We start from the raw sequence: 72,089 nt of genomic DNA on the forward strand, positions 1-72,089 counted from the left end.
AGAGTTATGGCTGGGGAACCCACAGACTGACTTCTTTGGTTCACAGCACTCCATGCATTTGTGAATGAAGTCGGTGACTGTGGTGGCTTTCTCATCTAGGTTTCTCACTGAGTACTAGAACACGGTCCAGACTGCTGATTACAAGCAGTCCCAGTGATGCTCTTTCACTGCCTCGGACCAGCATGGCACTTCCTTTTGTGAAGGATCCTCCCATTTCAGCTTCTGCTTGTAAGCTGAGAGGAAGAACACAATGCTGTGATCTGATTTTCCAAAGTATCAGTGGGGGATGGAGTGGTAGGCATCTTTGGTGGTCATGTAGCAGTGGTCCAGAACAATCGCTCCTCTGTGGGGCAGTGGATATGTTGGTAGTACTTCAGTAGCACCCTCTTGAGGTTTACACATCCATGTTAATAGTATAAGTTTGGTACTGATCTGAGATTATCCGGAAATCCACTGTCAACAGCTAATAAGTTTATGGTTATGTTTAATTCATAACTGTTTTAGCAAGTAGAATGGAATTTTAACAAATCAGAGAAATTCTTTAATCTTCATAAAAATAATTTAAAACATTAATCACAGTTTTTAACTTAAATTGATTTAGTAGTTTTGAAAGATTCAAGAGCCGTAACATTTTATGAAAATACTATTTGAGACAGAAATGAATACAAAAGCATAACGCTGGCAGTTAAATCCATAGAGTGCAATCCAGCAGAAATATTGGTTCATTTTATGAACCATATCGAATCAATACTTCAATTGAAAAACTCTATATTCTCAGCTCCCTGTTCTGTAATGTCATCACTTCCTTTCTTATCTCTAACCATTTTCATTATTTTATTTTGTAACTGCTGAGCATCTCCGCAAGTTATTCTTTAAATAAAAAAAATGAAATAACCATAAGTTGCATTCTATCCAGTCATAGTTTTCCTGGCTCAGTCAGACGAAGAAAGGCTGCCACTTGCACTCTGGGACCACAGCTGCTTGATTTACAGCTTGGCTGAGCTCCTTCTCGTGAAACTTGACTACACTATTGTGAAATAAACACATTGGCTCTCATGCTTACAAACAATACTTAACGACCTTCCTCTAACTTCAGGACTTGCTGCATTTTGTGCCATTATACAACAGTAGCAAATACATACAAAAGAGAACTATATATTTAAGCTTTACAATAATGCATTTGAAATAAATGCACATCTAACATACAAAGTAGAATTAACAGTGATGATTGGAGAGACAGAGATTTTATAAAGGATTTTCAGAAGATCAGGAGAATATAACTTCACATTTGAATAAATATTCTAATTTTGGTGTTAATTTAACCACTCTAGCATTTACAAATATCTAAGTTTCAGTCATTGTATCGTGATTAAAAACTCTTTTATTTCACCCTCAAATATAGTCCAGTTTTCAGATTCCAGTATCATATACACCTTTTCTACTTACGTGTGTCAACACATTGGAATCTATACATGCAGTTTATTGGGATGGCAATGGGGGTTAAATTGACTACCTGACTCATAGAAAAACAAAAATCAAAATACACAGGCACAAGATCGCAGAACATCACTAACACAGCATCCGCAGTTCTTTTAGTTTTCATCACTAACACAGGTTTGCTTCTGCAAGGCGAATCATTTTTTAAAACTTACCCAGCTAGCAACTTTACAGTTAAAAACAAAGAACTGTGGATGCTGGAAATCTGAAACAAAAACAGAAAGTGCTGAAAAAATTTCAGCAGGTTTAGCAGCATCTATAGAGGGCGACAGAATTAACATTTTGAGACCAGTGACCCTTCATTAGAACTAAGAATAGCTGGGAAAGATTCATATTTATGCAGAAGATAGGAGTCGAGGGGAGACTGAGCAGAGCACACAGAGATAGTGCCCAGGAAGAGAGAACGTATAGGCAAACCAAGCAATTGCTGATGATAAGGAGAAAGATGAATGCTAATGAGAAGTATAAATGTGTGAGAGTGGATTGGCTGTGCTGGGAGCAACCCATTCAGAACAGGACCTAGGGGTGTGTGGGGAGAGTAATGGATATGGAGAAGGCTGTTCATGTGCTGAAATTACTAAATTCAATGTTGAGCCCTGAGGGCTACCTATGTGGAAGATGAGATATGGTTTCTCCACCTTGCACTGAGCTTCACTGGAGCGCTGCAACAGGCTCAATACAGAGATGTTGGCAAGGGAACACAGTGGTGTATTGAAGTGGCAGCCTTCACAAATTCCACAAAGCAATCATCCAGTCTTCATTTTGTCTCCCTGTTGAGGAAGATACCACCTTGTGAAGAGTGAATACAGTTGATTAGATTGAACGAAGTGCAGGTAAATCGCTACTTCAACTGGATAGAGGGTCTGGGGCCTTGGATACTGAGGAGGGATGAAGTGACCGGTCAGGTGTTACACCTTCTGTGATTGCATGGGAAGGTGCCATGAGTTGTTGGGAATGGAGGGGGAGTGGATCAAGGTGTCTCGGGGAACAATCATCACAGAATGCCGACAAGGGAGAGGAGGGAAATATGTCTGATGATGGCATCCCCTTGGACGTGACAGAAATGTGGTTTATGATCCTTTGAATAGAGAGTCTGGTGGAGTGGAAAATGAGGACCAGGGGGACATGTCATTGTTGTGGGAGAGGAGGGAAGAGGTGAAGGCAGAATGCAAGAAATGAGTCAGACACAGCGGAGGGCCCTGTCAACCAGGTTTGTCAAATAAGATGAGTTATAAGATAAGTTTTAGAAGCATCTCTGACATCCTCCGAGTGAAACTATCCCTGCACATGTGCAGGAACTGTTCCCCCAAGGTTTGAGGGACAAAGAAACGCAACTGAAGAGTGAAGTGAGGCATGTATCTTTCTGAAAATTCAGCTAACAAGTTCAACATATTTGCATTAATTTCATAATGATTGATAACAATTATCCATTTTTGGGTAATTATTAATCTTTTAAAACTATTGAAAACATCTTTCTGTAGATTCCAAATATAAATCTTCTACTTTAATAATTTTCAAAATCACTAATGTATGTAATGAACAGCAGAGACTGAAGTGCCAATACCTGGGGAGACTCCACAGGTCACAGCTGCCCAATTAAACCATTGCATTAATAATTGCCCTGCTTCACATCATCTAGCTCATTAGAAGCCAATTTACAACGTCATTTTCAGTTGAATGACCTTTTATTTTAATCATACAGCTCATTGTCAAATGCTTTCCAAATTTCATATTACATAATATCTAGCAATTTGACACATTAATATTCTCAAAGAATTCCAATAAATTTCATGGGCAAGACATGCCATAGGTACATAACCTCCACTCCTGGTAGTTGATTTGAATTGCTTTATTTGTGTAAAACCTAATCTCCTTCCACTAGTGGTGCTTGATAATAGGCTTTTCAACACATAGGGCTGAACCTTAGGATCTTCTGGCTAAGTCCATGTCACGTTGAATCTGATGGAAAAATGCTCACCACAATACTGAGGGAGCTATTTTGCTGCACCTAACCAATCTGGTCACATTTAATTACCTTTTCAGCCCTAATGGCAATTATCATGTTCAATTTCCACTCCATCTTACCCCATTCCTGTGACAAATCGCCAATAAATTGATATTGGCCCCAAGACCAGCATCCTTTGTGTCTGCGCCATGTTTGCCTAACATCTAGAGTCTACTGTAAAAGATGCTATATCGGATCCGTGGAAAGCATTAATAGGATTGAACAAAGGCAGCACTGGTATATGAATGGCAAATCACGTTTAACAAATCTAATGAAGTTTTCGAGGATGTAATGAGTAGAATAGACGAGGGTCAACCAGTAGATGTGCCATCTTTTAGATTTTCAGGAGGTTTTTGATAAGGTCCCACATAGGTTAATGGGCAAAATTAAAGCAGGTGGAATTGGCATAATATATTGGTATGGCTTGAGAACTGCATGTCAGATGGAAAACAGAAATTGGGAACAACGATTGACACTTAGGCCCCCATCTACTCACTTCAGCATCTTGTACCCACAAGTACCATCCTAACAAGTGTGCCATTACTTGTGTCTTACTCATTCAACCCTTTATGTCATTACAGGAGAAGACTTGGGAGGGTGAACCGCTGGACCTCCTCTTGGGAAACGAGGTCAGGCAAGTGACTGAAGCGTCAGTCGGAGAGCACTTTGGGTCCAATGACCATAACTCTCTTAATTTTAACATAGTTATGAAAAAAAAAGATGTCCACAGGTTAAAGTGCTCAACTGGCACAGTGCCAATTTTGGGACCATTAGACAGGACTGCTGTAGTTGATTGGATCAGTCGATATGAAGGAACAGGGACGACTGGCAGTTGGGAGGTTTTTAAAAGTGTGATATCAAGAGTCCGGGGACAGTCTGTCCCTGTTAAGGTGAAGGAAAATGCTGGCAGGTCTAGGGATCCCTGGCTGATGAGGGACATTGAGGCTCTGGTCAGGAAAAATGAAAAGGCATACGTTAGGTTCAGGCTATCGGGCTTAAGTGAATCCCTAGGTGACTACAAAAAGTGTAAGTGCGCACGTAAGAGGGAAAATGGAAGAGCAAAAAGAAGGTATGAGATGGTTCTAGCAGATAAGGTTGAAGATAATCCTAAGAATTACTATAGCTATATTAAGAGTAAAAGGGTGATTAGGGAGAGAATAGATCCCCTTAAAAGATAAACATGGCCTTCAGCATTTTACTTAGGAGGGAATCATGGATGCTAAGGAAATAGAGGAAACAAGTGGGGATGTTTTGGACCAAATACACATTACCAGAGAGGAGGTGTTTGCATGCTTAGTTTGCATTATGGTGTATAAATCACCTCAGCTTGATCAAGTCAATCCTTGGATGTTGTAGAAGCTAGGGAAGACATTGCAGAGGCCCTTACAGAGATTTTTGGTTCATCTTTAGCCACTGGTGAAGTTCCAGAAGACTAGAGGTTGGCTAATGTTGTTCTAATGTTTAAGAAAGGTAGCATAGACAAGTTATTGGAGAGAATACTGAGAGGCAGGATCAATCAACATTTGAATCGTCAAGGTCTAGTCAGGGATAATCAGATGGATTTGTGTGCAAAAAGTCACATCTGACAAATCTTTTAGAATTTTTTTTGAAGAAGTAACCAAGAGGATAGATGAAGGTAGGACAGTGGATGTTATCTATATGGTCTTTAGTGGTGTGCCACAGGGGTCAATGTTGGGATCTTTATTATTTGTTATTTACATCAATAATCTGGATGTGATTGTACAGGGCATGAATAATATGTTTGTGGATAATTCCGCGGGCTGACCTCATTACAAACATTACAGGAGTGATCCCTGGTCAGCTGTCCAATAGAAAGCAATGGCAAAACACAGCAGTAACTTGCCAGGTATAAATCATGGACTAAGCCGTTAGAAGTCCATTTTCAAGAAGGTGCTCTTAGGGCATGCTACCTGAAAGAGAAGGAGTCATCTGTTCAAACAGGTTCACCCTCTTTTAGAAGAGTCAGTTAGAACACCTTCGCATATTTTGAAATGTCAATGAGATGTGGATTTCGCTGGCTAGGTCAGCATTTTTTGCCTCATCTCTAATTGCCCAGAGGTTCATGAAGAGTCAATCACATTGCTTTGCTTCTTGAGTCAAATGTGGACCAGATCAGATAAGATTTACTTCTCAAAAGAAAACTACTGAAGCAGACAAGCTTATTTTCCCATAACTATCAACAGTGGTTACTGGTTATCCTTAGGCTAGTATTTATTCTAGAATATTTGTTGAACTCAAAATTCCCCATCTGATCTGATGAGATTCAAAGCCATGTCTCCAGAACATTAGTCTAGGGGTAATAAGGTGCTGGAGTCAGAGATAACATAGTGTGGAGCTGGAAGAACACAGCAGGCCAGACAGCATCACAGGAACAGGAAAGTTGATGTTTCAGGTCAGGATCCTTTTTCTGAAAATTTTCTGATTTTGAGCTCAATGACAACTGCACCACTGCCTCTTGCCTCAACTCTAGTACTGATTCAGAGATCCCCAAACTTAACTTAATCAATCTTTTGTACAATACACTAAATTTCATGATAAACCATTGTGGTTTTCCAAAATCCATCAAATTCTGATCAGTTCTTGTACTGATTTAATAGACCATCTTTCTTGAAGATTTAGCCCAGAGTTCAGTCCGGAGATTTTAAATTCATCGCTATCCAATCGACAAGGGTCCAACTCACAAAATACATGTCTTAGGATTTTACTCTTGGGGAGCTAAATACCAAGTCTATAACTTGTTTCCTTTTTAGTAGGCATGAAACCAATGTCCACAGAACTATTTTATTCTTCCAATGGACAGAGTATACAAACTCTGAAAACATCAGAAGGTCATCATAGGTAACAAGATACAGAGCTGGATGAACACAGCAGGGCAGACAGTATCAGAGGAGTAGGAAAGCACAAGCTGTACACCTTGTTATCTCAGACTCCAGCATCGGCAGTTCCTACTATCTCAGGGGGTAATCATACTTGCTTTCTACCTATTTTTTTCACAATGGCAAGTTGAGATTGTAATTTTATGTTGGAACATTTTCTTTCTTGGTTTCCAAAAGTCACCTTTTGTCAGCTGTGGGCTCCTACCATATTATACCCCAGAAAAAGAGTTGCTGAAGAATAGAATTGGACATAATATTTCTATGCAGCGTTTAGTAAATGGCATCTGAAGAGAGAGAGAGTGGAAAGAAGAAGCAGGGTAATTTTTTTTTCAGAATTGTAATAGTGAGAGAAGATATTTCTAACTTTTGATATGTTTGACCTGTAAGCCACTAAAAGCAGATATTTCCCTTTTATAGATTTGACCCTTTGATAGAACTTCATACTGGGCCTACATGAATGAAGTTACTTTGAAATTTTTCATTTTTTCTTTAGCCTCTTTCCCTCGCCTAGCAGTGTACAGGGCAAACAAAACACATTCTTTTATCCATTTCCCTGACTATGTTTCTGATGACAAGTCACCAGCTTAACACCAGATGCTGTAGCTCTGCATCAAACACAGCTGGCCAAGAATCTCCCGTCTATAACTGTCTACTATAGGCATGTTGGAAAGATTTGGTGGATTTGTGCCATGAATTGACAGAATTGCTGCAATGGAAGGAGGTCCTTCAGCCTGTTGTGTCTGTGCTAGTTCTCTGAAGGAGCAATTTAATTTGAGCCTTTCTCTCAATTGCTTCCTCTAGCCCTGCCCATTTTTCTTTCAGATAATAATTCAATCCCTTCTTGAATTCGACAATTTAACCTGCCCCCACCATATTTTCAGTCATTGCATTCCAGATCCTAACCACACACTGTATGAAAGACTTTTTCCTCATGTCATCATTAGCTTTGTTTTTTTCACCAATTACCTTCAATCTATGCCTTTGATAATTCTGCCATTGAGAACAGTTTGACACTCTGAGAAATTCTACTTTAGACACACGACAAAATGTAAGTGTACTGCACCAAAGGCTGATGAAAATCAGCATCTCCAGGGTTTGAGCTGGTATCCAAGCCTTACTAGATGCACAGGAAGACTTTCAGAGATGCAACCCCTAAATGACTTATAGCTGTGTATTAAAGGCTCAATACTCAAACATCTGCTTGAAGCTTTTGCAAAATGGCAGGGAGTGTAGAGAAGTCTACATTCTAATTTCTGTGGCTCACATGGAATCAAAACAGGATAGTCAACAATACTGCCCATAGGAGGCTACTGTCAATGAAAATCAGCCTCTTTGTGGTATATAGCACAGAAGGAGGTTTTTCAGTTAATCTCCACTTGCAAGAGCTAGCCACTTAGTTCTATTCCTTTCTTCTCTCTAATCCCGTTCAAACTTCTTTTACAAAACTTGCCCATTTCCTTTTCAGAAATAACGAATCTGCCTATACTGATTTGCTTCATAGAATTCATAGAATCGTTACCGTGTGGAAACAGGCCATTCGGCCCAACAAGTCCACACCAACTATTCAAAGAACATCCCACCCAGATCCAATCCCTTATCCCAGCATTTCCCACGTAACTTAAACATCCCCAGACACTACGGGGAATTTAGCATGGCCAAACCACCTACTCTGCACACCTTTGGACTGTGGGAGGAAATCCGGGCACCCGGAGGAAAATCACACAGACACGGGGAAAATTTGCAAACTCCACACAGACAGTCACCTGAGGATGGAATCACACCTGGGTCACTGGTGCTGTGAGGCAGCAGCACCAGAATTGGAACAAAACCAGAAGTTGCTGGAAAAGCTCAGAAGGTCTGGTAGCATCTGTGGAAAAAAATATTAGAGTTAACGTTTCGGGTTTGGTGACCCTTTCTCAGAGCTGAGAAAATCAGTTCTGAGGAAGGGTCACCAGACCCAAAACATTAACTCTGATGTTTTCTTCACAGATGCTGCCAGACCTGTTAAGCTTTTCCAGCAACTTCTGGTTTTGTTCCTGACTTACAGCATCTGCAATTCTTTTGGTTTTTATTTAGTGTTAAAATTGGAATTGAGTCAAAAGATCAGCCACAATATTTTCCTATTCACTTGCAGGGTGTGTTTTTACATCCCACCATCTGCCATGGCAAGATTTGAACCCAGGTGAGTAAACTACATCAAGAAAAAAGCTGAAATCTACTGTATGATGACTGTATCGGTGCCGCCTCTTTCTCCTCAGAGGAGCTCGAACAGTTCATCCACTTTACCAACACATTCCACGCCAACCTCAAGTTTACCTGGGCCATCTCCAACACATCCCTCACCTTCCTGGGCCTCTCAGTCTCCATCTCAGGTAACCAGCTAGAAACTGATGTCCATTTCAAGCCCACTGACTCCCACAGCTACCTACAATACACCTCCTCCCACCCACCATCCTGCAAAGATTCCATCCCCTATTCCCAATTCCTCCGCCTCCACCGCATCTGCTCCCAGGAAGAGGCATTCTGCTCCCGCACATCCCAAATGTCCACGTTCTTCAAGGACCGCAACTTTCCCCGCGCAGTGGTCGAGAACGCCCTTGACCATGTCTCCCGCATTTCCCACAACACATCCCTCACACCACGCCCCCGCCACAACCGCCCAAACAGGATCCCCCTCGTTCTCACATACCACCCCACCAACCTCCGGATACAATGTATCATCCTCCGACACTTCCGCCATCTACAATCCGACCCCACCACCCAAGCTATTTTTCCATCCCCACCCTTGTCTGCCTTCCGGAGAGACCACTCTCTCTGCGACTCCCTTGTCCACTCCACACTCCCCTCCAACCCCAACACACCTGACACCTTCCCCTGCAACTGCAGGAAGTGCTACACTTGCCCCCACACCTCCTCCCTCACCCCTATCCCAATCCCCAAGATGACCTTCCATATCAAGCAGATGTTCACCTGCACATCTGCCAATGTGGTATATTGTATCCATTGCACCCGGTGTGGCTTCCTCTACATTGGGGAAACCAAGCGGAGGCTTGGGAACAGGTTTGCAGAACACCTCCGCTCGGTTCACACAAAACAACTGCACCTCCTAGTCGCGAACCATTTCCACTCCCCCTCCCACATGTCCATCATGGGCCTCCTGCGGTGCCACAATGATGCCACCTGAAGGTTGCAGGAACAGCAACTCATATTCTGCTTGGGAACCCTGCAGCCCAATGGTATCAACGTGGACTTCACAAGCTTTAAAATCTCCCCTTCCCCCACTGCATCACAAAACCAGCCCAGCTCGTCCCCTCCCCCCACAGCATCCCCAAACCAGCCCAGCCTCTCTCTGCTTCCCTAACCTGTTCTTCCTCGCACCCATCCCTTCCTCCCACCTCAAGCCGCACCTCCATTTCCTACTGACCACCTCATCCCGCCTCCTTGATCTGTCCATCTTCCCTGGACTGACCTCTCCCCTCCCTACCTCCTCACCCATACTTTCCTCTCTATCGATCTTGTTTTCTCTCCATCTTCGGTCCACCACTCCTTCTCTCCCTATTTATTCCAGTTCCCTCTCCCCATCCCCCTCTCTGATGAAGGGTCTAGGCCTGAAACATCAGCTTTTGTGCTCCTGTGATGCTGCTTGGCCTTCTGTGTTCAACCAGCTCCACACTTTGTTATCTTGAAATCTACTTAACTTCACTCATTGGCTAAATTACCAGTTTTGGTTTTGAGTCTTCCTTTAACATCCTTGTTGAAACATCTTTGTCATTGTGGTGACTGGTACTAGCTGGATCTTGTTGACTATGAGGTCCTAGATTAGGATTGTTAACCTAGACTAATTAGGAAATCCCTGGCCAATCAATATATTCAGGAGATTTAGAATTTCCTCTGTTCAGCAGACTGACTCAGAGCTGGCTGGTCATAGCCAGTGTACTGTACACAAGTAAATGAAAGGTGACTTAGTGACAGGACACTGACCTCTGTCCAATTATTTCAATACTGTTTACAAAACAACTTTTATTCCTCAAGGTCCACAATATAAAAGGCATTGTACATTTTCCACACTTTTGGGTATAATTTTCTAACAGATATTCTCATGATAGCAAAGAAATATTTGCTACTTAATCTCACTCAGAAGAAAGCTGGAGAAACCCAGCAGGTCTGGAGAGTTCTATGCAGAGAGAAAAACAGAGTTAACACTTTGAGCCCATTTACCCTTCTTCAGAACTGAGTTCGCTCTTGCCAGATGCAGCCGGAATGACTGAACTCTCTCTATTTGTTTCAGATTTCCAGCATCTGCAATATTTTGCTTTATTATCACTACTTAATCTACCTTATTCTAATCGATAATACAAATTTCAACTGATATTTAATATTATCTAAATCAACATAAAGATTTTAAAATCTTTTTGTCAAAACATGTAGACTCAATACAAGACAAGAAGCCACATTCTTTGAAAGTTAATATTGAGCAACAATTATGTTGATATGATAGTCAATCAGTGTCATTCTTCAACACTCTTTTAGTTCAAATGACTTACAGAACTTAAGTCAAAAACATAAAGCACCCAGCTATGCACTAAATTAATGACAATGAAAATCATTCCTGTACAATAATTCCACCATTACTGTAATGAGCGAGTACATTGGCTGAATTAAAATTTTAATTAGAAAGAGACTGAATTGAAACCATTGAATCAGTGCACCTTGATTTTGTTACTGCTTGCTTGCTGAATGCAATGAGCTGGACTTTGCTTTACATGACAAACTTCCAACAGGACATGACTTCCTAGTTTAACTCTGCATGTTAGCATTGCTGCTGCTAAGTGGGCAGAAAATTGAAGCAAGAACAGTCATCCCTACTTGGAAATGAGAAAAACTGATTCACTCAAATGATCAATCATCCAAATAAATCAATTTCTTTCATTTCCAAGTAATGAAACATAGACAATAGCCGTTAGCTGTTAGTCATTTATAGGCTCCATTACCACTTAATAGAGCCATGACTATCAGACTGTCAAATCAGTCTTGTTAATACACTGAACTAGAAGATCCATTCATTTTCATCTTCTTCAGTTAGCTTCAACTGTCATGATCCTATTAACCAGAGTACTTCAAGTACTAAGTCCTACCCAGTCATGAACATTGCCAGCAAAATTAATTGGACAGAATCAGGAGTAAGAACGTCATTCACTGCAAACTCAAGAACTACAAATGTTATCACTAGTGTGGAATACAAGTAATCAATAAAAGAACTGGCCTCAGGTTTAAAATCTAATATCCTAAAGATTCTAAAAAAAGTCTGTGCAGCCCATTCTTCTTGTCCATACCAGACACTTTATTACTTTTCTGTTTTTTTCATATTTTTAAATTTATTTCATTTTGTGTTTGACATGGCATTTAAAAATATTTTTTCAAAGTTAGTAATGATTAAAATTCCTCCTTTTTACACTCCATTAAACCTTGTAATTTTGTCCCTTCACTTCACTTTGATCTCGTTAATTGCATTTTAATTAAAGTGTGATAGCTGCGTGCTAAAAAAAGTGTTTGTTGTGACTGACCAAGAGGAGTTTCAAAAGACAGAGATCAATTTTCCACCTCACATGGTCAGGACACCTTCATATAATTAGCAGAATGGTTAATGACAGATAAAGGGGAAACAATGGATGTCATATGTTTGGATTTCCTGAAGGTGTTTGATAAGGCACCACTGAATAGGTTACTTAGAAATTTAAGAGCTCATGGTGTTGGGGCAGTAAATTAGCATGGATAGAGGACTTATTACTTAATAGAAGGCAGAACATTAGGATAAGGAGGACATTTTCAAGATGGCAACCTATAACTTGTGGAGTTCTCTATGGATCAGGCCTGAGGCCACAATTACTTATAATATATACTGTATAGGCTTGGATGATGGACATGAATGCACTGTAGCCAAGTTTGAGTTTGACAAAAATAAGTGGGAAGGCAAGTAGTCAGGATGACACACAATCTACAAAGGCTCATAGACAGGTTAAGCGAGTGTGAAAAAGATGGCAAATGGAATATAATATGTACTTTGACAGGAAATATAGAGGAGTTGAACATTATTTAAATAGAGAAAGACTGCAGAAAGCTGCAGCACAGAGGGTTTTAGGAGCCCTTGTGCAAAACCCAAAAAGCTAGTATTCATGTTAAACAGATAACAGGAAAGACAAATGGATTGTTATTCTTTACTTGAAAGGAAATGGAGTATAAGGAAGACTCACTGAAACTATGCAATGTATAAATTAGATCACATCTTGAATACTGTGAACCATTTCAGTCCCTTTATTGAAGGAAAATCATGTTTGCATTGGAGGCGGTCCAGAGAAAGCTCATTAGATGGATCCTACGTATGGAGGGATTCTCTTATGAGTAGATTGGGCCTGTACTCATTTGTGTTTAGAAAAATGAGAAAGCATGTAAGATTCTTAGGATGCTTGACAGGGTACCTGCAGAAATGTTCTTTTCCTTGATGGGACAATCTCGGACCAGATGGCATTATATCAGAATAAGGGATCTTTCAGTTAGACGAAGAGGATAGGATAAACTGTGTGTTGCTATTAAATTTTAGAATATTTATTGGAAAATAAAACACTTCATTCAATTGATGACGCGGAACAAATATTTTGGCAAGCTGACATTTATGTCAATGGGAATCTCAAAAAGTTTAAGTTAGGTATGAGAAAAAGTGTCACAATATCAGATTGTCAGCTTTGGTTGGCAAAACATTGTTTACAATGGACGGAAATTCAATTTCATGGTTCTCCGGGTATCATATTTAATAGTAATGGTACGCTACAAGCAACTCTTTATCAAAGGAGACACCACTTACGGGAAAATCCATTCACAATTCTCAACCAGGAATTGTTATTCTTGAATAAAAAGACATGGTGTGACCTCAATTTAATTTGAATGCTGTTAGGGATTGAACGCCGGCCAGCCACAATTATATCATATCATCTCTTAAGCAAGAAGTTTCACCAATCATTGAAGAGCTGACCATCAATGAGAAAGTCCAAACTGATCAAAGTATTTAAGTAGTAAGTTTACCTACTTCAGCTCATATCCAGATGTGGTTTTGAGATCAAAAATCCACTGAAACAAATTGAAGATGTGTCATACATAATTCCTTGGAAGGCACCCTAACAAAGAGATGCAATGTCTAAAGCTTCAAGATAAGTGAAGAAAAAGAAGTTTGTGCTCTCACAGGGAGGACAAACTCTACAAAAAGAAAAACAAGAGATTAAGGTTATCTAGTTCAGGAGAGGGTCCGAGATGACCGCCTTCCAGCCCACTAAGTAGTTTTCTTCCAAGTCTGAAGAGGACATGTTTGAGGATAATAGTGAAGCCACCAGGTTATCTGTATTTGTATTCAGAAAATGGAGTATTGATGAATGTAATTATATTAACAGATGTATAACAATGATAATTTCCAGAAAAAAAATGAAACTTTGTGGGCAATTTTCAATATGGGTCTGGAAGGAATGAAATGGTGAATACTCAACTGAGCACAAAAGGCACTATTCACTGTCATGATGTCATGAGGACTTGGTGAAACAGTAAAATGGCAAGGCTGTAAGGTCCGGGATCCATACTCAGAGATTTACTCTTCCTCATCACCTGTTCCCTTCCTCTTGGATGCTATTCCTTTCAGATTTCCTGAATCCCCATCAGACTATGACATTTGTCTTCTCACCACCTTCATTATTAAGGTCTTCAACTCTGCATCAATCATGATGGATTCCTATGTCTGCACTGATACTCACTTTGTAAGTTTTTTTTGCATTCACGAGCAGGCTGTCTATAGCATATGGTCTGTAGAAAATATTGCCAGCGCCTTCTGCTTGATGCAGAGCTCACTGGCAGCATTCTGGAACAAACAGCGGTGATGGAGGCACATGAGCTTGTGACATAATCATTCAGAATATGCGGGCAAACAAATATTGTATTTTTCCCAATTCACTCTGACTGGGTCCAGACAGGTTGAGAATCATAAACCCCATGCCTAAAATAAAGCAATTTAATCTGTAGACTTGCATCTCTATTTGATGTTAATAGCTTGAGAAAAATACTTTAGAAAAATATTAACATGACATGAACGTGAACTATGTTGACGTGAATTATGGTGCTGAGACTTATGCTGAAAGCTCATGAGAGATAGACTATATTAAATGAGTCCCTCAGGCTTTGTTAATATTAACATTAAATCTATTATTGTGAATTAAATGTACGAGTACATAATTATTGTGCAAACAGCAAACACTATACTTGGAAATCTGCAGAGCCACAAGAGCATTGAAATTTTGAACAGCTGAGAAAAATGTGACTGTGATGCCATGCATTTGCAAAATTCTGGCCTGTTTAGTAGTTTTGAAACATTACCTCTGCAACTTTATACTCCCTCTGCTGTACATGTGAAAAAACAATAAGAGTAACTATTAGACTTTATAATGAGGAGTGCAGAGGATAAATAACTATAGGTAAAAGCAGCTGTGATTTTACATGTCACAAAATAAAATGGCAAAGCTATCCTGGAAACCTTTCTGTTCAAAAACGTTATCTTGTTTTTACTCCTAATGTAATTGAACTAAAGAGCAGAGTCATCAGTGGTAATAGGCATACAATTAGGATAAGATCATTACTTCGTGGGTGATATCATTCTCCATGAAACGTTAGTCTTTTCAAAGGACATGGCTGAAAATCTTATTATACCCCTGTCGCAACCTACTGGGCAAGATAGTTATTCAGTGGTCAATCACTGCTACCAGGGCTATTTATTTGGTGCGTGACCATTTAAAGGTCCCAGACAATTGCGCAACGATGATGCTAGTTAAATGCAGCTGGTATCTCTCAAGGAGTTGCTCTTTGTCTGGAATATTCCACAAGAGATCCTAAGAAGGCACCCACCTTTTTTACTCTCCTGCACCACAATTCATTCATTCTAATCTGTTTCATTTTTACAATCATTCACAGGATATGGATGCCACTGGTTAGGCCAATATTTATAGCCCAATCCTAAATGTTTAGAAACCAGTTGATTCAATCATATTGCTGTGGGATTAGAGTCACATGTAGGCCAGACCAAGTAAGGGCAGCACTTTCAATCCTAAGGGATATCAGTGAATCAGATGTGTTTTGTCCAGACAATCGACAATAGTGTCACAGTCACCGGATATTTTTATTAATTTCAAATTCCACCTGCTACCATGGTGGGATTCAAACCCAGGTCCCTAGAACACTTGTTTCAGAGATAGTAAGAACTGCAGATGCTGGAGAATCTAAGATAACAAGGTGTAGACCTGGATGAACACAGCAGGCCAAGCAGCATCAGAGGAGCAGGAAATCTAGGCTCGAGAAGGAAAGCTGGTCTAGGCCTGAAATGTCAGCTTTTCTGCTCCTCTGATGCTGCTTGACCTGCTGTGTTCATCCAGCTCTACACAATGTTATCCCTGGAATGCCATCTTGATCTCTGGGTTAACAGTCTTGTGATAATATCACTTGGCCATCGTCTCTCCTTTTATTTCCATACCCACCACTATTGTAACCCTGACTTGCTTATATCACATATCTGACACATTGCACTCAACTATTCCACCAGAGCAGACACGTTCTCTAAACACTTACAAATGCATTACTTTCAAAATCAATTTTTCATGCTGAAGAAGGTCATGTGCCAACACAACATGCTTTGAGTCATTTCTACTAAAACAACCTGAGCCTGCCTATATAAATCCTTATCCACAGAAGTACATTGGCTGTGGTGAGTGGCAACGTGGATGGTACATAAAAACAATTTTTTAGTAAGCACCCATGTTTATTAGGCATTCTAAGAGATTTGAAATATAATTTTATAACAGTAGCTCTGCTCACTAATTAGAAAAGTTGTTGATGGTAATATTAAGTAGTGTTATAATTAAAATTCTGTGTGTTGGCATACATCCATAGAAAATTGTCATAATCTTATCAACCTCTGTCATAAAACACATAGGAAGAATGCTAAGTTCCAGTAATATGATCACACTATTTGGTTTGTGAATTTGCAACTCCATAGAGAGAGACTGCTGACATATGAATAGTAATTGATAGTAATTGAAATGGGCCCAAGGTTAAAACATTGTAAATATGGTATGATCTAATCATCAAACTATAGATATTGGTATTAATTTCTCTCAATTTTCTTTGTTGTGCACACTCTGTTTAGTTCAATTCTTGGAGCTTTTTGTTTTGTGCAGCCAGGCATACATAGTAACTTAAAGGGGATAGCTCATGTAGCTCCTTTAACATGTGCAGCTTAGAGGGAACAATGCCTCTATATGTGTTTGCTACAATGAAAACAGAAAAAAATAACTTTTTCTATCTCTAATTAAGATCCTGCAAAGAAAGCTAATGTCTTACATCACTAATGTGCCCCTGATTTTAATTGCATCAAACTTCCAAGATACTTTTAGTTCAAAAATTTCATTGTCAGGGCATCATCATCATTTTCAGGTCTGACTTCTTACTATGGTTTCTTTTGTCTCCATGCAAGAATGCCCCTCTCAGTAATTACCAAACACTAATCCATGCCTTGAATATTAACTCATTCCAGAACCTAGACATCATTAAGAATTTCATGTCCCTGCCCTTGCTGCGTAACTTTCAGCAATCCTGTCTTTGGTGGTGCAAATAGTTTTCCAATAAATTAACTTCATCCTCCCAATTCATGTCTTTAAACCTTTTCCTGTGCTTGCTGTAACCTACCTCAGTGACATCCTCATCTATATTGCTGTAAATATCATCCATTTCTTCATCTTTCTCCATATTTTCTGCTTTTCTATCAATGCCTGCTGCTATAGTAGCTATATTTTCTCCATGCAAATACCTCCTGAAAATTCAAATTGCCATCACTCCCATTTAAATGCCTCCAAAAAATCCTCCATTTGCTTATCCTGGCTGATGGTAACACTGGAAATATTAGATTCCAGCATGAAATCTGACTTGATACTATAAAAGATCATAAATTTTACTTTTGTCAATTCTATACTGTGTTGCTGAGTTATTGAACATATTCATAAATGGCTGCCAACATACTTTTACTAAAAGTTAAAGCAAGTTTATTAGACACTAAAGCAAAAATGGTCTTTTTTCATTATGCAGGAATTATTTGAAATGGTCTTATTACACATATTATAAATAACAATGCAATCATTTTACCCTCAACAAGAATACAGATATTCAGACGTGAAGGGTCCCCCTGTTTCCACTTTGAAGTCACTTGTTCAATTGGCACAGCTGTACTTGCTTTTTATCCCCCAACAAACCTTTGCATTCACTCAATGTCATTTTCTTTGGTGTTTTTTTCTTCAAGACACCCTTAAGCAAACTTTTAAACAGCCCATTTATCTTCTTTATATGGATTCCTTAAACTCCTCTTTTTTTATTTGTACATGGGATTTGTGTCTATCCTTAACTGCCCTGGAAAATGTAATAGAGAGCTGCTTTCTTGAACTGTTGCCATCTTTAATGTGCAAGAACACTCACAATGCAGTTAGAAAGGGTGTTCCAGGATTTTGACCAAAGAACAATAAAGCAACGGCAATTTAGTTCCGAGTCAGGATGGTGCATGACATGGAGGACAACTGGCAGAAAGCGGTGTTCCCAAGTATCTGTCAGGAAATCATAGTTGAAGGAACTTTGATGAGTTATTGCATGTACCTTGTAGATAATACACATTGCTGCAACTTCTGCATCTGTGTAAATGAAGTTAATATTGAAGGGATTGGATGAGGTGTCAATTATCCAACTTTTGTCCTGGATAATGATGAGCTTCTTGAGTGTTGTTGGAGCTGCACACAGCCAGGCAAGTGGGAAGTATCCATCACACTCCTGACTTGTGCCTTTAGATGTTGAGTCAGGAGGTAAGTTACTTGCCACTGGATTACTAACTTCTGCCTGTTCTTATAGGAATGGTATGTATATGATCAGTCCAGTTCAATTTCCGGTCAATGGTAACCCTCCAGAATGTAGATAGTGGGGAATTCAGTGATGCTAATGCCAATGAACCTCTTCCATTGGTTCCTGTTTTTGGAGTCTTTTCTTACTGACATTAAACCATTCAGGATTTTTGTTTAAGCCTAATTGCTTTGGAGACTGCTAAACTGCAAAGCTGCTGTAGACCTGTTCTCTCTATCAGGAACCTACACATTGACTGACCGTCTGGATTGTTCAGTCTTTCTAAAACAGCTTTCTCTATATTTGTCTCTCTGCTTCATAGGACACCTTGTGGCTTCCGCAGCCTAATTTTCTTTTCTTTCTTCTTCTCTTTATAAAGCACTTAATTGTTGATTCCAAGGGTACTTTTAAAAACATGGGAACAGGGTTCAAACAATCTAGTAACACTGGCATAATGCAGAAACAAAACTAAAACCATGTCCTTCTAAATGTATGCAATATAGAAATTCAAAATAATCAAAGGTATACATGGTTCTGTCCACTTCAGAACCCAATTTTCCAAGTAATAATATTATGACCTTTCATCAGAGTTTAATTGTGCTTTTGTATAGTTCCCAAAATCTTATAGATACCTTTTCCACCTCTTATTTGGAGTCCATTTTTCTTCCATTTTATGAAGCATCCTGAAAGAGTAATGTGTGACTTTAAGTTGTCAATAAATCCAACTAAATTAGAATAGTATTAGTGTAGACTAGAATTAGTAATTAAAAAACAAAGCAAAAAAAAGACACAAGGAAAACAAAGAAAGAAAAACTGTATAATATATGTTCACATAACATCTTATCATAGATTCTGGACACTTAACACCATTGGATTAATTTTGAAATGCAATAATTATTGAAATCAATATAATAGTCAAATGATTGTCAAGGTAATGTATTGGACAAATAAGTCAGTCATTGATTAACAATCTAGGTACATGAGTTCAAATTCAACAATGGCAGGTGGAGAGTTTCAATTCAGTCAATAACTAAATCTAGGAATGAAAACAAGTTTGTCAATGTCCTGTAGGAAAGCAAATCTGGTGGCCTTACCTCATCTGACTTGCCTGAAACTCCAAGCACTCATCACTAGGATACTGCCCTTATGTGTGTCAAATCAATGAGGGGCAATTAATCTGGTCTTGCCAGCAAGACTCTTATCCTGAGAGTGAACAATCAAAAAAAAGCCTACAGCACATTCCAAAAATATCTCACAAATAAATGGTATTGGTTCAGCTGATTTGTATTCCTTAGGAAACTCAAGATAACTTCTAGTTTGTTTAATTGTAGAATTAGAGGTTTTATTGTGTTGAGCAGATTAGCCAAATGAGTCTTGATTTAACATCTCATCCAGATAGCCTTGACAATCCTGCATATTTTTCAGTGTTCCTGTCAGTCATTTTATATTTTATGCTCAATTAGTTTGAACACACAAACTTTATGAATTATTCTTTAGGTCTTTTTCTAACCCATTGTAAGTTATTCTGTAATGATGTGGTTTACAAATGATTTGAAACTTCAAGCCCATGTAGATGTCATTTAAATAAAAACAGTCTGATGCCTAAGTGTCAGAGATAATGGGAACTGCAGATGCTGGAGAATTCCAAGATAATAAAATGTGAGGCTGGATGAACACAGCAGGCCAAGCAGCATCTCAGGAGCTCCTGAGATGTTGCTTGGCCTGCTGTGTTCATCCAGCCTCACATTTTATTACCTTGATGCCTAAGTGTGTCATGGTTTCAGTTTTATCTTAGTCACTGGCAGAAAAGCAAAAATTATTAGTTCAAGTTAAACATATCCTCATTATTTGATTTGTCACCTGAAAATTTTAAAGGCTTTGGTTACTGCATGCAAAATGTACATTTGTCAGTCACAGGGGAAGTAGCCCCAGATGTATAATGTATATGTTTCAGAACGACTACTGCTCTTCACACATCGGCAGTACAACAACATGGATTGCAGTACAATGTTAAGCACTGCACATGCAAAGTGCTTCCTGTTGGAAATTACTTGCCTTGGTTACAATACATATTGATTTGCAACTGAATTCTTATCAAGTCAAACATTTTGAAAATGACTTACATAAGAAAATAACATGAGCAGAATAATTGCTCAATAGAGTATACGCAATCACAAAATGACATTGGATTCCAAAGCTGTTGAATTTTCATTTTATCCTACCTAATGGATTTACAAATTCAAAAGCCCTGCTTTTACACTTGCAGTTTCAGCATTAGGGATATGAAAGTAAATTAACTGGTGGCCTTTTCTTTCCATTTGTGAATTAATCACATGACATTTACAAATGGCATTTCCCCTGAAATTTCACAATCATGATTGAAGACTCTTTATAAACTTACATTTGGTACGGTTATTGCTTCAAATGCTCAACAGTCCTCAATTTAATTGTTTTCTGAAAAACAGTACCCTCTTTTATGAAATGAATTACTGCCGATTTATCATTTTTCAAAGTGTACTAAGGATTTCTTTATGATTTAATTACATTGCAGCATCCTTTCATAATTACATGTTAACATTCAGGATCAGTTTCCTTTATTAGCACTAATCAAAATGAAAACATTAAATTTACAATAAAAAGGCCAACAAAAGCAAATCTAGGAAACATGTCTTCAAACAAAGGTTTGAGAGTAAGGAAAACATATTCTTAGACAGTTCTTGTGCAAAATCAGTTAAACTAATTAGAAAGAAGTAGGTATATGGGAAATTCAGGCCACAAAGAAAGGCCAGCAAAATTGGATTTAAAAGTAACTGCTACAATAACAAAGGTAAGGAAAAGCACTGATGGGCAAAATGGACTACTCCTTTTTCTATAAATTCAATACCATGTAACTACATTACAGTGCTCTCCCTAAAGGAATATTGTCTTGTACTTATTGGATAAAAAGAAAATTTGTTGACTTCAAGGACAAAATATGTGGGCCACAAAATTTGTCTCCTTAGTGCTGAATATACATGTGTTATTGGTGCCAATCATAAATTACTTCCATGGTGCTGTCGCCCACATCTGACATGACATCTGCTAAAAGCCATTGCATCAAGAGTGTTAACATGGGTATCACCTGCATGCACCAGAGGTATGCAGCATAGTTGAGTTGTAATGTCAGTCAGCATCACGTGTTAATTTGACAGCCAACCTGTCACATGCTGCCCTGAATTCAAGCTAATCTCGCTTAGAACATTTACAGCTATATAGGCATTCAACAGCACATCAGATCTCCATTTCTTTCTTACCAGTATTTAATATCATCATTTAACTTGCAAACGAGTTAAATAAAAGCAAAATATTGTGGGTACTAGAAATTTGAAACAAACACAGAAAATGTTGGGGAAACTCAGCAGCCTGGCAGCACCTGTGAAGAGAGAAAGTGTTAATGTTTTGACTCCAATATGATTCTTCTTAAGAACTACTGTCGTGTTCTGAAGAATTGCTTGATTGTGTTTCAGTGAAAGACCATAATGTTAGAACATAGAACAGTACAGCACAGTACAGCACAGTACAGGCCCTTCGGCCCACAATGTTGTGCCGATCTATTATCCAACTAAGACCAAACTACCCTTGCACACTCTATGTTTTACTATCTTCCATGTGTCTATCCAAGAGTCGCTTAATAATGAAAAATAATGAAAAGTAAAATATGTTAAATAAAGAAAAAATAAAAGATGATCTACCAAGCTAGATTTCAGTCTGGGATTTGACTTGTCCAGCAATAAAATCAGATCGAATCATAACACATACCTTATCCTCCAGTAAAGGCTGAATATTATCAACTGACAGAATTTAAAGTCATTCGCCCATGGTGAGTTCAGGGGCAGAGTTACATTATGGGAGTATGCCAGCAGGAAGTCTGCTATCTTCCTGTCTTTCTCAAGATGAAATCTGGGGCTTGAAATCTCTCAGATGGCCTTCTTGCTGATTGGTAATTGAGGGTTTTGTCAATTAATGCCCACTTAAGGAACAATTCTCACTACTAATACCATACAACCAATGGCGGCTGTGGTAATAATGATGGGAATTCCAATACAGTAAACCTTATCAAGTTTGCTAGTGGGCTTGAGGGGGTGAGATGAACGAGAATGTCCATTGTTGTCGAGCACCCACATATCTTCTCAAAGCCCTCCAATACGTTGGTTAATCATGATTTCCCTGAGGTCAAACCTGACTCTGCCTGATTACCTTGAACTTTGCTAAGTGTTCCACCGACCATCTTGAATAATAGCTTCTAATGTCTTCACTGTGACTGACAGCAAGTTATCTGGTCTGTGGTTTCCTGCTTTCTGTCTCTCTGCTTTTGAATAACAGATTTATATATTGTAATGTATTCTGTGTATCAATATGTCTGAAGATCTCAAGAAACATAAAACCAAATGAACTCGGGATGCTGGAAATCAGAAACAAAAACAGAAATTGCTGGAAAAGGTCAGCAGGTCAGGGAGTCTGTGGAGGGGAAGTAAAGTTAATGTTTTGTGTCCAGTGACTCTTCTTCAGAACTGAAACCTTCAGAAACATGTTCAGGATATCATTACAACAAAATGTGAGGCTGGATGAACACAGCAGGCCAAGCAGCATCTCAGGAGCACAAAAGCTGACGCTTCGGGCCTGGACCCTTCATCAGTCAGGATATCATTACGGTGTCATAGGATGTGATCTGCAGGTATGAAAATTGTACATTCCATCCTACTTAGAACATTTGAAGCATGCTGCTTTCTGTTGCAACCAACTTTTCACTGCAATGATTAGCTGTTATAAGCGTTGCGGGTAGATAGCACAAATTACCTTTAAGTCATCTACTTAGTAAGAAATTTCACAGACAATCAAGTACTAAAATGGTTTAAACTTTATTGCACATAGCAACCAAAATAAAACAACTCAAGTAAGCAAGTTAAGCCTGACAACTCAACTTAGCTGCCACTTGATTAATGGTGGGATTTAGCTACAGTTCCAACCAACAGTAACTGTCTCTGGATGTGTCCAGGGTTCGATCCTTGTGCAGTGTTGTTCATCGAAGTTCTGCGTTGAATTTTTGGTGTTAGATTCTCGGACAGATTTGCGTCTTTCAGCTCCAGCATGTCGTATTATTGATGATTCTTTAGATTCTTTCATCCAAATTATTGACTACTCCTCTGAAACCATCAAGTCTGCAGCTTGCCTTCTTATCAAAAGTAGCTTCCCTGTTCCTTGTTACATTTGGCCTTACATACCTGTTTGAAGACGTAACTTTCCTGTGGTTAACTCCTTAAATTCTTCTGCAGGTAACCAGTTCGCCTTGTGAAATGAGACAGCCATTCATCAAACAATTGATAAAATAGTTTTGTTATATAGCTTTGGCTCCCATTTTTTTTCCAGGCATGGCTAATTACTTTCAATTCCAATATGACAGATTATGGCAATTGTTCTAATATGGTAACATTGCATATAACACCCTCGGCAAAGGAAAATTCAGTAAAATAGATTTCCGAAGATGAGCAACTATAAATATTTCAACAATTCACTACCAGGGTTAACTTGTCAGTATTTAAGAAACGTCTGAGAAAACGTGTCCATTTTGTTTCAATTTAGGAAAATCACATTCATTTTCAAGGCAAGTAAGTCCTGATGCCAAAAGTATACACCAAAATATCATGTCCATTACACCAGGGTACAGGCAGTGCCTGGGGTTTCGAGCAAGTTCTGTTCCTGAGTCCATTTGCGAGTCGATTTGTGCACAAATCGGATCACAATGCAGGACAATGTAAAGGAACTGTTAAGAACACAGGAAATGTTTGCTTGTCAGATATTTAAAATTACACTCTTGTATGGGAGTGTGGTCATAAGTGATTGATTGATTTTATTGTCATGTGTATTGAAATACATTGAAAAGCTTTGTTTACGAGTGGTACAGGCAGATCATAGCAAGCAAAGGATGTACAGATTAAAAAGATTTAGAGGCATGCAGATTACATTGCAGGTTACATTGTTTGAGGCTAGAGTTCATTCAACAGTCTGATAATGGCCAGAAAGAAGCTGTTCCTGAACCTGTCTATGGAACCAGATCATCCCCAATGGACTACAGTCTACATTCCTCCGCTCCCCTGAACCTACTCGTGTGTGTTCAGTCTTCTGTTTCTTCTTCCTGACAAAAAGGTTGTAGGTGGTCTTTATTGGGGTGTGATGGGTCTTTGATGATGTTGGCCACTTTCCCAGGGCAGTGAGCCATGTAAATAGAGTCCACAGATGGGACATTGGCCTCCATGATGGTCTGGGCTGTGCACACCACCTTCAGTAATTCTTATGGTCCTAGGTAGAGCAGTTGCCATACCAGACCCTTGTGCAACCAGACAGTATGTTTTCAATGGTGCACCTGTAGAAGTTGGGGAAGGGCCTTACAGACGTGCCAAATTTCCCAAGCCGCCTGAGGAAGAAGAGGTATTGTTGTGCCTTCTTGACTGTCGTACTTACGTGGGAAGCCGGGAAAGGTTGTCGGTTATCGTCACTCCTAGAAACTTGATGCACTTCCCTCTGTCAAACTCAGTTCAGTTGATGTAGATGGGGGTGTGTTTTTCCTCCTTTCTTTTTGAAGTCAATGATCAGTTCTTTAGTTTTGCCAAAGTTGAGAGACAGATTGTTTTCATTGTACTATGCCACCAAGTCCTCTAACTCCCCTCCGTACTTTGACTCATTGTTCTTAGATATCCGTCCCACTACAGTGGTGTCGCCAGCAAACTTGTAGATGACTACACGATACCATGATACTACACAATACTATGTTGAATGTTTGTAAATCAGGACCCATGTATGTATTTTGAATGTACAAGATAGCTGACAAGTGAATCTGTGTATTGGCCAGGGCCTGATTAAATTTTTGATGACTTATGAATGCACATAAGACTCTCCAAACAGATCAAACCCAACAGTGGAGGGACCCTCTATATCCACAGGTATTATATTCACTCTTTGGATGAAAGTAGCATCAAATCTATTCACAACCTTGGCAGAGAAAAACAGAATTAAGATTAATAATGCAAATTGATGCCCTTTCATTAGAACACCTAACTGACAACTTATCAACCTGGAACATTAGCTTTGTTTCAATCTGCATACATGCTGTCTGACCTCCTGAAAGTTTGTGCAATATTTATACTGTAGAATGTTTATTCTTATTTCAGATTTCCAGCATCCACAATGCTTTATTTTTGCTATCATAAAACAACCAGTCCTGCAAAGCATAGCTCCTGTCAGCTATCCAGGATAAGTATCATCAAAGCATATGACCTGACTGTATAAAGGTCGCACACTGCCTCACTGAAAGAATGACACACTATTAAAAAGATGTTTCTCCCCATTATAGGCTAATGTTTTATATAATTGTTAGTTGTAACAAACATTGATTGCATTCCTCAATATCATGTTCTCCATGCATTGTTTCTTCAAATATAGGTGATAACACAAGTGTTGTTTCATTTGGTTAAATGTACTGCTGGTGGCAAAACGCACATAATTTCTTAAGTTAATGGAACCTTGCCCAAATCTAGAGAAATTTAAAAAACAGCCAACACATCAATTGACTTACCAGTCATAACTTTTAAGAGCAAAGGCCAATGTTCATCACAATCTTATCAGGATCGAGCCTACAGCTTGAACAATTTGCTCAGTACTGCTTCATTGGTGACTCTGCTGTTTTTGTGATCGTCCCTCTTTTCCATTTCCTGCTTTACAGCCACTTCTGTGATGCTACTTACATTCACTATGTGAAGGCTGATGCAAATATTTGTTCAATTCACCTGTTATTTTGTTTTCCATGACAAATTACCCAGACTCACTTCCTATGGGATCAAAGCTCACTTTGTAAACTCTTCCTTTTAAAACATGCATTGAAATTTACCACAGTCTGTTTTTTTTCTATCAATAGCTAGTTTTCTCTTATATTCTAACTTTTGTCTCTTGTTCAGTTTTCAGCTGTTTGTTATATGATTGCATAAGTTAGGTTCTCTCATTTTGCATGTGAACATTGCCTGGCACCGAATGTTATTTGTCACTTATTGGCCCAAATCTTCGTGTTGTCTAGGTGTACTGTATATAACACAGATTACTACAATAATTAAAGAGTCATGAATCAGCTGAACATTGTGCAATTATCACCAAACATTCCCACTTATGACTTAATGATAGAGGGAAAGTCTTCATGAAACTGCTAAAGCTGATTGGGTCTAGGACACTACCATGACACACTTTTTCTGTGATGTGCTGGGACTGAGATATCTTGCCAGTTTCCCCTCTTTAAAAGAAGAAGTAAAAAACTTCTAACTTCAACTATAAATGAACAACTGCTTCAATTAAACAGGTAAACAAATTGTATATGATATACAATGGTGGAAAACAGTATAAAATAGAATAACTACACTTCAAAAATATTTCATAAACATTAATTGCCCACTTAAGGACTTCATATAAAGGGCATGGGAGTGGGAGAGGGCAAGGTTGCCAGCAAGTTGACGTCTGCAGGAAGACCCCACTACCTTTTAACCTCCACTGTGCTCCTTCATTGGGGCCTGGCTCTGGACCTCCATGACTGCTCCTCCTCCTGGAGCTTATACCATTAGACCATAAGATCTAGGAGCAGAAATTAGGCCACTCGGCCTATCAAGTCTGCTTCACCATTCAATAATGGCCGTTAAGTTCCTCAACCCCATTCTCCCATTTTCTCGCTGTAACTCTTGATCCCCTTGATAATCAAAAACCTACTTATCTCAGTCTTAAGTGTAATCAATGACCTGACCGCCACAGCCTTCTGTGGCAGTGAATTCCATAAATTCACCACTCTCTGACTGAAGAAGTTTTTCCTTATCTCCATTCTAAAAGATCTTTCCTTTCCTTTAAGGCTGTGGCCTCAGGTCCTAGACTCTCCTAGCAATGGAAGCATCTTCCCAACATCCACTCTGTCCAGGCCATTCAGTATTCTATAAGTTTCAATTAGATACCCCCTCATCCTTCTAAACTCCAATGAGTATAGTCCCAGGGTCCTCAAAAGTTCCTCATATGTTAAGCTTTTCATTCCTGGGACCATTCTCGTGAACCTCCTCTGAGCCTGCTTCAGGGCCAGTATATCCTTCCTGAGACATGGTGCCCAAAACTGCTCTCAATACTCCAAATGTGGCCTGACCAGAACCTTATAAAGCCTCAGTAGTACATCCTCTCAAAATGAATGCCAACAATGCATTTGCCTTTCTGACTACTGACTCAACCCGTAAGTTTACCTTGAGAGAATCCTGGACTAGACCTCCCAAGTCTCTTTGCACTTCAGACTTCTGAATTTTTGCCCCATTTAGAAAATCGTTCATGCTTTTATTCTTTTTACAAAAGTGCATGACCTCACACTTTCCCTCGTTGTACTCCATCTGCCACTTCTTTGCCCACTCTCCTAACCTGTCCAAATCCTTCTGCAGCCTCACCATCTCCTCAATACAACCTGTCGCTCTACCTATCTTTGTATTGTCTGCAAACTTAGCCAGAATGCCCACAGTTCCTTCATTGAGATCATTAATGTATAAAGTAAAAAGTTGTGGTCCCAACACTGACCCTTGTGGAACACCACTTGTCACCGACTGCCATCCTGAGAAAGACTCTTTTATGCCCACTCTCTGCTTTCTGCCAGACAACCAATCTTCTATCCATGCTAGCATCTTGCCTCCAACAACTTGCGCCCTTATCTTACTGCAGCACCAGCAGTAGTCAACATTTTTAATGGTGCTGCTATTTCTGAAGAGCTGTCTACCTCTTATTGATGGCATCTCTCAGAGCAGGACATCTGTTCTGCAAGACCTGGGAACTTCAATACAAACCAGAATGAGGTCTGACTGACAGTTAATTGTGTTGGTAACCATGGGAATGGCTGTGATTAGTTTGCTGCTAATAGACTCTGTAGTGTAGTTATTGTCAAGGCAAGAAAATTCAGCTCCATGTCTATTCTATTGTCTTTCCAACTATCTGCTTAACATTTTGAGTTCATCACCAATGTAATTTTTCAAAGATAATAATTTGAAGCATCAAAAACATTAAAACGATGTTAATTATTTTGTGCTATTTCACACCTACACATAGTTGCTGACTTTGAAACAGTTCTCCTCAACAACAATTAACTTCTAATTGACCTTAAGATAACACATTGCCAGTAGTCAGGCATAATTGAACAGAACTCATTAAATTTAATTTCACTGTAGAGGCAGAAAACTATATTATGCATTTCATAAAATAATGTTGCAATTGTGCTCATAAAACTATGTGCCGTCTAACTTACCATGAACGAAGCCCCAGGACATTGACTAGTGTTAAAAAATAATTCTTTTCCGACTTATGTATCTAATTGCTTTTGTCTTCCTCAATACACCCAAAATACCCACCTCAGTAGAATTCCTGCAGCATCACGATGAGGCTTTCAGTAGGCATTAAGGACCCCAGCTGACCTAGGCATAAAAATGATGGCCTTTACGCTTCCAGCCCTGGATTTAATTGGGTGGGGTCAGGATGCAATATGCTCTCTGTCCCAACCTTCCCTTCCCAATTATGTGCCCACTCACTCCCACCACTTACCGCACCCCCAAGCTCTCCCTCCACCACATCTTATGAATAATTGCCGCAGTAAAGCAAATATTTGATTGGTCGAGATATCTTTACTGCCTATAAAAGATAGAAAGTTTTATTAACATAAAAATTCCATGTAAGATTAATTGTGCAGTCATACTGGGCACTGTTATTCTTGTGGAAGTAATTAAATGTGGCAGTAAATCAAGCAACACCTATATTGCAGTTAGATCTTGGCAACAGCAATGACAAAAGGTACAAACTGCAAGAGGCATTTGTGTTGATTTGGACTGACATAAGATGAACATCTTTTTCACCATTTAGAAAATGATAATGTGGCACATCTATCAGCGTGAGCCCTTACTGAGGAGTATTAGTATTAGGAATGAAACATTTCATTGTATTGAGCATAAGCCAGTATAAAACACGATAGATCAGGCATAGCAAAGTCTACTCTAAAGAAAAGATTTACATATTCTGCAAGAAGAAAGTAGCCCCACATTCTGTGTTCTGTGATAAAGCAGCAGGTCGCTGGTTAGTTCAGTTAGTTACACGATTAACATGTGGTCATGGAACAAACTTGAATAGGGAGTCTAAAGTGAAGGAGCCGTTTGGGGGCAGTGGTCATAATATGTTAGAATGTACTGTGCAGTTTGTTAGGAAGAAGCTGGGTTCAGATGTAACAGCATCAGAATTGAGTAAAGAAAATTACAAAGGCATGAGGGAGGAGCTGGCCAGAGTTGATTGGAAGGGTAATAAAATGTGAGGCTGGATGAACACAGCAGACCCAGCAGCATCTCAGGAGCATAAAAGCTGATGTTTCGGGCCTAGACCCTTCACCAGAGAGGGGGATGGGTTGAGGGTTCTAGAATAAATAGGGAGAGAGGGGGAGGCAGACCGAAGATGGAGAGAAAAGAAGATAGGTGGAGAGGAGAGTATAGGTGAGGAGGTAGGGAGGGAATAGGTCAGTCCAGGGAAGACGGACAGGTCAAGGAGGTGGGATGAGGTTGGTAGGTAGGAGATGGAGGTGCGGCTTGGGGTGGGAGGAAGGGATGGGTGAGAGGAAGAACAGGTTAGGGGGGCAGAGACAGGCTGGGCTGGTTTTGGGATGCAGTGGGGAGAGGGGAAGAGCTGGGCTGGTTGTGTGGTGCAGTGGGGGGAGGAGACAAACTGGGCTGGTTTTGGGATGCGGTGGAGGAAGGGGAGATTTTGAAGCTGGTGAAGTCCACATTGATACCATTGGGCTGCAGGGTTGCCAAGCGGAATATGAGTTGCTGTTCCTGCAGCCTTCGGGTGGCATCATTGTGGCACTGCAGGAGGCCCATGATGGACATGCCATCTAAAGAATGGGAGGGGGAGTGGAAATGGTTTGCTACTGGGAGGTGCAGTTGTTTACTGCGAACCAAGCGGAGGTGTTCTGCAAAGCGGTCCCCAAGCCTCCGCTTGGTTTCCCCAATGTAAAGGAAGCCACACCGGGTACAGTGGATGCAGTATAGCACATTGGCAGATGTGCAGGTGAACCTCTGCTTAATGTGGAAAGTCATCTTGGGGCCTGGGATAGGGGTGAGGGAGGAGGTGTGGGGGCAAGTGTAGCATTTCCTGCGGTTGCAGGGGAAGGTCCCAGGAGTGCTGGGGTTGGAGGGCAGTGTGGAGCGAACTAGGGAGTCACGGAGAGAGTGGTCTCTCCGGAAAGCAGACAGGGGTGGGGATGGAAAAATGTCTTGGGTGGTGGGGTCAGATTGTAGATGGCAGAAGTGTCGAAGGATGATGTGTTGTATCCGGAGGTTGGTGGGGTGGTGTGTGAGAATGAGGGGGATCCTCTTTGGGCGGTTGTGGCGGGGGCGGGGTGTGAGGGATGTGTTGCGGGAAATGCAGGAGACGCGGTCAAGGGCGTTCTCGGCCACTGTGGGGGGAAAGTTGCGGTCCTTGAAGAACTTGGACATCTGGGATGTGCGGGAGTGGAATGCCTCATCGTGGGAGCAGATGCGGCAGAGGCAGAGGAATTGGAATGGGAGCTGGGCAGGTAAGATCATGGAGCAGCAATGGCAGAAGTTTCTGGGCATAATTCGGGAGGAACAGCAGAAATTCATCCCAAGGATGGAGAAGCATATTTAGGGGAAAATGAGGCAATGATGGCTAACAAAGGAAAGTCAGGGACAGTATAAAACCAAAGAGAAACCAAGCAATGATGTGAAGATTAGTAGGAAGTTAGAGGATAAGGAAGCTTTTAACAACTAGCAGAGGATAACTAATAAAAGTTATAGGCGTGGTGAGAGAGAAGATGAAACATAAGGGTAAGTTGGTAATAAGAGAAAATAAGAGTTTTCTTTTACATATATTAATAGTAAGAGAGAGGCAAATGTGGACATTGGACTGTTGTAAGATCAGGCTGGAGATGTAGTAATTGGGAACAAAGAAATTTCAAAGGAACTGAATAGATAATTCTGCATCAGTCTTCATGATGGAAGACATCAGCAGCTGAACATCACAAATGGATTATGCTTCAGATTTTTGAAAAACATCATGGAGGCATCGGTGATGATCTTTCAGGAATCACTGGAATCAGGGCAGGTCCCAGGGGACTGGAAAATGGCTCATGTAAAATACCTGTTTAAGAAGGGAGGAAAGCAAAAGAAGGGAAATTAAATGCCTGTTAGTTTGATGTTGGTAAGATATTATAATCCATTATTAAAGATGAAACTGCAGAGTGCTTGGAAGTGCATGGTAAAATAAGGCTGGAACAAAAATAAAGTTGCTGGAAAAGTTCAGTATGTCTGGCTACAACTGTGAAGGAAAGAACAGAGTTTAGGTTTTGGGTCTAGTGACACTTCCTCAGAACTGAGTCAGCATGGCTTTGTCAAGGAGTGGTCATGTCTGACAAATCTGTTAGAACATTTTGAGGAAGTAATGATCAAGTTAAACAAAGGAGAGTCAGTGGACATAATGTATTTGGATTTCCAGGAGGCCTTTCACAAGGTGCTGCAAAGGAGGCTGCTAAATACGTTAAGTGCCCATGGTGTTAGGGGCAAGGTACTGACATGGATAGAGAATTGGCTGACTGGCAGAAGGCAGTGAGTGGGTATAAAGGGGTTTCTTTCAGGATGGCAGTTGGTGACTAATAGAGGGACAGATAGTGTTGAGGAAACAGGGAGGCTGCAGAAAGTTTGGACAGTCTAGGAGAGTGGGTAAAGAAGTGGCAGATGGAATAGACTATGCAGAAGTGCGAGGTTATGGAGTTTGATAAGTATAGAGGCAGGTACTATTCTCTAAATGGGAAAAGCTTCATAATTATGAACCACAGAGTGACTTAGCAGTCCTAGTTCAGGAGTATCTTAAGGTTAACATACAAGTTCAGTTGGCAGTTAGCAAGGCAAATTCAATGTTAGTATTAACTTTGAGAGGATGAGAATACAAGAACAGGGATGTACTGCTGAGGTTGTATGGGTTTGGTCAGACCACATTTGGAATATTATGAGCAGTTTCGTGTGCTGTATCTAAGGAAGAATGTGCTGGCTTTGAAGTGGTCCAAAGGAGGTTTACAAACTTGATCATGGGAATGAAAGGCTTGTCATTGAGGAGCAATTGAGGACTCTAGGTCTGTACTTGATGGAGTTTACAAAAATGAGAGGGGATCTTATTGAAATTTACAGCATATTGGGTGACCTCAATAGAGTGGATATGGAGAATATGTTTCCACTCATAGGAAAGACTAGGATATGAGAGCACAGCCTCAGAGTGAAGGGACAACCCTTTTGAACTGAGATGAGGAGGAATTATTTCAGTCAGAGGGTGGTGAATCTGTGGAACTGATGCTGCAGAGGACTTTGGAGTGTAGTTAAGACAGAGATAGATAGTTTATTGACTGGTAAGGAGATCAAAGGTTATGAGGAGACAGCAGGAGAACAGGGCTGAAAAACATATTAGTCATGATAGAATGGTGGAGCAAGCTCGATGGGCTGAATGTCCTAATTGTGGTCCAGTGTCTGTTGTTTAATGGTCTTATGTTTGAGAATATCAACTACAGTGTGGCTTCAATTCCCTTTCCAGTTGAGGTACACCTGGAGTCTGACTTCAGCTTACCCTTGAGAGTGGAAGGCACTAGCAAAGCACCAGTCAGAAAATAGTGTCAAAAACAGCTCAGCATGAAGCATCAGGAGACAGTGGATGAAGGAGAGAATTATCCCTGCGGGTGAACAAATGAAGGATATATATCTACATCCATTATGCAAATAGCTGATGAAGAGGCATTGTGGTATTTTTGGGTGACAACTTAAAGTTATTGGATATCTAAAGCGGCACAGCTTCTTCTTTAGGGAAAGAGGGATCCGTCTGGAAAAAGTTATGATATATTTCCTCAACCAGTCAGATCAGAAAAACCTCACTGTGACATGCAGGAAGTACAAGTTGGAATATCTAATTCAGTGCAACATCATTTACAAAAAAGAAAACGAAATGAGGGATAGAAAGATGGAATTGAGGTTGGATTCTGTCTCTCCCACTAATTGGGGGAACCCTCACCAGCTCTGTAAGGTAGGCACAATGGAATCAAGCGTCTTTCAGGCACTTAACTGACTGCTGTCAGGCCTTGGCCAAGTTCCCAGCAGCAGTTACTGGGAGCATTGGCTGCTAGTGGCACCGCACCGACATCAGGGTCTGCAGACTACACAGAAGTGATACAAAGAAAGGACAAGGGTCATGGCTGGGGTCATGTAAAGGGTTAGGGAGTGGCTTTCTCCAGCTGTTCCTGCCCAATGTCAGGTCCTTGGACACAGAGTGACAAATCATTAGGGACACCCTCCCCATGGAAATAACATTGGCAATCACAACAGATTTTGCTGAGCAGTATTCTGGGGACACAGGAGACCTGTGCAGCCTTCTCTTAGTCCTTGAGATACCACATAGTTACGGTGCACTTAAGGATAATGGGTGTCTATTGGCTTGCTTCGCTAACTTAATTTTCATCCCTTGCCTGCATCTTGATTTAATTAGGTGAGGCTTCCCTGCTACAGGTAGACTGATGCACGATTTCTCGATTGAGTGGCCCCAGCCGCCATGGTTCCCATCACAATGTGCTACATAAAATCCTGCATTAACAGAGAGATCGATGTGACAAAGAAAATGTTTTGAAAAGTCAAACAATAATTAACATCTAAAGGCATGAGACACAACATTTGTAAAAAAAAAATCTTACAACAATTAGGACTTAGACAAGCCTTGTTTGGAATTTTTAAAGGGTCTGAATGGCATGGTCTATGCTGAGAATTGTAGCAGATCACATGAGAAATCCATTGAGATCTGAACATCACAAACAACTTGTTGCATCTTTTGACCACATGCTGGGCTTTGAGGTGAGACTCTTGTTAGGCAGCAATGAGTTGACTATTGAGTGGGATTATTGTTTGTTAATGGATTTATTGACTGCACACCTCACCTCATTAATCTGCAGCTTCATCTCCAACCAAATTTTCAACATAGTGTGGGTACCAGATGACTTCAGCACATTACTTGCTCCAGTTGACCTCTGTGTTAGACACCAAGCACCAACATCTCAGACTACATTTCATGGGCACCAGCCATACATGTTCCACATCCACAGATATTGGTGTCTAAAATGTGCCAGCTTCTATGAATCCTTATGCCTCAGTCCTACTGTCATTTAAAACAGACAGAAAAGCAGGAAGCTTGTTGTGGTTGTCAGTTGGCCTCATTGAAATCAAGGGAGATAGCTCATGGCCAGATAGTCGCAGCACAACGAAAGCCTCCAATACAACTCCAGAGGCTTAGACATGGTCAGTCAGCCGTTTTAGGTGATAGAAGTCAAGATCCTTTCCACATAAGGACTGAAGTGTGAAATGTCAGGTAGCCCACACCCTGTCTTGACTCTTTTTGCTCAATTGTGAAATATTTCCTTCCTTAGTAACAGCTGGGTACAGGGGTAGAGATAGAGCGAGTGTGAGGTATTGGAGAGAAAGTGGTTAGACTTATGCTAGAATGGAGAATGTCATTGTCCTTCTTCCTACATTGCTGGGTATTCCTTAATATGGCTGCGAGATGATTTTGCCATGCTATGGTATTGTTGCCTCCACTGCAGGTCCTGCAGGCAGTGCATGTTCCGAACAAGAACAAAGTACAAGAACAAAGAAAAGTACAGCACAGGAACATCCCTGTAAATCTTTTCTGCATCTTCTCAGGTTTCACAACATCTTTCCAACAGAAAGAGACCAGCATTGTATGCAGTATTCTAAAACAGCCACAACATGATGCCACAACTGCAATAATCAATGTTCTGATCAATGAAAGCCCTCTAAGCCTGCACTAATCCAGATCCTCTGTCTAAACCTGTTGCCTATTTTCCAAGGATCTTTATCCCTCTGCCCCCCGCCCATTCATGTATCTGTCTAGATACATCTTAAGTGATGGTATCGTGCCTGCCTCTACCGCCTCTACTGGCAACGCCTCTAAACTACCCTGGATCTTTGGGGTCATTCCTGCAAAGCGGGAGGCCAATTTCCTCTTGTCTGCCATGTCCAGGACAAACATTAGGAATTGTGCACATCCAGACGAACAGTGAATGTCTGGATGCACAATGTCCTTTGAAGAATGTGCCAAGTCAGTGAAGTAAATTCTGGAATGTTGCAGCAGTGGTGATGCATTCTGAGCACAACAAATAGTAGACTGAAAGACTGGCACAGAAATACCAGCAGTAGACTGTGTCCAGAATTAGGTGAACAGGGCACCATAGGGACAGTGTTGGTACTTAATGAGGTGACTTTGTTAAGGTATGGTGAGCACGCTCATTAGACCTCATTCAGAGAAGCCTTCCATGAAACCCAATGAAACTGGCACTTTGCCAAAAAAGGACACAAAATCCACCCCTTTTTATCATTTTTAAACTGGGTTTTAGTTTGTAAATAGAGCATTTAGAATCAGAGTTCTACAGCAGAGAAAAAGACTCTTTAGTCCATCAGGCTGCAGTGTCAAAAACAAACAGCTAACTATTCTATGCCGATTTTCTAGCGCTTGGTCTATAGCCTTGAAGCATTGGCATCGCAAGTGTACATCTAAATACTTCTTAAATGTTTTGTGGGTTTCTGCTTTTACCACGCTTACAGGCAGTTCAATGCAGTGCTTACTTAAGTAGTATCGTTGAGGTGATACTAAGAAAGAACAGGGCAAAAAAATTCTGGATTTCCAGGTTTCACCATGCATATGTGAATGCCAGAGCTGTTATTTGCTTTATTCATATGATCAGTAATAACATTGAGTGCCGATGGCCTCACCATTTCTCTTAACTCAAATCATCATTTCTCAAAAGTGGAGTCGCGAGTAGACAGGGTAGTGAAGAAAGCATTTTGCACATTTGCTTTCATTGATCAGAACACTGATTATTGCAGTCGAGGCATCATGTTGTGGCTGTTTTAGAATACTGCATACAATTCTGGTCTCTCTTCTGTTGGAAAGATGTTGTGAAACCTGAGAAGATGCAGAAAAGATTTACAGGGATGTTGCTGGGACTGGAGGGTTTGAGTTATAGGGGGATGCCCTCAATAAGCTGGGACTTCTTTATTCCCTTAAGTGTCAGAGGCTGAAGGAAGACTTTATAGAGGTTTATAAAATTATGAGACACATGGATAGGCTGAATAGCCAAGGTATTTTTTCTAGTGCAGGGCAGTCCAAACTAGAGCAGACAGATTTGAGGTGACAGGGCAAAAATTTAATAAGGACCTGAGGGTTAAGTTTTTCACACAGAGAATGGTACATGTATGGAACAAACTGTCAGAAGAAGTGGTGGAGGAGGGTACATTTGAAATATGTAAGGGGAATTTGGCTGAGTACATGAATAGGAAGGGTTTACAGAGATATAGGCCAAATGCTGGCAAATGGGACTAAGTCAGATTGGGATGTATCAAGTTGTACTGAAGGTTCTGTTTCTGTGCTTTGACTCTAAGCAATTTTACTAATTAACGAAAGAACAATAAAAGTATAAAAAGCCCACACTACTGTATCACATTCCAAAAATTAAAGCCCTGTGATATGAAAAGCAGGAAGGAGAAGTTAGTGAATTTGCACCTTTAATATGAATGATAATTCTAGGGTACTCTGCCGAAGTTCCCTACTAGATGTTTGATTCATTTTCAGGGTGATCTGAAGAAGTGGTAGCCAAATGATTAAGGAGGAGATAGTATCACCAAGCTTAAATTTCAGGAGTTCTACCTTTCTATCTGCCTTTGAGCATGTGTTCTGCTGTTTAAAAGTTGAAGTTTGCCAGGACCTGTTCATCAAGCAAATGTACTTGGTTAAATGGACAGTGCTTACTGAGATTGCTTGGCCTCCAGGGACGCACTCCAGGTGAACCTTTGTCAGATCAGTGAATTTGTTATGCAGTCCTGTATAATGCATTTGACAGACAGCCTTTTCAGCAAAACAACACAATTTATTCAATTTGACTGTGCTCTTATTTGGATTACTGAAAAGGGCATCTAAGATTGACACTGCTCATCAAAATTGTTCTAGAAAAGGAAGTATTTACAGACCATATTATATATAGTCCTATACATGACTTCTTGATTATTTTTAGCTTGGTAGTTTTGATGTAATTAAGAACTTGACTCATTAGTGCTTTAATAGTTCTGCCCACTAGACAGTTTTTGTACAGTTTTATTGCATGCACAATATAAATCACTTCTCACTGTCTGTTGATGTTACTCTGCTTTTTTTCACTCAACATTGCTACTTGTTTCTTCCAACACTTGCCAGTCTGTTTTGATGGCAGCTTATTTGTCACCTAACCAGTTATATTATAATGTTCACTTTACCTTTTGACTAGCATTTACTATTCAGAGAAAGAGCAGGAATTCAATTAGAGATTGCAAATAAAAAATATTCCAAGATATGGCTGAAATATAAGCAATGACTAAATTAACCATCAAAGAAACGGGGTGTGAGACAGAGCTATGAGGCTCTTCATTAGTTTAAGGCTCAAATATGACCATTCACCTTCAATAGTCTGTGTATCTCATACATGTAAAATGTACAAATTTTACTTTTTAGAAAGCAGTGTTTATGGAAATTTCAAACAACTATTGATGAAGATTTTAATGAAATTTTGAAGAAGTCTAATATACTGAAGGAATAGACTAATGCACTACGTTTTTAATAGTTGCTTCTTTGAATTGCAGAAGGGTCACTGATAGATAACATTTCATATATGTTATACCTCACTGGGTAGCATGCTTGATATCAGGGCCTGCTATTCCCAGAGTCATAGTAAAAATTAAATTGCTTGGCTTTCAGACTCAGGTTAACAGAAAGCATGGGCCTGGTCTTTGTGTTACTAGAATTACTGTCTATTACAGGAAGTTGACTGGAACCACAGGTAAACAATTATAAAACATCAGCATAAAACCTTACACACACGCATGCGCAGAAAAAAAGTGGGTGTTATGAGCGCATGGAAAGGCTATGAAAGCATATGCAGTTCCTTTTCACAGGATTGGCTGAGATCATTCTTGTGCTGATCAGAATACTGTTCTTGTTCTTCCTTCTCAGTATGTTTTTAATGTTTACAGGAGTCATTAAATGAATAATTCATACTTAATAATTAAACGTTACAGCTTATAGCAGCCACTGAAAGAAAAATAAAATGGCTTTCCTCAGGCTTAAAGTGGCTTGTACTGCAGAGAACAAAAAGAGCTCCTGAGCTGGTGGTGATCTGATGGCTTCTCCCTATTTTATTTACATCCACAAGTTGTTCAGCTTTCTGAGAGCCAGTCACATAGTTGTTGGCAGACAGAAGGACTTTGTTACTAATGATTTGTTACTAGACCACAGAACAACCACTTACATGTTATTCTTTGACAAACATCCTCAGCCCTAGTTCATTGCACCTTTTCCTTCTACTGGTGTGAACTAGCAGTGGTGTAAGCAGTATTTACAGTGAGGGTAAGGTTACATGCTTTTAACAAACATGTGGTAATCTATCAGCAATTATTGATTTTAAAGTTTTTTTTATTTAGTCCACAATTATAAATAGAAAAATACAAAAATAAAGCGTTTACACTTTTGCTTTGTCAGTATGCATATGGAAGAGCAGCACACAATGAAAATTCCATGATTTTGCAATCATTCATTTTAATTATAGATATCTCTGAAAAGTCTAGCAACATTCTGACAAGTCTTACAAGTTTTATTATTATTTTATTGGAGTGTAACCCATTTATTTTAAGTAGTTAATAGCTGTGATAAATTTATAGGGTGTGAAAACTCAGATGGAACTGTTAAGTGTGTGAACATCATTATCCAGCTCCAGTATAATTCCGCACTCTGAGCGAAAATTGTTTTAAATGTTATGAAATATTCATGGCTGTTAACAGCCTTTACATTTAAAAAGGAGCCCAGATGGTTTGTCTTTACATTTCTAACGTTAAAAAGTTGACAATAATGACTGATGAGCAATGTGTTGCATGGCATCCAGTGCTGTGGCACAAAGAAATGCAACAAAGCAATTACGGATTTGTTCAACAGAAAACATACAAATGAACAGAATGCAGTCTTCACAGTAAAGTTGATTTTTCTGTTGTTCCTTGCTCCATTAAAAGCAATAAAAATGTAAATCTTTTAATGCTCTCTTTCTTCAAAATATAGTTTTTCCTTTTATAAGTATCTGTATGTGTTCAAAAGTTACAGAACATATTGATTGAATATCGACAAAATGTTTCCAAAAATTCAACTTCTGGCATATCCAAGCAAGTAGTAGAGAGTTTGTGCTCTTAAGGCATCATTTAAAATTAACTGTAATAAATTATAGGCTAATATAAACATTATGAAATATTTTGGAACACAACATTTTAACTATCACGCAACAAAATGAGGCTGGCAAATGTAATTTTGAGATTTTGATATTTTTCCTCCAATTCTCACTGCTCCAGTATCTATAATATCTTGGTTTTCATGGTTTTGTTAAACAAACAAAATGTGGAGAAACTCAGCAGGTCTGACAGTATGTATAGAGAGAGAAACTTAGTTAAATTCTCAAGTCTTATAACATTTATTTGGAACCTGCTGAGTTTCTCACTTTTACTTTGTTATTCAGTCTACACTAGATCTATGCCTTGTCTTTTCAATAACAATTACGATTCAGTCTGTCTTTTGCACCATGATGCCTTTGATCTCCCATCTCCTTTGAGCTTTCTCTGACCTGCTCTGATGTTCCACTTGGCCATTTTCAAGGCTATAAAGACCATGACTTTTCCATGATTACCCTAATGCCAAAATGGTCCCCACACACGCGTCGCTGGCATCATCAGGCTGGGCTGGTGAGGGCTAGGAAGGTGGAAATAGAAGTCAAGCAAGGGCTGAATAAGTGGAGGTTCACATACCCCAGCCACAATCTTAGCAGTATCTGCCGAGTAGATGTCCTCAGCCACGTCTCTTTCATATGCTCACACTGTCACAGCCCAGACCTTCTCCAGCTGCTGAACTCAATATGAGTGTGAGTGTTTTTGGTTCCTCACTGGTTCTGCAATTATAGCCCCTGCAGTTGTCCTGGACTCCTTTGATAGAATTAAAATTGATTTCTTAAAGTCTTTCTGCTTCTGCTTTTTTTTGGCATTATGCCCCTGAAAACTTTTCTTGGATTCTGACCAAATGGTGTTGCATAGCCTGCCTAACTACAAGTGGCTCCTGTGTTAACCTTGATGTATCACTGTTCCACAACTCAAAGTCAATTTTGTTGGAATTCCCTGCCGTGTCCATCCAGTCTCCTGTTTTCTCAGAAACTTTGCGGATTGAGAGTTGAATGACAGGAGGAAGTGGTGGTCAATGAAAAAGAAACTTTGGTCAGTGTAATGCAGACTTACAATTCTCTAGCATTGCATGTCACCAATGTTGATTAATTTAATCTGCTACTTGCAGATATCAATGTCCGACCTTGCAACATGCAGACCTTTCTGTGCAGACAGCCGACTTCTGAATGATTTTTTAAAATTCATTCCAACAAATTCTTCAGCAGGATCAGCTTTCATATAAAAATAATAATTGATCCATTTTACATAGTGTCATCCAGATTACAACACTGATTCTTAATTGAAAAAGTTTGTAAAACTGGCTCAAGCCAAATGTTTTCCAGGTGATGTCCCTTCCTGTCAAATGACATGTTAATTGGAAACACTATAAGATATATTTTTAAACTCCAATCTTGCTCCAGGAGAACAGTGCAGTGTCAGAAAGTATTAAAAATCATGGCAGTGAGGCATGGAAATCCCTGGGGTGAAGAGCAACAGTATTAACAACAGAAATATAGAAATAAGTCTTAATTGGTCATAGAGTAATAAACATATACAGCACGGAAACAGACCGTTTGATTCAAACCAACCATGCCAACCAGATATCCTGCACAAATGTAATCCCATTAGTCAGCATTTGGCCCATATCCCTCTAAACCCTTCCTATCCATACACTCACCCAGATGTCTTTTAAATGTTGTAATCGTACAGTCTCCCCTACCTCCTCTGACAGCCATTCCAAACACACACAACACACTGCATGAAAAAGTTGCCCCTTAGGTCCCTTTTATATCCTTCCCCTCCTACCTTAAATCTATGCTGTCTACTTTTGGACTCCCCCACCCTGGGGAAAAGACCTTGCCTATTTACCCTAACCATGCCCCTGATGATTTTATAAACCTCTATAAGGTCACCCCTCAGCATCCGAAGCTCCAGGGAAGATAGCCCCAGCTTAGTCAGCTTCTCCCTATAGGTCAAAACCTCCAACCCTGGTAACAACCTTATAAATCTTTTTTGAACCCTTTCTCATTTCACAACATCCTTCCTGTGGCAGGGAGATCAGAATTGCACACAATACTTCAAAAGTGGCCTAACCAATGTCCTGTATAGCCACAACATGACCTCACAACTCCTATACTCAATGCACTGGCCAGTAAAGGCAGGCATATCAAACACCTTTTTCATTAACTTATCTACCAGCAACTCCACTTTCAAAGAACTATGAACGTGCACTCCAAGGTCTCTTTGTTCAGCAACATTTCCTAGGACCTTACCATTAAGTGTGTAAGTCCTGCCCTGATTTGCCTTTCCAAAATGCAGCACCTCACATTTATCTAAATTAAACTCCATTTGCCACTCCTCGGCTCATTGGCCCATCTGATCAAGGTCCCATTGTACTCTGAGGAAACTTCTTTGCTGTCCATGACACGTCCAATTTTAGTATCATCTGCAAACTTACTAACCATACGTTTATATCCAAATCATTTATACAAATGCCAAAAAGCAGTGGACCTGATCCTTGTGGCACAGCTTTGGTGATAGACCTCCAGTCTGAAAACAAGCCTCCACTACCATCCTCCCTCTTCTACCTTTGAGCCAGTTCTGTGTCCAAATAGCTAGATCTCGCTCTATTCCATGTGGCCTAACCTTGTTAACCAGTGGTCAACAGCTTTTATTTTTCTTCTTTGCAATCCACCACTGAGTCTTACAATTATGGGGTCATACATTTTGGGAACAAGAATAAAGAAAAGAAATATATTTTAAGTGGTAACATTTTCAATTGCAGTGAAGCAGAGGAAGGATTTAGCTGTGTTATACTTAAGTCTTGAAGTGGATGGCTAAGTTAAAACAGAAGGCGAGTTGAATTTCAGGTTTTCCATCCAGCCAACTTAAGTGCAAAGAGAAAATAATTTATTTTGATTCTCTTCCAAACAATGCTTAGGCTCCTTCTGGAATCCTGTTTGCTGTTTTAAGTCCTCCATTGCAAAAGGAGACATTAAAACCCTGCAAAAATCCAATGTAGAATGAAAAAAAGTGACACCTGAGATGAGTGTGAATTTTCAGGTTCAGTCTGTGTCTGAGGCAGGGGCTTGAAAATATTGGATTGCCAACAACATTCCCAGCATTGGTACATTTCATCAGCACTGTGAGGTGGGCAGCCCTGAGGTCCTGCCCAATTGCCCCAACTTTTTCTAAATATATGATCCTGCAAGCACAGAAATGAAATAACACAGTAACAGTTGTTCTGGTCTATTTAAGTTGGGTCTACACTAAAGCAGTCTCATTCATGATTCCACTTTCATGGCTGCTAATAAGTTACCAAACCTATCTCTATAGCAATTAATAGGACAGCGCTGTGAAACTTGGGGCAACGACATTTTCCCTATGGGACAGATTCAGGACCCAGAAATCATTCTGAATTTGATCTCCCACCCAAAAAATACTGCTCAGGAATTCTGAATTATGGGTAACTGAGCAATTAAAACTGCATTCTCTTGAACTGGGAAGTTTTAATTGGTTTTAAGGAAGTGTTCAAAAAGAGAACAGCAATTAAGCGAAATAAATTTAGGTAAGTTATTTTCCATGAAAGTAATTTGACAGCAAAAACCATGACCACGAGGAAAAACTTGGATACATTAAAGTTCAAAAGAAACCTTATGATTCAAAGTGCTGTGAGAACGTTGATGCTTTGCTGCAAGTGGTGATCAATACTAAATCAATTTAAACACTCAAAAGCCATTTGAACATAAAGAATAGTGGGAGAAAGGAAAAAAAATTGGATTCGTGTTTGGCAAAAATAGGAAGAAATTCTGCACAATAATTTACCTAGAGACGTTTACATTGAATTAAACAAAAGCAATCATTAAATGGTTTTCAATATTAATATTTCCATATTCATTATGAAATCATGAGTTCTTCAAACTCCGAAATAAAAGCACTCTCTATATTGGAGCAAATGCATGCCTATTAAAGCATATTTAATAGGATTTTACCAACACTCCAAAATGATTTATTATGATGAGCTGAATTTGAAATCTGGGGAAAAAGCAAAATGCTGCAGATACTGGGCATCTGAAATAAAAACAGAAAACCGGAAAACACAGCACAGCTAGCAGCGTTTCTGGAGAACAGATTTAACATTTCGAGTTCTGAAGTTCTGTGCAGAGAAGAAGAGTGGGACCTGAAACAGTAACTCTGTAATTCTCTTCACAGATACCGGGAGGCATTCAGAGTCCTGTGTACAGGACCAGTTACCTTATTTAGGAAAGGATGTAAGTGCATCAGAAGCAGCTTAAGGAAGGTTTACTCGACTAATACCTGGAATGGGCAAAATGTCTGATGAGGAAAGGTTGGAGAGTCTAGGCTCAAATGTGCTGGATTTTAAAAGAGAAAGAGGAAAATAAATTGCAGATAGAGTCATACAGCACAGAAACAGACCCTTCAGTCCAACCAGTCATACCAAACATAATCCTAAACTAAACTAGTCACACCTGCCTGCTCCTAGCCCATTGCCCTCAGTCCTCCAAACCTTTTCTATCTATGTACTTATCCAAATGTTGTTAGGATTCTGTGGGATTTTGACAGGATAAATATGGAAAGGAGATTTCCTCCAGCGCAAGAATGCAGAAGTCGCCATTTAAAAATAAGGGATCACCTGTTTCAGATAATGATGTTTTTCACATAGAAGGCCATGAGCCTGAAGCTCTTCTTCAGGAAAGGTAATGGAAGCAGAGTCTTTGAATATTTTTAAGGTAGGGTAGATATATTCTTGATAAGGAAGGGGCTGCAAGGTTATCATGACTCGGTAGGAATGTTAATTAACCAGATCAGCTGTAATCTTATTGAATGGTGGAGCAGCCTTGAAGAGCCAAATGGTCTATTCCTGCTCCTCATTCATATGTCAGTACATAAGTTAGTTAACGCACATCAGCAGAGAAAACTAATTCATTACTATCTGCCAATGAGAACATGCCTTATTCATACCTCACCTCTGATTTCTTACACTGTCCTCTAACCAGACTAAAATAATATCCCCAACTAATATTATGTAATACCTTTTAGATGGCAATGTGCCAAATGCCCTTTAGGATGAATGAACATTACATTTACTGGTTTCTCTTTATCTACCCACTAATTTTGTCCTTAAAACACTAATAAATTTGTCAAATACAATATCTCTTTCAAAAATTCATGTTGAAGTTTCCAGTCAGCCTCTAGGCCACCCAAAGTATTGGGACTTGGCCAGCTTCCTGGAGCGAGACTCTGAGTGACAGACTGCAGACAGTGCCTTGGCAGGTTGAGACCCATCTTGCCTGTCAGATTTTAGTTAAGGCCACAGACACCCAATGAAAGGTTTGCCTTCTACTGTGGTAGCCCAGCTGCTAAATATTAATTTCATGTAGAAGCTTTTAAAGTTGGAGAAAGGGGGCCTCAAAATAAAGGTCCATCTGCTTCTGAGATGGAGCACCACCTATTGGATCGTGAGATCATCCTCTGGCTAGTACTTACACCTTTGCAGAAACTCAATTGTTGTGTCACTGTTTCCCACAGAATGTAAAGTTGTGACTCTCACTTGGTGTTAATATTGGGGCTCTGAACCAAAACTCAAAACCTTTCTTATAATCTCTGTACTTATAATCACTTATAATCTGGTATACATTCTGCAGACAAAGCAATTCAGCAATAAGGTAATTGTTTATAAGTTATTTCGTTTTTATCAACACTACTCTTAGAATAAATTAAAATGAAACTTAAAGCCATTTGAAAAATGTGGTTGTTTTTCATTGGGCAAGATATGATTGATTATTACTGTGGGTGTTGAAACAAAAACCAAAATCAAAACCAAAACCAAATTACATTTCAAATACAATTAACTACAAGAAACTTTCTTTCCCTCCTTACCATTATGTTCTTTGTTCTTGTCTGTTCTCCTTCTTCAACCGCCTCCTTCTGCAGGCTGTCCATCTTCTCGAGCAGGATTTAAATCTTAACAATGACAAAACCTTTCTGTGAATTTTAAGTTTGGAAATGTTGATTTGGAAGTCTCAAAAAGAAAGGCTAGCACAGAAAAATAGCTTTACATTTCTTTAATTAATTTTAATATAGACTATCAGTGTCTGAATATTTAACTGGCTTCTTTGAAATTAGTCTTTTTGCCTCTTGGAGATGGAATTGGTTATTTATCCCTGGAGCCATTTTATGACATTTCATGCAAATATTGCTGATGTGTGGAAATCAGTAACTTTTCAGAGCGTCATTTTTTTGGAACATATGTATTCAAAACAAGTTCAGAGCCTATGAGTGAGATATTTGTTTGTGCTGGCAAGAATGGAAGTATGCCAGAAAGCAAGAGGGACTTTTCTTTGATGCTGGAGTGGATTTTCAAGTGCGATTTTGTTATTTTATGCTCATGACATGGACAATCACAGCTCTGAAGATTGACATTTCTAATTGTATCTATCAATGCAGGCATGGTGGTCATGTACCCATGCTAATGTCTCCTAATGCTACTGTCTTTCTGCATGAGCTGGTATGAGAGTGAGGGGAGAATGTTTCTGACGAAGTGGAATCATACAGCATAGAAACAGACCCTTCTGTCCAACTCCTGCACACCAACCATGTTCTCAGTAGTTGCAGGCAGGCTAAAATCTGGAAAAAAAAAGCATGCTTGTGTGAATCATCAAATGGGTCATCATTCTGTTCGGAAGCATGATTGAATTCTTGTCATCAATGAGGATGGCAGAATCTTGTTTGCTGCTTTTATGTGTTTTATGAGGAACCGTCACATAACATTATAGGTGGAATCTTATAGGAGTCTAAGCAGCAAGGCCTATGGTGAAATATGTGGCAGAATTGAACGATAATTGTGGCAACGCCATCTTGATGTCGAGATCTTCTTCCTCCATCTTTTCTGCTTCTCACAAGGGCATAGCAGGTTTATTGTTAGTTAGTGGGAAAATGCCAATTGATGCTCACTATTGATTGTTCAGTGCTTTATTAATGCCACAACTTGATTTATTACCAAACTTGCCAAACAAATTCAACATCAGGAAAATTCAACAAGGAAACCAGAGTATATTCCTGGGCACCAAGATCTCAGGGCGCTCTCCAAGAGCACTGGACACATGCACCTCACATCGGTACTCGTTTGCATCAGATATTTTCCAACCTTTAAGAACCCTGATGACAACATTTGGATTCATGTAGTTGCACCACTGCTGCACCTCAGTGGTACACCTTGGACTGTACAGTCAACTATTGTAATACTGTAGCAAGGACATTGTGTACACAAGGATGCGTACTCATCTCATGCACTGGAGAAGGCTGCAACTCGGGGTCCTCATTCACCGTCATAGCTCTCACTCATTTTGACTTACCAGGATGCTCATAGCAAAAGGTACATTGTTGCACTTTTTACCCTCAGCCCGAGATACCAGACTCATAGTAATGCTGTCTTGCAATGCTGTTTTAATGCAGACCCAAAGCTAGGAAGACTGTCACTTGTACAGCAGACTGTTGCCGAGGGTTCCTGGTACAGTTTCAAAGAAAGCCTCTGATACTAGTTCAGGCTCTGGTCAGGATGGTCAGAGCTAGTAACCTCACAGGAGATGGCACAGCATCTGTATTGACTATTTTTACCCTATTATGGAAATTAACAGAACAACCATTCCCAAGAAACAAGACATTCCAAGATAACAAAATGTGAGGCTGGATGAACACAGCAAGCCAAGCAGCATCTCAGGAGCACAAAAGCTGACGTTTCGGGCCTAGACCCTTCATCAGAGAGGCATTCCGTTCTTTTGCAGACAACCTTCAGGGAGTGTCCTTAAGAAAAGATTACTAAAGTGTGTGTCCAGCATCTCTAGTGGTGGATGAAGCCGTAGAGGTGCAGTCAACTGATGGTCATGGGATGCAGAGAGTTTCCCTCATGAAGCCACAGGGCAACAGTATTATGGAAGATGAAACTGAGTGGCTCAGCTATTACTGTTTGTGCAGATCACATGCGTAAGTCAGTCAGCAGCAGAGAAAGCCTACAGGGTTGGTGGTGTGTGAAGTTTACATGTGTGGCAGTGAGTGAGTGAAGATATTGCAGGCCAAAGTGAAAATGGTAGAGCTTGAGCCTTGGTGGGAGGTGAGTAAAGTTGTTTAGATTGGGTGAGTATGAAGTATTAGGGAGAAGATGGTGGCAAATATGCTGGTGGAGTAGAAATGATATTGGCCTTCTTCTCACTGGACTGGGCATCCCTCCAGACAGTTGAGACTAATTTAACCCAAGTGGTAACCTCAGACCAGGCAGCCATGGTCTTGTGTTATAGTGTTCACTGCTGATCTTAGGGGAAGAGGATGTCACAAGTTGGCACCACCTTGAACAGCAGGATATTCAGGACACTGTACACAATGCCCCAAAGTCCCCTTGCTTGCCACATTTGCGGCAATGGCAAGAACCATGCAGGTTGGCTGCACACTAATACAGCTTGTCCAGGTGTACAACGGGCCTTTAAAGATAGTGAAAGTGTAAATGATGCAAGTGAATTCCAGAATATCCAGTCAGTGGTGAGCTGCTCAGGAGAGAGGCATATTGTAAGATGGGAAGGAAACCTGGCCTAAGAGAAGCCATAGATGCGTGGCAGGCAACTAACAAGACAAGGATAATGGGAACTGCAGATGCTGGAGAATCCAAGATAACAAGTTTTGGGCCTAGACCCTTCATCAGAGAAGGGGGGTCTGGGCCCGAAACATCAGCTTTTGTGCTCCTGAGATGCTGCTTGGCCTGCTGTGTTCATCCAGCTCCACACTTTGTTATCATTAATTAACAAGACAAGTTTGGTCAGATGGGGCAAGAAAACCTACTAGAACTGGCAACAAGAAACCCTCCAAAAAACTTGATGCAACTCATATTTAGCCAAAAAATCTAAGGTTCAGCCCTGTGTTTTGCCCTGCTACACCAACTGGTCACATAATGTTATGTTTATGATGCCTCCTATAGGTGTAATACATTCAACACCTCGACACTATTCACAATTTTAGCCTGCAATTGATAAAGACAAGAAGTTGAGAAATCATAAATATTTGTATAAATAGCTGAACTATATTATGTTAATAACAGCAAACAGTATTGCAGCTTTGTAGTACACTGGTATGTCCCTAACTCTGAGCTAGATGGTTTGGGTCCATGTCCCATCTGCCCAGACAAGTGCTACATCACAACTGAGCAGGTTGATTCAAAGTATCTATTTTACTGGTGGTGGTTTTGGTGGTTAAGAGGAGAAAATTGCCTCAGGTGATACTGTGGTTTGAAAAGTCTTTAGGTTGTGCGTGATAACATTTCCAAATATATGAAAAAAAAGGCATTCACAGCATCAGAAAAAGTGAATACATTGAAGTCTTTACAAATCACAGGTCACTTATTCCAACCAATTGCAAATTTTTCAGAATGACTTCCTAATGTACAGAGCTATGTCAACAAATGCATCTCTTCAATATTTGCGTGAAGGAAAGATAAAATTACTTTTATATAATTCCTTGCCTTTTTATAATTGAACTATTCAGTTTCTCCATTGAGTTAATTTTATAGTCCTTGAGCTAGAAGTTTGATTTTTTTAAAATTTGTGTCATTTACATTACATCAACTTGACTTTAAAAAATTAGTTTAGAATAAAATGCTTATTTTTAAACTCAGAATTGACTAGCTTTCTGACAGAACATTTGTGTCATATACAAATAAATTTGTTATCTTTGCTCTGAAATTTGAAAATAGTCTATGTGTTAGTCATGCAATTTAATGCGGCCTCAGTGCATTAACTGAATATGAGTAGCTCTTAATATTACTGCTGGGAGACTGTATTCTATTCATGTCATCTTGATTCAAATTAAGCATGATTTACGCAGGACTGCAGAGCACAGGAGAAGTTGTAGTGGATAAGATTAGTGAGAATGAAACAGATACATCTTTTAATTACATACTTGACCAAATTCCGGAAGTTCCGTAGTGAGAACCTTTCAGCTATATTTAAGCTGCAACTAGAATAGTTGCTCCCAACAGGAAGAAAGTGGAGTAATAATCTAGAGTTAGAAAGGTGATGATTCTGGAGTGAGGACAAGAGACTCTGGAAGTGAAGGATTTTTTTTCCACTTTGTTCCAGAATTTGAATGGTTCTGTGTCTGAATTTCCTGAAATAGTTTTGGTTTTTTGTGAATACTGATGCTACAATTATAGGTGTAATTACAGATTTAAGTACAGAGAAATAATACCAAAGAAAGGAACTGCTGCTTTATCTGAATATTTGTCTTTAGTGTATAAGTGAATACCTCTTGTAGCTCCAAACTATCACACAATATGAAAAAGTTTAAATCTTATATTGGTCCCTCTCCAGTTGTATAATTTAAGTGTCATTAGGGAAGTCAATGGAACATCGCATTTGCTGTGCTTCTTTGTCAGGGTCACTGCCACAGTTAGGACGCACAAATTGGCTGTAGACAAAATAGAGAAGGTTTTACTTTCAAGGTACAATTTGCATTCTATTTCATCCTGTGCTTGGCAAGGGCATACATATTGAATACCCTCATGAATAGATTGCCTTTCATGTATTTTCTTTCCATGCATTTAAATAAAGCTTCATTAACAATGTTTACTGCTGAATCACACACCGATGCCTGATATTGTGTCTACGCTTATTTCATATTTAGTTGGAGAAATTAAAAAGGCAGAAACATGTAAAATTTCATTATTCAGAATTTCACAAAAATTAAAGCATTTACTTAGGTTAAAAATAGATCAAGCAGAGCTGACTTGGAAATTATTAGTCACAGACTTTTTAAGTCAAAAACAAAATGTTGCCGATACTGGAAATCCGAAATAAAAGATTTAGATCAGCCAGCACCTGTGGAGAGAAACTTTATTGTCAGTCAAAGTCCATGTCCCTTCATCAGAACTGAGAAAAAATGGGAATCTATTGGGCTTGAATGAGTGAAAGTGGAGATAGGGAAGAAGAACAATTGGGAAGGATTACGTTCGGATAGGAGGCAGGAAAGATGAAGTTTCATGGTAAGGGGTGGAGTAAAGAGAACAAAAGATGAGGTTTGAATGAAGAGTGGATGAACACAGCAGGCCCAGCAGCATCTCAGGAGCACAAAAGCTGACATTTTGGGCCTAGACCCTTCATCAGAGAGGGGGATGGGGTGAGGGTTCTGGAATAAATAGGGAGAGAGGGGGAGGCGGACCGAAGATGGAGAGAAAAGAAGATAGGTGGAGAGGAAAGTATAGGTGGGGAGGTAGGGAGGGAATAGGTCAGTCCAGGGAAGATGGACAGATCAAGGAGGTGAGATGAGGTTAGTAGGTAGGAGATGGAGGTGCGGCTTGGGGTGGGAGGAAGGGATGGGTGAGAGGAAGAACAGGTTAGGGAGGCAGAGACAGGTTGGACTGGTTTTGGGATGCAGTGGGTGGAGGGGAAAAGCTGGGCTGGTTGTGTGGTGCAGTGGGGGAGGGGACGAACTTGGCTGGTTTTGGGATGCGGTGGGGGAAGGGGAGATTTTGAAGCTGGTGAAGTCCACATTGATACCATTGGGCTGCAGGGTTCCCAAGCGGAATATGAGTTGCTGTTCCTGCAACCTTCGGGTGGCTTCATTGTTGTACTGCAGGAAGCCCATGATGGACATGTCGTCTAAAGAATGGGAGGGGGAGTGGAAATGGTTTGCGACTGGGAGGTGCAGTTGTTTATTGCGAACCGAGCGGAGGTGTTCTGCAAAGCGGTCCCCAAGCCTCCGCTTGGTTTCCCCAATGAAGAGGTAGCCACACCGGGTACAGTGGATGCAGTTAATAAACAACTGCACCTCCCAGTTGCAAACCATTTCCACTCCCCCTCCCATTCTTTAGATGACATATCCATCATGGGCCTCCTGCAGTGCCACAATGATGCCACCGAAGGTTGCAGGAACAGCAACTCATATTCCGCTTGGGAACCCTGCAGTCCAATGGTATCTATGTGGACCTCACCAGCTTCAAAATCTCCCCTTCCCCCACCGCATCCCAAAACCAGCCCAGTTCATCCCCTCCCCCCACTGCACCACACAACCAGGCCAGCTTTTCCCCTCCACCCACTGCATCCCAAAACCAGTCCAACCTGTCTATGCCTCCCTAACCTGTTCTTCCTCTCACCCATCCCTTCCTCCCATCCCAAGCTGCACTTCCATCTCCTACCTACTAACCTCATCCCACCTCCTTGACCTGTGCGTCTTCCCTGGACTGACCTATCCCCTCCCTACCTCCCCACCTATACTCTCCTCGCCACCTATCTTCTTTTCTCTCCATCTTCGGTCCGCCTCCCCCTCTTCTCCCTATTTATTCCAGAACCCTCACCCCATCCGCCTCTCTGATGAAGGGTCTAGGCCCGAAACATCAGCTTTTGTGCTCCCGAGATGCTGCTGGGTCTGCTGTGTTCATCCAGCCTCACATTTTATTATCTCGGATTCTCCAGCATCTGCAGTTCCCATTATCAATGAGGTTTGAATGGTTGGTTACCAGCTGTGAAGGAATAAAAATGAACCAAAAAAAAATCAAATCAACGAAGAGAAACAGAATATGAAGGCAGAGAATATGATCTAAAATTATTGAGGGCAATGACGAATATGGGAAGGTTGGAGGGTCCTGAGTGGAATGAAGGAGAGCTGTTTCTTAAGCTAGTGTTTTCTTCAAACACTGTAGTAGACCAAGGACTGGTAAGTCATATTAGTAGCAAAGTGAGAAATGAATTGTGAAACAACAGAAAATTCCACATCATGTTTACTGACTACACTGCACATATTTGTTCTGCAAATCAATCTCCTTGTTTGTATTTCACCATGTCAATCTAGAGGAGACCACGTGGTGAACAGTGAAAACAGAGTGAAATACAAGCAAATCACTGTTTTATTTGAAAGGAGAGTTGGAGGCCTTGATATTAAGATAACGATATTAAAATAGTAAGGCATTACAACTCCTGTTCTTGCACAGAAATGTACCACAGTTAAGGAAGCAGTTGTTAGCAGTAATAGAGTGTGAACCAAGACGTCATGGAATAAACAGTTCTGGGCACTAAATAATTATTTTGAGGGACTGTTTTGAGGTTTTCCTGAGGGCTACTTTCCGATTATGGTTTGCTACTTCTTGATTTTTAGATGATCCCTTTTCATTCTCACTAACGTATTCATTTGACGATGCAGTCACGTAGTTATAATACTTTTTGTATTTATATTAGCACTTGGGTTTATGGACTCACATAGAAGTAGATGTAGAAGAATTCATCAATATTCTAAACAATTAACAAGCCTCTTTAAACTCAAAGGCACTGAAAGCATATTCTGATTTAGAAAGTACAATATTTAAGTTGGCATAAAGCAAGATATTAGCAACAAAAATTTATTTTCTAAATAACTGACAGACACAAGATGCCATCGCTCTAAACATGACTTTTTCAGATTCGTGAACACAAAGATAGGAATGTGACTGATGAGGTGGACGTAAAATGCTTCATTGTGATGTAGACAGGTTCAGTAAGTGAGCAAATGTATGGAAAATGCAATTTAGCATATATTAATCTAAAATCGTCATTTTGGGTAGAAAAACAGAATGACAAAGTATTAATTGAATAATGATAGATTATAAAATGTTGATGAATGAACGGATGAGTGTCTTTGCACCCAGTCATTGAAAGCAAGCATGCAGGTACAGAAAGCAGTTAGGAAGGCAAATGCTACTTTGGCCTTCATTGCAAGATGATTTGACTGTAGATGCAAGGATGTCTAATTGTAGCTGTACATTATCCCTAACATAGTCCTTCCCAATTGTTCTTCTTCCCTATCTCCACTTTCACTCATTCAAGCCCAATAGATTCCCATCTTTTCTCAGTTCTGATGAAGGGACATGGACTTTGACTGTCAAACTGAGACAATATCTGGAGTATTTTGTGTAATTTTAGTCTCCTTACTAAGTAAAAATATATCTTTCACATGAGTGTGCTGAAAGGGTATGAAGTTTCTCCTATGTGGAAAGAGCTGGGCAGACTGAATGTAGGGATAATGTTTTCTCTTGCCGAGGGGAGGGGTCATATTTTCAGGATATGAAGTTGGCCATTTCAGACAGAAATCAGGAGAAATTTCTACGCTCAGAGCATGGTGAACATGTGAAATTCGCTACCACGTAAGACTATGGAATATATTTAAGAAGTAAATCAATAGATTGCTAGAAAATAAATGTGCGAAAGGATTGTGAACCAAGGTGTCATGGAATAAACAGCCTCATAGTGTATATGCATAATTTCTTGAAAGAAGAGTCACTGGTAAACAAGTTGGTGAAGGAAGTGTTTGGCACGCTTGCCTTTATTGATCAGTGCATTGAGTTTATGAGTTGGGAGATCATGATGCAGCTATACAGGACATTGTGAGGCCACTTTTAGAATACTGCATTCAATTTTGGTCTCTCTGTTATCGGAAAGATGTTGTTAAACTTAAAAGGGTTCAAGAAAAATTTATAAGGGTGTTACCAGGATTGGAGAGTTTCAACTATAGGGACAGACTGAAAAGTCTTGGGTTATTTTCCCTGGAGCATCAGAGGCTGAGGGGTGACCTTATAGAGGTTTATAAAATCATCAGGGGCATGGATAGGATAAATAGGCAAGGTCTTTTTCCCAGTGGAGAGGCATCCGAAACTAGAGGGCATAGGTTTAAGGTGAGGGGGTAAGATAGAGCAACCTTATTAAAATTTATAAAATACTGAGGGATATAGATAGAGTTAATGGTAGTTGTCTTTTTCCAAAGATGGGGGATTTCAAAACTAGGATGCACATTTTTAGGTGAGAGGAGAGAGATTTAAAAAAGATATGGGGGCAAATATTTTACATGGAGGGTGGTTCGTGTGTGGAATGATCTTCCTGAGGAAGTAGTGGATGACAGTACAATTACAATGTTTAAAAGACTTTTGGATAAGTACATGAATAGGAAAGCCTTATAGGGATATGGGCCAGAAACAGGCAGATGCAATAATTTAATAAAATGTGAGGCTGGATGAACACAGCAGGCCAAGCAGCATCTCAGGAGCACAAAAGCTGACGTTTCGGGCCTGGACCCTTCATCAGAGAGGGGGATGGGGGGAGGGAACTGGAATAAATAGGGAGAGAGGGGGAGGCGGACCGAAGATGGAGAGTAAAGAAGATAGGTGGAGAGGGTGTAGGTGGGGAGGTAGGGAGGGGATAGGTCAGTCCAGGGAAGACGCACAGGTCAAGGAGGTGGGATGAGGTTAGTAGGTAGCTGGGGGTGCGGCTTGGGGTGGGAGGAAGGGATGGGTGAGAGGAAGAACCGGTTAGGGAGGCAGAGACAGGTTGGACTGGTTTTGGGATGCAGTGGGTGGGGGGGAAGGGCTGGGCTGGTTGTGTGGTGCAGTGGGGGGAGGGGATGAACTGGGCTGGTTTAGGGATGCAGTGGGGGAAGGGGAGATTTTGAAACTGGTGAAGTCCACATTGATACCATATGGCTGCAGGGTTCCCAGGCGGAATATGAGTTGCTGTTCCTGCAACCTTCGGGTGGCATCATTGTGGCAGTGCAGGAGGCCCATGATGGACATGTCATCAAGAGAATGGGAGGGGGAGTGGAAATGGTTTGCGACTGGGAGGTGCAGTTGTTTGTTGCGAACTGAGCGGAGGTGTTCTGCAAAGCGGTCCCCACCCACAGCCTCCAACCTCATTGTTCCCCAACCCCGCACGGCCCGTTTCTATCTCCTTCCCAAAATCCACAAACCTGCCTGCCCTGGTCGTCCCATCGTCTCAGCCTGCTCCTGCCCCACCGAACTCATCTCCACCTATCTGGACTCCATTTTCTCCCCTTTGGTCCAGGAACTCCCCACCTATGTCCGTGACACCACCCACGCCCTCCACCTCCTCCAGGACTTCCAATTCCCTGGCCCCCAACACCTCATATTCACCATGGACGTCCAGTCCCTGTACACCTGCATTCCGCATGGAGATGGCCTCAAGGCCCTCCGCTTCTTCCTGTCCCGCAGGCCCGACCAGGCCCCCTCCACCGACACTCTCATCCGCCTAGCGGAACTCGTCCTCACACTCAACAACTTCTCTTTTGACTCCTCCCACTTCCTACAGACTAAGGGGGTGGCCATGGGCACCCGCATGGGCCCCAGCTATGCCTGCCTCTTTGTAGGTTACGTGGAACAGTCCATCTTCCGCACCTACACAGGCCCCAAACCCCACCTCTTCCTCCGGTACATTGATGACTGTATCGGCGCCGCCTCTTGCTCCCCAGAGGAGCTCGAACAGTTCATCCACTTCACCAACACCTTCCACCCCAACCTTCAGTTCACCTGGGCCATCTCCAGCACATCCCTCACCTTCCTGGACCTCTCAGTCTCCATCTCAGGCAACCAGCTTGTAACTGATGTCCATTTCAAGCCCACCGACTCCCACAGCTACCTAGAATACACCTCCTCCCACCCACCCTCCTGCAAAAATTCCATCCCCTATTCCCAATTCCTCCGCCTCCGCCGCATCTGCTCCCACGATAAGACATTCCACTCCCGCACATCCCAGATGTCCAAGTTCTTTAAGGACCGCAACTTCCCCCCCACGGTGATTGAGAACGCCCTTGACCGCGTCTCCCGCATTTCCCGCGACACATCCCTCACACCCCGCCCCCGCCACAACCGCCCCAAGAGGATCCCCCTCGTTCTCACACACCACCCTACCAACCTCCGGATACAACGCATTATCCTCCGACACTTCCGCCACTTACAATCCGACCCCACCACCCAAGACATTTTTCCATCCCCACCCCTGTCTGCTTTCCGGAGAGACCACTCTCTCCGTGACTCCCTTGTTCGCTCCACACTGCCCTCCAACCCCACCACACCCGGCACCTTCCCCTGCAACCGCAGGAAATGCTACACTTGTCCCCACACCTCCTCCCCCACCCCCATCCCAGGCCCCAAGATGACATTCCACATTAAGCAGAGGTTCACCTGCACATCTGCCAATGTGATATACTGCATCCACTGTACCCGGTGCGGCTTTCTCTACATTGGGGAAACCAAGCGGAGGCTTGGGGACCGCTTTGCAGAACACCTCCGCTCAGTTCGCAACAAACAACTGCACCTCCCAGTCGCAAACCATTTCCACTCCCCCTCCCATTCTCTTGATGACATGTCCATCATGGGCCTCCTGCACTGCCACAATGATGCCACCCGAAGGTTGCAGGAACAGCAACTCATATTCCGCCTGGGAACCCTGCAGCCATATGGTATCAATGTGGACTTCACCAGTTTCAAAATCTCCCCTTCCCCCACTGCATCCCTAAACCAGCCCAGTTCATCCCCTCCCCCCACTGCACCACACAACCAGCCCAGCCCTTCCCCCCCACCCACTGCATCCCAAAACCAGTCCAACCTGTCTCTGCCTCCCTAACCGGTTCTTCCTCTCACCCATCCCTTCCTCCCACCCCAAGCCGCACCCCCAGCTACCTACTAACCTCATCCCACCTCCTTGACCTGTCCGTCTTCCCTGGACTGACCTATCCCCTCCCTACCTCCCCACCTACACCCTCTCCACCTATCTTCTTTACTCTCCATCTTCGGTCCGCCTCCCCCTCTCTCCCTATTTATTCCAGTTCCCTCCCCCCATCCCCCTCTCTGATGAAGGGTCCAGGCCCGAAACGTCAGCTTTTGTGCTCCTGAGATGCTGCTTGGCCTGCTGTGTTCATCCAGCCTCACATTTTATTATCTTGGAATCTCCAGCATCTGCAGTTCCCATTATCTCAGATGCAATAATTTAGTTGGGATATTGGTGGACATGGACTGGTTGGACCAAAGCTTCTGTTTCCGTGCTGTATGACTCTAATAATGTATGTTATGATTCTGGGAGGAAGCAGAACACATAAGAGCAGAAGTTCATGAAATAGTTTGGACATGGTGGAGGGCCCCGTCATCCACATTTGAGAACTGATTTCAGTTGAGGAAAGACAAAAGGATTATTATGGAAGTTTGCATTGTCCATTTAGATGCATCAATGACAGAGAAGCTGGGAGAGAGGAATAGAGTCATTGTACGAAGCTGGGTATGATGAAATTTAGTAAAGGTTGCTGTGGGAGTCCATGGACTGGAATGAATGTATATTATTTTATATGCTGGTATTACTTTTAACAGTGGCTCATTTTATGTATTTCCCATATCTTGTACAGTCAGGCTTTATTTAGATGAATGCATGGTGTGCCACAATCCTAAGAAGAAAATATAAAAACTGTAGATGTCCTTTTGAACAATATTTCAAAAATACTTTATTCCAAATTCAAAATAATTCCATCATTTACAAAATTTATATCACAGTCCAACACAATATAAATTTTAAACTTTAGATTATAAATTCTAACTTTCTCATCAAAGGGGAGGTCTAACCAATAGAATCTTCTTAAATTTCATTAGAATTCTCCTCCTCTTATAATTAATAATTTATAAATGAAATTATGAGTTGCAACCTCAGATACAATCATTTCATTTTTGGGATATTAGTTTTGAAGAATAAATTTTTTTTCATTTTTCATTAAGGGAGAAGATTATATCTCCTTTCTGACATAAAAAAGGGGAGAATACTCTGTGGTAGAGTGCAATATTCCTCCTATCTCTTTTTCAATTTATTAGTTTATTCATAATTTAACGTCAATGAAAAGGAATTATAATATTCTGACACTGAAAGATCAGTAGACCCTTGTCCTGGGCTCAGGGGCAGAAAGAGTTTACTTCTAAAAGACAATTGTTCAGTGGGCTGAAATAGATGTCTTGCAGAAAATTTAAAGTAAATTGAAAATGTATAAAAAATCCTCTGTGACAGTGACTGTGATACATTACCCACTTATCCACCTGAAGTCCTCTGCAGCCTTTGGAATTAACAATACCTTCTTCTGACTCTCACCTTATTTGTCTAGCTTAGTGAAACTATGTTTGCTTGATTCTATTCTTAAATATCCAATTGTATCAAGTGCCTCCAGTAATAACTTCTGTTTCCATCTTTAGCCTATTATTTCAATTGTTCCTGGAGTACCTCTTCTTGGCTCCTTTCAATTCCAAAAAATGCTGGTCAGTCCACATGGCAAGGAGGCCAGATTTCATCTGGAACTCTTATAGTCACTGGCAGAGGAAATGTCTCCATTTCAGGCTCCCTGTGCCCAATGGTGGCTCCACTAATGTGCTCCTCTCCTCCCCATTTGTTCCCCTTTCCCCTCCCAAACCTGTCTCCCACCTCACTTGCTCATCATCTTTGAGTTCTGCCAGCTTGGCCGCTACAAAACTCCAGAATTCCTTGTGTGCATGGTGCAATGGCCTCTCTTCATTATGGGTAGCCTCTACAGCAATCAGTAGCCACTGCTTCCAGTGGAGGTGCTGATCATTTGACAGGCTAATGGTCTCAGTGGTAGGAGTTCGTCCCTGCCCTGAACCAATTACCATGTTGACATCCAATAAAATCACTTGTGCCAACCCAGCCTTTGCCTTGACCTAAAGTCTGAAAAATTCCTCTAAAGAAATGTAGATGTTTTTAAAATAACATGTTTGAACAAATGTGGAGGCCAGGTCATTGAGTATATTTAAGACAGAGGTAGATAGGTTCTTGATTGTTAAGGGGATCAAGGGTTATAGGTAGAAAGCATGAGAATGGGATTCAGAAACTTATTAGCCATGCCTGAATGGTGGAGCAGACTCAATGAGGCAAATAGCTGATTTTCCTGTTCCTATGTCTTATGATCCTACGGTCTTACACCATCACCTGCATGTTTCTGTTCCAACCTTATACTACTTTGGAGATTACAATACTATTTAATACCACTGATATATATTTGAACATTTACAGGATTTGCTGGTATCCCTGATTAGAGGTATTCCTAAGGGTCATCTTGATCCAGTTGATTGCACATTAACCCCATCCACAAGCTAAACTTACGCGTGAGGCTGATAGTTCAGTGTTAACCAAAAACGGTTAGTTACTCAGTAACAATGTGTGGAGCTGAATGAACACAGCAGACCAAGCAGCGACTTACGAGCACAAAAGCTGACGTTTTGGGCCTAGACCCTTTTCTGATGAAGGGTCTAGGCCCAAAACGTCAGCTTTTGTGCTCCTAAGATGCTGCTTGGCCTGCTGTGTTCATCCAGCTCCACACTTTTTTATCTCGGATTCTCCAGCATCTGCAGTTCCCATTATCTCTAGTTACTCAGTGAGATGTGATTTTAATGCTCCTATGCAGAACTATGTATTGCTTTTCTGGCTGCATAGAAAACATCTTCCAACATGAACAACTTCAATAGGGATTACATTTGTTTCGCAATTTGTGCACCAGCATAAAAACGATGAAATGTATTGGCAATTTCCATTAACTTTAGAAAAATTCTGTTTGATCTTCCCCACTTTACCTCTGCACCACCTCTAGACCTATATCACACCTAATCCCATTGTCACCTGAATTTAGATCCCATGATTTCTCCCACTAACATGCCTTCATGTTATTTCCATTCTCAAAGACCGCCTTTATAAATACTTTTACCTTGTTGTTTACATCTGCACCATTAAGGTGTTATTTTATCTGCCTACGGCCAAAGCTCTACTAAATCCTTCACCAATTAGTCACTCTTTATCCACTTTGAAACTCTTGGAGACACCTATTATATTTATTACAATAAAGATACTCCAAAAATTAAAGTTATACAATGAGCTTTTTTAAGTTATAGCCACCATAAGTACCTGAATATACAAGAGTAGTTGGATAAGAAATAGTTCCAGTCATAAAGTTAAGAAATTGCATTATAAACTGACAAACTTTATAGCTTGAAGTTTGCAATACAATGATGATGAAACTGCCAACATTCATTGTTAATACTCCTGTGAATGTGACAGCAACTTCAGGAACCTGCACATTCTCAACTAAATGTGTAAATGCAAAAGATGCTGTCATTAATACTGTTCTCTCTGGAGTGTGTGCTGTTAATTGGAAATCAATAAACCAACAGGAATTTACTCTTTTACACTATCAGTCTAATCGTGAAAAACCTTTAAAAACTAGCGCCTTTGTGAATGAGATCAATCCGGATACTTAATTAATTGTATAATTACTACTTAAAAAGCTCTCTGCAAAATATCTCATTTCTTTCTGATGACTGTAACTTTCACAATTTAAAATGGCTTTTTAAAATAACTTTTGTAAAAAAAGTCTGCTTTATGCACTTTAGTTTCTTTTTATCAGTTTATTTTTCTATTTGTTCATCTAATTAAAAGCAAAGAATAATCAGTGCATTTCAGTTCCAAGTTTATTGTCTGTGCAAATAATTCAATGCAATTGCCTGAGGACCCTATTCATTATATTACAGTTGCTAGATGCCCCGGGATCCTCTTGATCTGGCATTAGATTCAAACCGAAGGGGAAATTTATATTACAGAGATCATTAAATCTTCATAAACATTTCTCATCAATGTCAGAAGCAGTCTCTGTCACTTGGCCAGTGACCAGAAATTGCTCTTATTATGTCTATAAATATCACAGAAATCATATCTTGAATTAATACATTTAGTTAATTGTGAACAGAGTCAGAACCAAACTGTTTGCCCTTTTTGCCATCCTCATTATCACACCTCTTATGACCAGGTGAGAAGCGGTAAAATGGTTTCCTCTCATCAACATTCCAGGTTGGCTGTAACAAAGGATCTAGTTTTTTTTTCATGCACAAGGGCAAAACTTCTACCCAGTAAGAATATAGTTAACTGTTTTCACCAGAAACAGTAAGAAGTCAATTATAAGGTTTACTTTGTAACCTTATAATTGACTTCCAACTGAGTGAAAGAAAGGGAAATTTTATTACATCCTAACTGAGAAATATATAACAAAGATGGAAAGTCAAGCATATAGCCTCTGTGAAATCACGTGACAGCACACACACATAGACATGCAAGAATGGAAGGGGAAAGTGTCCAGTATAAAGGAACGTAGAAGATTATGTTTCTTTTTAATCTATATTTTCATGAGGTACTTTTTCTTGAAAGATAAAGAGCTTGTCTTGGTTGTCAGTAGCCCTCTGCCTTTGGTCAGGAGTCCCTGCATTGTAAGTCAGGGGCAGCCTTTGATATTTATGTGGAGATGTGGAAACAGTCCATCAGGTGCTCAGGATAGTCAGCGTCAGAATCTTCTTAACTTAAAGGGTGAGAAATCCAATGTCAGGCAGTTCATCGCTCATCTTTACTCTTTCTGACCTATTGTTGCTGTTTTCCTGCTGGAATAAGAGAAAGACGGGTCTTAAGGGAGCTGAATATAGACATACAGTTGACATTTTTGGTGCAGGTGAGGTGGTGTCCCAAATGAGTGAGTAAACATGCAGAGGCTGTTCAGGATTAGTGGTGTCAGGGTTGGTGTGGGGGACAAATAGTACAGAAAGATGTTGCAGGCAAGAAACCATGAGAGTGGTCGAGAATGAGCCTTGATACAAGGTGGATACAGTAGCAGTGTTAATTTCCCACAGTTTGAGAGTCAACTGGGAAAACAGTTGAGAAAAATAGAGACCATAACAAATTTTGGGCTTTGTTGATTCACATCTCAGTAACATGATGGGGGTGACAATTTTGTTGTATGCTTGGTGTAGTTGAAACATAATTTCATTCATGAAAACTGGTCTATGATTATGATGTAGCACATACAAAAAGAACATTGCTGAACTCAGGATGTACATTTGAAAATGTAAGCAGTTAAGATCAATAACTTATGTAACTGACAATGCAACCCCACTCAGTTATTAGTTCTTTGTTTCAATTTTATCTATAAGCCCAAATTTTACTTTGAAACTATTTTATGGTAAACCAGTAATATATTGAGGACAGTATAGAAATATTCTAAAACATCTTAACGTTACTAGTCCTCTGAAATCATTTGCTATATTACTTGAAAATTAAGACACTATAAATGCCACAATTGCTTTCACACTTTTCCAATGCATTTTATTTAATGCTGGCTTTTAATGTTACTTCATCTAACTGCGCCTACTGATAGATATTGATGCAATAGGTACTAAAAACAAATCCATCAAGAAAACTGTGGAATTGTTTTAAAAGATAGCAATATTGATATATATCTTGTCAAAACTTTTAATCGGTAACATTGAAAATAAATAATGCCATAAGATCATTTCAGTGCGAGCGTTCAATGTTTAGAAAGGAGGGACATGCAAAAGACATCACTGATGTCTACAATGATGAACTGTTTCAATAAATACATAGTCAAAAATGAGTACAGATTTGTGTGGATCTACATTTTCTTACCTGTCAGAAACTTAGTGAATGACACCATGCGATCCTAGAATCTGACATGGAGGTGTCAGTGTTGGACTAGGGTGGACAAAGTAAAAATATCACACAACACCAGGTTATAGACCAATAGATTTATCTGAAAGCACTAGCTTTTGGGGCTTTGCTCCTTCCTCAGGTACAGAATGTAAGAGTAGGTATACCATAACAGAATTTACAAGCAGAAAGGTAACTATCCTAAAAATGGATCACTGACTGCCTCCTGTTGAATCTTTCGTCAGTTAGAAAGAAGATGCAGGTTTCTATTGATTAAAATGCAAATCCCAAAATTTATTTCAAGTCATTGCCCCAAAGTAATTAAACATTTTATCGGTGTATACAAGAGATGATATCTCAAGTCAGACCAATGCATTTTAGGTATGAGGCCTTGCTTAGAATCAGTCTGTGTTTTAAGCTGCAGCCAGACTGGTTTTATTTTGTTGAACAAAATAGAATGTATCTGTAAACACACAAAAATCTTCCATGAAATGATTCACCCGATAGATTTATATGTGTTTTTATGTATGTGCGTGTGTGTGTGAGTCCGTGTGTGTATGTGTTTGGGACAGAGTGTGTGTGCGCGAGAGAGACAGTATGCAACTGCAAAGAAGTGTACCAACAACCGAACAACCAGGAACACTACAGACAAACTACGTGCCTATCTAACTAGAGAATGCACCCATGAACTCAACAGACTGATCAAAATTTTTAATCCAGTCCTTCAGAGCACCCTACGCACTCTCACCCTGCATACTTCTCATGTAGGAGACTCCTACTGCCTTCCAAAGATTCACAAAGCCAACAAACCTGGATATCCCACTGTATCAGGCAATGGGACCCAGTGTGAAAACTTCCTGGCTACGTTGAGGGCGTCTTGAAACCCATTGTACAAAGAAACCCCAGCTTCTGTCTTGACACTACAGATTTTCTACAGAAACTCAGCCCCCACGGACCAATCGAACCAGGAACACTCTTCATCACAATGGGCATTACAACACCCAACACCAGCATCCCCAAAGACAACGGCATCACTGCGGCAGCCTCAGTATTCAATACCAACAATTGCCAATTTTCAGATGCCACCCTACAACTCATTTGCTTCATTCTCGACAACATCTTCACCTTCAACAACCAGTTCTTCATTCAGACAAATAGAACAGCCATGGGAACCAAATCTGCACCCTAATATGCCAACAGTTTTTGCGCAAGTTTGAGCAAGACTTCTTTGCTATGCAGGACCTCCAACCAATGTTATATTCCAGATACATTGGTGACATTTTCTTTCATTGGACTCATGGCAAGGAATCAGTGAAACAACTAGACAGAGATATCAACAAGTTTCGTCCCACCATCAGACCTACCATGGACTACTGTTGAGAATCAGTCTCATTCGTGGACCTATACATCTCCATCAGGGACAGACACCTCAATACCTCACTTTACCACAAGCTTATGGATAACCTCACTATGCTGCACTTCTCTAACTTCCACACTACACATGTGAAAAAATCCATCCCTACTGACAAGCCGTAAGGATACACAGGATTTGCTGAGTTGAGGGGTAACGTGATGGATACCTAAAAGGTGTTGAAGGACGCCCTCATAGGAATAGGATATGATGCTCAACTCATCAATCACCAGTTCTGACATGTCACAGTGAAAAACCATAATGACTTCCTGAGAGGACAAACATGGAAAAAGACTGATAGGGCACTCTTTGTCATCTAGTAATTCCCCGGAGCAGAGAAACTACACCATGTTCTTCGCAGCCTTCAACACATTATCAATGACAATGAGCACCTTGTCACAATCTTCCCTACACCTCCTCTTCTCACCTTCAAACGACCACCAAACCTTAAATAGATCATTGTTCACAGCAACCGACCCAACCTACAGGACAACAATGACCACAGTATTGAGTCATTGAGCAGAGGCTGATAGCCAGATTCTGTACCCATGAGGATGGCGTCAACTAGGATCTTGTGTTTATGTCGCGCTACAGGTGACCCTAACATACTATATATACTCACACACACAAACTCGCACACTCACACAGACCCTCTCTCACACTCACATACATATTTATATATGAATATATGGCGTGAATTATTTCATCTAAGATGTTTGTATGTTTGCAGACACATTCTATTTTGTTCAAAAAAAATAGTCTGACTCCAGGTTAAAACGCAGGTGGATTTTAAACGAGACCTCCCACATAAAATGCACTGTCTGACTTGAGATGTCATTTTTTGTATACACTGAAAAAAACCTTTAATTATCTCAGGATAATGACTTGAAAGTAATTCTGGGATTGGCATTTTAATGAATGGAAACATACATCTCCTTCCTAACTGATTAAAGATTCAACAGGAGGCAGTCAGTGAGCCATTTTTAGGGCAGTTACCTTTCTGCTTATAAACTCTATGTCTGTATAATCTCATCTTCCACACTATACTTGAGGAAGAAGCAGAGCTTCATAAGCTACTGTCTTCAAATAAACCTGTTGGATTATACCCGGGTGTCATGTGATTTTTGACCCAGAACCTGACTGCATTCCTCAGAGCAAAAGCTCCTAATTAAATATGCAATGTAGGTTAATCCTCCAGCTCACTGGTTCACTGGCAGCAGGAAAGAAGGTTACCTGGCTGAGCCGCAATAAAAGGTGCCTAAAGTGCCAAACGGTATTATAGGTCCAAGGGAAGCAAAGAAAAAAATTATAACGCTACTAGCACTTCCACCCCAACCTTCAGTTCACCTGGGCCATCTCTGATACCTCTCTCTCTCCTTCCTGAACCTCTGTTTCCATCTCTGGCAACCACCTGGAAACCAATATCTTTTTCAAAGCTACCGACTCCCACAGCTACCTGGAATACACCTCCTCTGACCCACCTTTCTGCAAGCATGCCATCCCCTATTCCCAATTCCTTCACCTCCGCCTCATCTGCTCCCGAGATGAGGAATTCACTTCCAGACATCCCAGATGTCCTAGTTTTTCAAGGACCGCAACTTCCCCTCCACAGTGGTCGAAAACACCCTCAACCGCATCTCTCACGTTTCCCACAACTCATCCCTCACACCCATTCCCCACAATTTCTACAAAGACATAATCCCCCTCATCCTCACATACCACCCCACGAACTTCCGGATTCAATGCATCATCCTCCGCCACTTCCAACATCTGCAATCTGACCCCACTACCATTTTTCCCTCCTCACCCTTACCTGCCTTCCGGAGGGACTGCTCAACCCCCATCCTATCTCCTCACCTACACTCACCTTTACTGGCTTCATCCCAGCCTCCTTGACCTGTCCATCTTGTTTCCATCTATGTGCTCCTTTATCCACCTTCCATCCGCCTCCTCCTGTCTCAATTTATTTCAGAATACCCTTCCCCTCCCCCATTTCTGAAGAAAGGTCCAGACCCGAAACATTGGCCTTCCTGCTCCTCTGATGCTGCTTGGCCTGTTGTGTTCATCTAGCTCTACAGCTTGTTCTCCCATTATAATGCTTTCTCTTATGTCACAAAACTAGCATCCATATTCTGCCAAACATTATAAATGCAGTTAAGTCTGAAAATGATGTGTTTTAATAAGCGGTTTTCTTTAATGATGATGAGGGATAAATATTGACCAGGTGACCAGGGATAACTCCCCTGCTCATCTTCAAAGTAGCACTGTGGGACCTTTTACATTCATCTCCCTGAGCAGCCAAAAGAGGCAGTGCAGTGATCCCTCAGTACGGGAGAGTCAATCTCAACATTCCATGCTTAAGCCATGGAGCAGAGCTTGAACCCAGGGCTTTAAAATGCTATCAACTCTAGCAAGAATAATGACAGTGGGTAAACCAGCAGAGAGAGTGTCTGCTTTGGCCAATACCACAAGATCTTCAAGAGCTTGCAGGAAAAGATATTATCAAATATGGAATTTTTCTCATGGCCTTCCTCCATCTATTTCTATAGAGTGGTGAACGAGGCAGTTAATTTTCCACCCCAAAGCAACAGACCCTTTCCCATTTCTTCACTGGTTCTTACCTCATGGTAAGCGCAAGGGTCATCGTGTTTGGTGAAAAGTGGAGACAATGCTATAAAACCTATATTTGAAAACAAAAATTGAAATGGAATTTCTGCAGGTACCTCAGTAGAAACAGCCTCAAAATCAAATGCAGCATATTGACTGTTTAAAGGGGAAGCGCCAACTTTCTTGCACACTACCTTTGGAAAACAAAAATCTACATTTCCCTCTTTGTCTCGTAGGTTTTCTGACAAGAATACTTATATTTTGGGTGACAATTTCGCCATGCCATGTCAAATTCTCAAATCTTCTCACCTCTCTTCCTCCTGTCTTCATCACCACCCTCCTCTTCAAAGCATGAGAATAAGAGAAATCTTGTGACAACTCAGTTACTTACTTCCAATGTTATTCTGGCTTTAAATTCTTTGCAAATAAATGTAAATGTTTCTAACTCAGTGCTGTTGCTAATGGAAATCACCCATTTAAACCCATTCAGCAACGCTGATTTTCATTGCATCCTGTGTTTTTCCCTGCTGTCATGGCACTGGATGGTCTCAACATCAGTACTTTTATACAAAAAACGCTTACTGAGGTGTAAGAAAGCCTAATGAACACATCCATCTAGCTTCATTGACTGCTTCCACGCAAACAGCTTTGGGTTATAGGAGCAGAGTAGAAAAACCGAAGCAAGCATTTTGATGGTAAGTATCAGTGAATGGCATTCCACATCATTACTTTTCCCAGATTGCCTCCATACCAGACAAAATTGCAGATTTCACCATGCAACTGCAAGAAATTGTTCAGTAGGAAAGTATGGCATGGTGAGGTATTCAAGTTATTATTCTCCTTGTTTAGAAAATAACACTGTACTAGTCAATGTCTTTTTCAAGGGTAAACCAGTATGGAATCTACATAAAAGAGTAATGGAAAACTCTGCTTTTGTTCTTTACAGGACCACACACAAAACAAGTTGGTTGATTATGATCTCTGATGGTCTCTGATGAAGGGTCTAGGCCCGAAACGTCAGCTTTTGTGCTCGAGATGCTGCTTGGCCTGCTGTTCATCCAGCCTCACATTTTATTAATCTTGGATTCTCCAGCATCTGCAGTTCCCATTATCTCTGGTTGATTATTAAGGCAGGAGGGTCTATTAAAGTGAATTTGACTGCGCTGACCCAAATGTCAGCTGCTATAGTAACCAAGGTATGAGAAATGGATACAAAAGGAAATGCCGGACAGCTTATCACATAATTATCTAACATTATTCACATTTAAGCAGTCTTTGCATCACAATGTCACTGCAAATGAAGAAGACAAATCGTACCTTCATTCAAAGCTTTGAAATACAACTGACCAGTTTCTCTTAGCTGAGAATGAATGCAGCACCTTTGTCCTGTAATTCTCTTTATTGTATTAAAAATTAAGAAAGTTCAATATTTTACATTGCACATAATTGAACATATGCCTACAAGCTTCAGAACAAAGATACTTAATCACAGTAAGGGTGGTGATTGCTCTTTTATCAAAGCTTTATATCTGTCAACCAAGGAAACTCTGTTCAACTGATCAAAATTCATTTGCTGAAGAAAATTAAAATTGTGTTTTGCCAACAATATATGAAAGAGTGATCAGAGATAATGGGAACTAAAGATGCTGGAGAATCCAAGATAACAAAGTGTGAAGCTGGATGAACACAGCAGGCCAAGCAGCATCTCAGGAGCACAAAAGCTGACATTTTGGGCCTAGTCCCTTCATCACAGAGGGTCTAGGTCCGAAACGTCAGCTTTTTGTGCTCCTGAGATGCTGCTTGGCCTGCTGTGTTCATCCAGCTCCACACTTTATATGAAAGAATGAAATCATTCTTTGTATTTTTTGTGAATGTAAGAATGATTTCATTCTTTCATATAAAGTGTGGAGCTGGATGAACACAGCAGGCCAAGCAGCATCTCAGGAGCACAAAAAGCTGACGTTTCGGACCTAGACCCTCTGTGATGAAGGGACTAGGCCCAAAATGTCAGCTTTTGTGCTCCTGAGATGCTGCTTGGCCTGCTGTGTTCATCCAGCTCCACACTTTATATGAAAGAATGAAATCATTCTTACATTCACAAAAAATACAATCAAGACAAATCAATCCCAATCCATCCATAGTTACAAATTCTAATATCTCTTGACTACAGCCGAAGAGATCTGGTGATTGTTCTCACCACTTCTAATATCATTACTATGACTAGCTATTTATACTTTGTAAACCATTGTATTTAATGTAGAAATCTTACCAATTGCTGACACTTTGATGATAATGCATCTCTTGCGGCACAGTATATGATAATTCAACAACACGTAAAGGTGGTGAGATAATTGAAGCTAATGAAGTTGCATTTTACTGCCTTTGAACAAACTTTAAGATGTATTGTTCAAAAATATACACAGATTTAGCTACTATTATTGATCATCAGCTAACTAATCTTTCGCTGGTAGAACATCAGGACGAGAAGTAATGTATAGCAGGCTGCATGAATTATGTGAATGGCAAACAAAAACGTACATACATCAGTTCACACAGACATTGAAGATTATTATAAGAGAATGGAACTTGTAAAATATTATAGGAAGCAAAATCTAAGACTAGAAGAAATGTTTCTTGACTTCATAGAACTGTTCAAACATAGGACAATTTTCAAAGTATTGCATGGCAGCAGGGATGTTCAGCCTGAAGTGATGTGTTGCTATATACTGTGCATCTCATCCATGGCTCAGTTCATAACCGTCATGTCTCTGACTTAGAAGATTATGGGTTTAAGTTCCACCCCAGAGAGTTGAGGACAAAATCCAGGTCTAGGTTCAAGTACAGTGCTGAGGTATTGCTGCAATGACGGACATGTCATCGCTTGGATGAAGCATTAAATTGAGGCTCGTCTGCTCCAGGTAGGTGGAACAGATCCTATGGCATTACATAGAACATTACAGCACAGTACAGGCCCTTCAGCCCTCGATGTTGTGCCGACCTGTCATACCGATCTCAAGCCCATCTAACCTACACTATTCCATGTACCTCCATGTGCTTGCTCAATGACGACTTAAATGTACCTAAAGTTGGTGAATCCACTACCGTTGCAGGCAAAGCGTTCCATTCCCTTACTACTCTGAGTAAAGAAACTACCTCTGACATCTGTCCTATATCTTTCACCCCTCAATTTAAAGCTATGCTCCCTCGTGCTCACCGTCACCATCCTAGGAAAAAGGCTCTCCCTATCCACCCTATCTAACCCTCTGATTATTTTACATGTCTGAATTAAGTCACCTCTCAACCTTCTTCTCTCTAATGAAAACAGCCTCAAGTCCCACAGCCTTTCCTCGTAAGACCTTCCCTCCATACCAGGCAACATCCTAGTAAATCTCCTCTGCACCCTTTCCAAAGCTTCCACATCCTTCTTATAATGCAGTGACCAGAACTGTACACAATACTCCAAGTGCGGCCGCACCAGAGTTTTGTACAGCTTCAACATAACCTCTTGGTTCCGGAACTCGATCCCTCTATTAATAAAAGCTAAAACACTGTATGCCTTCTTAACAGCCCTGTCAACCTGGGTGGCAACTTTCAAGGATCTGTGTACATGGACACCGAGATCTCTCTGCTCATCTACACTGCTAAGAATCTTACCATTAGCCCTGTACTTTGCCTTCTGGTTACTCCTACCAAAGTGCAGCGCCTCACACTTGTCTGCATTAACCTCCATTTGCCACCTCTCAGCCCAGCTCTACAGCTTATCTATGTCTCTCTGCAACCTACAGCATCTTTTGTCACTATCCACAACTCCACCGACCTTAGTGTCGTCTTCAAATTTACTGACCCATCCTTCTACGCCCTCATCCAGGTCATTTATAAAAATGACAAATAGCAGTGGACCCAACACCGACCCTTGCGGTACGCCACTAGTAACTGGAATCCAGGATGAACATTTCCCATCGACTACCACCCTCTGTCTTCTTTCAGCTAGCCAATTTCCGATCCAAACTGCTATATTTCCCACAATTCCATTCCTCCGCATTTTGTACATAGCCTATTGTGGGGAACGTTATCGAATGCCTTGCTGAAATCCATATACACCACATCAACTGGTTTACTCTCATCTACCTGTTTGGTCACCTTCTCAAAGAAATTAATTGAAAGAGGTGTTAAGCCTGGCATTCCAGCCAATTGTTACACCAACAGTCAATCAATATCACAAAAGCAGATTACATAAACATTATCACGTAACTGTTTGTGGTAGCTTGTAGTTACACATTTTTGTTGCAGATGTTACATTACAAGAGCAAAGTAACTCTTTGATGTAAGGTGTTTTAGGATATGTTGAGGTAGTGACTCTATATAAATGCCAGTCTTTATGATTCTTTCAGGACATCAGCTCCTAATTTCTGGGAAAATATCTTAATTGACAATCTTCAGGCTAAGAAATAAGTTACTAAATAATACTTTCAGTAGGCTGTCATTCTTGTTGGTCTCTGTCACTTCCTTATCACAGAGTATGGCCCTCTCACTCTCCTCACTACTAAAACACTCAATATACAATTTTTTGTTTGCATTTCTAATCAACGTGTACAAAGATGGCACCAGTCCCCAGATGTTAGTAATGACGATTTTTGCAGAGTCAACTGGGCTGTTTTTGTTGTTTTCTTTTCTAGTGCCTAGGTCAATGCCAAGTGGTACATCTGCTTTAATGTCTTTGTTAAAGACTTTGAAGCTGTGGTACACAGTGCAATTTTAAATTTGTCAAAAGCGTCCGACTTGCTTTTGTCAATTAAAATTTCTTGCAAATAAACTTGTCAAAAGAGCAACCACAGTATTTAAATTCAAAGCAAACTTCTCATAGGTTCTATACAGGAAATATTTTTGTTTCGTCTAGGGCACTGGGAGATCTAAGCCAGCGCTCATTATTGCTTCTCTCAACATTATTTGGCCTTGTGCCACAGTGTGGCCCAAATA

The sequence above is a fragment of the Stegostoma tigrinum genome, chromosome 19 (assembly GCF_030684315.1).
Source record: "Stegostoma tigrinum isolate sSteTig4 chromosome 19, sSteTig4.hap1, whole genome shotgun sequence".
In the NCBI taxonomy this organism is placed as follows: Eukaryota; Metazoa; Chordata; class Chondrichthyes; order Orectolobiformes; family Stegostomatidae; genus Stegostoma; species Stegostoma tigrinum.